This window comes from Zootoca vivipara, chromosome 2 (assembly GCF_963506605.1).
Source record: "Zootoca vivipara chromosome 2, rZooViv1.1, whole genome shotgun sequence".
Taxonomy (NCBI): domain Eukaryota; kingdom Metazoa; phylum Chordata; class Lepidosauria; order Squamata; family Lacertidae; genus Zootoca; species Zootoca vivipara.
Window position 1 is genome coordinate 18,879,384 of NC_083277.1, and position 60,948 is coordinate 18,940,331.

At 46.8% G+C, this 60,948-nt stretch overlaps 3 protein-coding genes and 1 pseudogene across 3 annotated transcripts in view; 1 reads left to right on the plus strand and 3 right to left on the minus strand.

Annotated features, from left to right (window-relative positions):
* LOC118080903 (kyphoscoliosis peptidase-like) overlaps positions 1–3,928 on the minus strand; it is a 17,881-nt gene extending 13,953 nt beyond the window's left edge. The window contains exons 1-3 of the mRNA XM_060271017.1: positions 3,898–3,928; positions 2,656–2,835; positions 1,184–1,225 (exon numbers count right to left, since the gene is read on the minus strand). Coding sequence (XP_060127000.1) covers positions 1,184–1,225; positions 2,656–2,835; positions 3,898–3,928 — 253 coding nt within the window. The remainder of the gene's footprint in view (positions 1–1,183; positions 1,226–2,655; positions 2,836–3,897) is intronic.
* A 15,561-nt stretch (positions 3,929–19,489) lies between these two features.
* Positions 19,490–34,061, minus strand: LOC118080906 (kyphoscoliosis peptidase-like). The gene is made up of 8 exons (XM_035106925.2): positions 33,971–34,061; positions 29,471–29,528; positions 27,581–27,675; positions 25,461–25,574; positions 24,263–24,371; positions 22,708–22,825; positions 21,486–21,656; positions 19,490–19,887 (listed from the first exon to the last, which is right to left on the minus strand). Exons 2-8 carry the CDS (start codon positions 29,517–29,519, stop codon positions 19,776–19,778), a joined length of 768 nt encoding a protein of 255 aa, XP_034962816.2. The 5' UTR covers positions 29,520–29,528; positions 33,971–34,061; the 3' UTR covers positions 19,490–19,775.
* Positions 34,062–44,923: 10,862 nt separating this feature from the next.
* LOC118080077 (kyphoscoliosis peptidase-like) lies at positions 44,924–59,078 on the minus strand. Its single transcript, XM_060271018.1, has 7 exons — positions 59,030–59,078; positions 57,848–57,930; positions 56,792–56,900; positions 55,449–55,566; positions 53,464–53,625; positions 47,156–47,341; positions 44,924–45,220 (listed from the first exon to the last, which is right to left on the minus strand). The coding sequence occupies exons 1-7, from the start codon at positions 59,076–59,078 to the stop codon at positions 45,142–45,144; spliced, it is 786 nt and encodes a 261-aa protein (XP_060127001.1). The 3' UTR covers positions 44,924–45,141.
* On the plus strand, positions 47,579–53,177 carry LOC132591776 (uncharacterized protein K02A2.6-like; annotated as a pseudogene).
* Positions 59,079–60,948: the final 1,870 nt, after the last annotated feature.

The window sequence follows — 60,948 nt, forward strand, 5'->3', positions numbered from 1 at the left end:
CCTTGATTCAGTACAATCACTGCTCTGAATTCTGCCTTTAGGGAGTGGGCCATAGCTCACTGCTGGAGCATCTACTTTGCAAGCAGAAAGTCCCTGGTTCAAACTCAAACATCTCCTGGAAGTGCTATGAATGTCTTCCACCTGAAATGCCGGGAGGCAGTTAGCTGGTCAGTATCAACAATACTGGTCTAGATGAACCAATGATCTGACTCAGGACTCATTCACATTTCCACTTGTCCCATGGTTATTAAAAAATGGGTCTGAGTGGTTCCCCACTGTTCCATTGCTTTCTAAGCACAGCTCCGAGCACTTTTCCTTTTGCCCCACCACTTTCCCCAGGAAAACCTGCTCTTTACTGCTGAATCAGAGCAAACATCAATCTGCAGAAAAGCCTGTTGATGTTTGCTCCAATTCAACGGTAAAAAATGGGGTTCCCAGGGAGAGTGGCAGGGGGGCAAACAGAAGTGTGAACAAATCCTCAATATAAAGAAAGCGTTGTTGTTGTTGTTGTTGTTGTTGTTGTTTTGGCAAAGTAATAATCATAAGCAAATAAAAATTAAAATGTGCACCCCACCCCCAAGACCATTCCATTGCAACTAACCGAACTTCCCAAAATTTCAACCCCTCTTGAAATGGTTTGACCCCTTTCTGTTTTAACAGTACAAATTCTACAAACACCCTCCATATCTCCTCGAAATCATTTTTCCTGCATATTCCCCGTCTTACCTTAATGGCACATGTTAATTTATCATTAATAGCTTCATCCCACACCTCTTTATACCATTCTTCCAATTTTATATTCTGCTTGTCCCTTCCATCTCCTAGCTACCATAATACGTGCAGCTGTCAATAAATATGTGAGCAAGACCTTCATAGCCTGCAAACCTTCTATCGTAAATTGATAATAATGCTAACACTGGACTTTCGGTCAGCTTTAACCCAGTGATTTCTATTATCTCCTTAAACCAGGCACCCCCAAACTGTGGCCCTCCAGATGTTTTGGCCTACAACTCCCATGATCCCTGGCTAAGAGGACCAGTGGTCAGGGATGATGGGAATTGTAGTCCAAAACATCTGGAGGGCCAAAGTTTGGGGTGCCTGCCTTAAACACTCTTTGCCAGAAACATTGTCCATATTTACATCCCCACCACATGTGAACCTAAGTCCCATTTGGAGCCCTTACCTTCATTGTCCTTCCCTGTCCACTCAGGAAACACCTGGATTCCTGCAACACCAGGAGCACACATGCACACAAAGAATGAGTGACAAAAAATAATAAATAAATCCATAGGAACACAAGGTGGAATAATACGTTAAGGACTGGGGGTTATTTTGCAATTTAATCTTGATTGATTTATTATTATTATTATTATTAAGTCCCTTCACCACATAAAGAACAACAAAAACAGATCCCATCAAATACAAAGAAAATGTTACATATAAAATATTTTTTCCATATGTTGAGACTTCCCTCGTCCTCGGTATGGGTCCGTCGTTTCCTTGTTGACTGCATATTTCTATACTCTTTCACTTAACATAAATTATCCATGATCTTTGTAGCATATTACATTGCAGAAGTTAATCAAAGCACGTCGAAGACTTCATATGAGAACAATGTTCTTTTAAATATAATCTGAATAAATCCCATTCTTTGTTAAACTGTTGGTTTGTCTGGTTCCTAATTTTTCCTCTCATCTTCGCCAATTCTACATATTCAAGTACTTTCACCTGCCGCTCCATTTTAGTTGGTGTTTTATCTCCCTTCCACCATTTAGCTACCGTGTTTCTCATATTATAAGACACGTCTTATATTTATTTTTCCTCAAAAAAACACACTATGGCTTATTTTCCTCCTCCTCCTGCCACGGCCGGCATGGATGCTGCGCCTATCACTATGTCTTATTTTCGGGGTATGGCTCATATTCCTTGAATGCTTAAAAATCCTGCTATGGCTTATTTTATGGGTATGTCTTAAAATATGAGAAACAGGGTATTAAGATTCTTGCGGTGACGGTTGCATACATGAATACGTTTCTCAGCTCTTTCAGAATATGGGGGGGGTGGTTTATTTTGGATGTCCATCTTTGGGTCCTCTGCCTGCCTGTGGTTTTATATCTTTAAAATGAGTTTCTAAGGGCAGGGAGGCTGCGAACAAGTTAAGCTCATAACTCTAGCCAAACCTGTTTAGCATTCCTCTGCATGACTAAAAAGTACAGGTCACTTCTTGCTTCCAGAAGGTTACAGAATATGCAACACTTACGAATATCGAAACAAAATTTTAAAAATTCCTTCCAGTAGTACCTTAGAGATCAACTAAGTTTGTCATTGGTATGAGCTTTCGTATGCATGCACACTTCTTCAGATACCTTCTTCTTCAGATTTCGTGCATGCACACGAAAGCTCATACCAATGACAAACTTAGTTGGTCTCTAAGGTGCTAGTGGAAGGAATTTTTTAAAATTTTGTTTCGACTACGCCAGACCAACACGCCTACCTACCTGTAACTTACGAATATGTCATCCATCTGCCACATTCACTACAGCATCCTTTAATTCACATTAAAGCAGCGCAGGCAGGAGGAAGCTAAAATATTTCCCATAAAAAAAATAATATTCTGTTTTCTTATGCATCATTGTAACATAGAAACGGACCTACCTTTTCTGAAGGGGAACTTCTTTTTGCTCCGCGATGTGCTGTGTCTAGGGTGTATTTCTACAGTGATTTGATCTGGCGAAAAACCAAACAACGAGAACTTGCAAACAGAGATATCAAGTCGACCACACAGTAAAAATAAATAAATACAAAAGTGGCAGGAAAAATGAAATGTCCCTCTTGCTGCTTTTAATAATAATAATAGTAATAGTAATTTATTGTTTTTTATTTTTTTGTTTTTTATTATCTTTTTATTTTTATTTTTATTATTTTATTATTTTATTTTATTATTTTATTATTTTAAGGCAGGTGGGTGGGAAACCTGCTTTGTACGGGATGAAATGGCTTGCTCTTTCTTATGGGTTTTGAAATAATCGAATATTCATTTTTAAGAGGTAGCATGTTAACCCTCTGGGTTTGGAATGAGGAATATACAGTAGTGGAAGTAATAGTACCACTGTATTCCGCTCTTGTCAGACCTCACCTGGAATATTGTGTCCAGTTCTGGGCACCTCAGTTCAAGAAGGATACTGACAAGCTGGAACGTGTCCAGAGGAGGGCAACCAAAATGGTCAAAGGCCTGGAAATGATGCCTTATGAGGAACGGCTTAGGGAGCTGGGTATGTTTAGCCTGGAGAAGAGAAGGTTAAGGGGTGATATGATAGCCATGTTCAAATATATCAAAGGATGTCATATAGAGGAGGGAGAAAGATTGATTTCTGCTACTCCAGAGGAGTGGACACGGAGCAATGGATTCAAGCTACAAGAAAGAAGATTCCACCTAAACATTAGGAAGAACTTCCTGACAGTAAGAGCTGTTCGACAGTGGAATTTGCTGCCAAGGAGTGTGGTGGATTCTCCTTCTTTGGAGGTCTTTCAGCGGAGGCTTGACAGCCATCTGTCAGAAATGCTTTGATGGTGTTTCCTGCTTGGCAGGGGGTTGGGCTGGATGGCCCTTGTGGTCTCTTCCAACTCTATGATTCTATGATTCTAAGCCCTTGCGCAGGCTCCATATCACATATAAAAGGTAACATAAGCAAAATAAATCCAGATTGCAGAAAAGTAGCCCTGAAGAAGCAACTACTGTATCAGGAAATGACGGTGCCAGAGAATACTGAAAAACCAGAAGCTGAAAATATTCAATGCACACCCTTTAAAAAAGTTTTGTTGCTGTTGTTACTACAAATGGGCTTTTCTTTCAAACCAAGCTCCTTATCGAGATTTCCTTAGCAAGATCATTCTTACAGCAATTGTAGTTAATGTTATCAACATTCATCGGCTCACATACTTTCTTTAGGCTCATAGGTAAGCACCGGCAGACGATCCTCATTGTGCGTTTCAGCTGCCTCTGTTTAAAGAACAGAGAGCATTTCAGAGACCGAAAAAAGTGATTTTTTAAAAAGCATATGTTGTTGCATAACTTATTTCGTAAACTTTACACACTGCTTCACTGCCGCATTTACACGAATCTAATGAGCCGTCGAATCTAATGCGCACCTCAGTTTTCAAAACCTTGAAACCAAAAAAAAAGAATTTGCTGGCACATGTAAATGCGCCATCAAATCTAATGGGCACCCTAATTTTTTGCAACGTAGTTTGGCCAAAAAAAGGTGCGCATTACATTCAAGTAAATACAGTATAAATAAACAAACAAAACCATTCAAAGTGTCGTATACCTGAAAAGGAACCCACAAGGGATCTCATCAAATGTTCTGAGCCTACGGTAAAGGTAAAAGTAAAGGGACCCCTGACCGTTAGGTCCAATCGTGGACGACTCTGGGGTTGCAGCGCTCATCTCACTTTGTTGGCCAAGGGAGCCGGCGTACAGTTTCCGAGTCATGTGGCCAGCACGACTAAGCCGCTTCTGGCGAACCAGAGCAGCACACGGAAACGCCGTTTACCTTCCCGACGGAGCGGTATCTATTTATCTACTTGCACTTTGACGTGCTTTCAAACTCCTAGGTTGGCAGGATCTGGGACCGAGCAACGGGAGCTCACCCGTTGTGGGGATTCAAACCACCGACCTTCTGATCAGCAAGCCCTAGGCTCTGTGGTTTAGACCACAGCACCACCTGTGTCCCTGTTCTGAGCCTAAAGCAGATCCAAATATCCAGGAAATCTGAATGTTAAGTGCAGCCCCGGGGGTTAATAGGGCTGGATTTGCAGACTGAAATCTTACCTCCACCAAGGCCCTTATGACTGGCCTGGCTGGGTGAATGCTGGTGGCCTTCCAACCCCTTTTGTACAATGAGAACCATAGGAACCTACTTCACAGGGCTGTTGTGAGAGGGACACAGTGAGAGGAGTACTTCGATGGTGGCAAGCAAAGAACATTAAGTTTTGTGTTGTTCTCTGAAGGTCTCAACTCAGGGCAAGTAATAATAATAATTGTTATGTACTGCTGATTGGTCCGCAGAAGCCACCCAATCGAGCTCCAGGTGGAAGTGAATCAGCAACTTTATTGGCCTGCAGGAGCAGCCAATCAGGCTGCTGGCAGAAGTCAATCCGCAACCTGATTGGCCTGCAGGAGCAGCCAATCAGGCTGCTGACAGAAGTCAATCCGCAACCTGATTGGCCCACAGGTGCAGCCCTGAAGTAGCCAATCACGCAAGGCCCATTGTGTAAATAATGTACAGTGGTACCTCGACTTACGAATAACTCTACTTACGAATGTTTCTACTTACGAACGGAGCTCCGTCCGCCATCTTGGATGCTGTTTAGATAGGATTTTTTCTACTTACGAATTTTTAGATAGGGTTGCTTCAACTTACGAATTTTTTCTCCCAATGCATTCCTATGGGATTCGACTTACAATTTTTTTCGATTTACGAATGTGCGTTCGGCACGCATTAAATTCGTAAGTAGAGATACCACTGTATATAAGCAGACGTTTTGGGGAAAGAGCCATCCTTCTTCTCTTCTCCTTTGCTACTACAAGCTGAATAAAGAGCATGAAATTCACTCTCGACTCCGACTATATTTTAATAATAATAATAATAATAATAATAATACAGTGGAACCTCGGTTTATGAACACCTCGGTTTATGAATTTTCAGTTTATGAACGCCACAAACCTTTATGGAACGGATTAATTCACTTTCCATTACTTTCAATGGGAAAGTTCGCTTCAGTTTATGAACGCTTCAGTTTATGAACAGACTTCCGGAACCAATTACACCCATGCTTCGGGTTAAGTACACTTCAGGTTGAGTACTCCGCGGACCCGTCTGGAACGGATTAATCCACTTTCCATTACTTTCAATGGGAAAGTTCGCTTCAGTTTATGAACGCTTCAGTTTAAGTACTCCACGGACCGTCTGGAACAGATTAATCCACTTTCTATTACTTTCAATGGGAAAGTTCGCTTCAGTTTATGAACGCTTCAGTTTATGAACAGACTTCCGGAACCAATTGTGTTCATAAACCGAGGTACCACTGTAATAATAATAATAATAATAATTTATTATTTATACCCCGCCCATCTGGCTCGGTTTCCCCAGCCACTCTGGGTGGTTCCCAACAGAATATTAAAAACACGACAAAACATCAAAGATTAAAAAGTTCCCTAAACAGGGCTGCCTTTAGATGTCTTCTAAAAGCCAGACAGTTGTTTATTTCCTTGACATCTGATGGGAGGGCATTCCACAGGGCGGGCGCCACTACTGAGAAGGCCCTCTGCCTGGTTCCCTGTAACCTCACTTCTCTCAGGGAGGGAACCGGCAGAAGGCCCTTAGAGCTGGACCTCAGTGTCCGGGCAGAACGATGGGAGTGGAGATGCTCCTTCAGGTTTACTGAACACACGCAGAGTTGCTTCTACTTGAATCCTTAAAGGTGCTCCAAGCGAGGCCTCCCGATAAGATCTCAACAAGCGAGAGGGGGCCTGTTATTTATTTATTTAGTCCATGCATGTGCCAAATGTACATCTTTCATTCCTCCCGGAACCCGAGGCAGTGTACATAGGGAATTCCCAGGCATAGCTGCCAAGTTTTCCCTTTTCTCGCGAGGAAGCCTATTCAGCATAATGGAAAATCCCTTTAAAAAGGGGATAACTTGGCAGCTATGTTCCCAGGAAGCCTCCCGTCCAGGCCCGACTGTACCCAAACTTCCTTGGCTTCAGCAATGGTGGCTGCATCATTGGTCCTCCCACCCTGCCCTGGCATCTGAGGGAAAGGTTCTCTGTAGAGACACCCAGATCATCAGACAGACATGCACAGCTACAACATGGAGGCACACTAGACAACTTGCCCCAAAAAGAAGGCCTTACAGTTGATTGTTAAACAGAAAACCACTCTCACCTGTGATTCTGGGATTCTCGTTTATTTCTTGACATGTTCCTTCTTCGGCTCGAGCTGTTGGAAATATGATCCGCCATGATCAACAATACCATACCTGAAGCATGCAACTAAGCCCATGTCCATGTTAGCTGAGAGTACCTCACAAGCCGCAGCACTAAAGTCTACAGAGGTTATTTTGGGGGGAGATTATTTCATATGTTTGTCCCACTAAGTCCAGGACGGGGAACTTGCAGCCCTCCGGATGTTTTACTGCAACTCCCATAATCTCTGACCATTGGCCATGCTAGCCAGAACTGATGAGTATTGGACACCCAACAACACCTGGAGGGTCACAGGTTCTCCACCCCTGCTCTTTGCTTACCGAAAATTGTCTGCAAACACTCCCACTGGACATGGAAGGAGAAGAAGAGGAAGAAGAGTTTGGATTTGATATCCCGCTTTATCACTACCCTAAGGAGTCTCAAAGCGGCTAACATTCTCCTTTCCCTTCCTCCCCCACAACAAACACTCTGTGAGGTGAGTGAGGCTGAGAGACTCTGTGAGCCAGTGAGCAGTAAGCAGGCTGACTTGCATGTTGTTTTCTCCTTTCCCTTCCTCCCCCACAACAAACACTCTATGAGGTGAGTGAGGCTGAGAGACTTCAGAGAAGTGTGACTAGCCCTAGGTCACTCAGCAGCTGCATGTGGAGGAGCGGAGACGTGAACCCAGTTCACCAGTCTACCGCTCTTACACTACACCACACTGGCTCTGGGAGTGGCATAGGGAGGCTGCACGACCTTCTATTATCCTTAACTCCCAACAGTGCATACTGGACCCTTCCTGATAAGGGTGCGAGCCCAATCATAGTCCATATACTTCTTTCACCACCTCCCATTTCCTCCGAGGGAAATTGAGAAAACAACATGCAAGTCAGCCTGCTCACTGCTCACTGGCTCACAGAGCCAGTGTGGTGTAGTGGTTAAGAGCAGTAGACTTGTAATCTGGGGAACCGGGTTCTCGTCTCCGCTCCTCCACCTGCAGCTGCTGGGTGACCTTGGGCTAGTCACACTTCTCTGAAGTCTCTCAGCCTCACTCACCTCATAGAGTGTTTGTTGTGGAGGAGGACGGGAAAGGAGAATGTTAGCCGCTTTGAGATTCCTTAGGGTAGTGATAAAGCGGGAACTGGGTTCGCGTCTCCGTTCCTCCACATGCAGCTGCTGGGTGACCTTGGGCTAGTCACACTTCTCTGAAGTCTCTCAGCCTCACTCACCTCATAGAGTGTTTGTGGGGGAGGACGGGGGAGGACGGGAAAGGAGAATGTTAGCCGCTTTGAGATTCCTTAGGGTAGTGATAAAGCGGGATATCAAATCCAAACTCTTCTTCTTCTTATAGTTTAGTTGGTTAATTAAACTACCGTGTTTGCATGTGTTTGCATGCAAGGTCTTCCCACATAGCAGGGTTGGTGTTGCCAGCCTTTATGTCAGGTTTGCAGACATCTTTGTAAGGCATAGATGGTCTGCCTGGAGCCTTAAACCAGCTTCCCATACAGTATATTCCTGGGGATCCTGCCATCTTCCATTGTGTGGACATGGTAAAGGACCCCTGGACAGTTAAGTCCAGTCAAAGGCAACTATGGGGTTGTGGTGCTCATCTGGCTTTCAGGCCAAGGAAGCCAGCGTTTGCCCGCAGACAGTTTTCCGGGTCATGTGGCCAGCATGACTAAACAGCTTCTGGCGCAACGGAACACTGTGACGGAAACCAGAGCGCATGGAAATGCCGTTTACCTTCCCGCTGCAATGGTACCTATTTATCTACTTGCACTGGCATGCTTTCAAACTGCTAGGTTGGCAGGAGCTGGGACAGAGCAACAGGAGCTCACCCCGCCACGGGGATTCGAACCGCCGACCTTCCAATTGGCAAGCCCAAGAGGCTCGGTGGTTTAGACCACAGCGCCACCCACGTCCCTGGTTGTGGACATGACCAAGGCAGTGTAGACGTTGCTGAGACAGGAGTGCGAGCATGCTGGGAATGTGTGTTTGGGAGAGCACATCTTTCTTGGAGACTCTGTCCTGCCATGTGATGCCCAAAATCTTCCTGACGCAGCGCACGAGGAGGAAAACTCTCCAGCAAGATCCAGGCCATTAGACATGCACAGACATAACAAGGAACTAACTGTGGCATCACGGGGCAAAACTGGCCAAATAAATTGACAGCAGTGCCCCTGTGGAAAGCTTTACCATCCTGGGAACACATTTCTCTCACCGGCTAATCTGCGCTGTCTATTTGATTGCTGCACTGTCCCTTCTTCTACTTGATCTGTTGGAAAAATACAATTCACCATCACTGCTCTGGCTTGTATTGTGCCTGTCTTTCTCACATGTGTGCATGGGGGGCGGGGGGGGGCTTTGGGAAAAGGGAAGCTTTGATTGGGGAAATGACACCTGAATTTGGGAATAACTCAGGGCTGAACCCCAAAAGGTGGCATGCCCCTAGGGGCCCACCCTCCCTGCCACCTCCACCATTGGTGGAGAAGCTGCAGCGGCAGCAGCTTCCGGCGAGATCTAGTGAGATCTCGCTGGAACCTGCTGGTGCTTTGCAGCTGCTGCCATGCAACCCACATAAGGGAGGTTTGGGTGGGGATCTTCAGCTGCGACCAGATAGGCTGAGATCACTCCCTCGCTCTTCAGAGATAATTGAGTGAAAACTGGCTCACACAGAGTCTGAGACCTCAGAGGTGTTTGTTCAACTTTTACCTCCAGCTGCAATATTCCACCCTTTCAGCTCCAACCATTGGATTGCATAGCTGCCAAGTCTCCCGTTTTCTCCGGGAAACCCCCATTTTTCCAGCTGTCCCCAGCCGGAAAAACTGATTTTTTTGTTTTTTCCCGGTTTATTCTGGCGCGGCGGCCATTTTGGAACTGGGCGGAGCATGCTCAGAAGCGACTTTTGATGCTGCTCTGCCCAGTTCCAAAATGGCTGCAGCGCGACTTCTGGTGTGGCAGCCATTTTGGAACTGGGCACAGCAGCATCAAAAGTCACTTCTGAGCATGCTCCGCCCAGTTCCAAAATGGCCGCCGCACTACGTCCAGTATGCTACTTTCGGTCCGGTCCCTTATTTTTCAGAGAGGAAATTGGCAGGTATGTTGGATTGTACAGTGGTACCTCAGTTTCTGAACGTCTCCGTTGATAAACATTTCGGTTTACAAATGCCGTAAACCCAGACGTAAATGCTTCAGTTTTCGAACATGCCTCGGAAGTCGAAGATGCTGGGTGCAAGATCCTGAGGTCTAGCTGTCGACTGCTGAGTTTTCAGTTTTCGAACGTTTCAGAACTCAAACGGTCTTCCGGAACGGATTACGTTCAAAAACCAAGGTACCACTGTACAAGTTAGACCGCAGGCTGTTACGCCAAGTGTTAACTCCTAAATAATAATAATAATAATAATAATAATAATAATTTATTATTTGTACCCCGCCCATCTGGCTGGGTTTCCTCAGCCACTCTGGGCGGCTTCCTACAAAAATTAGGTAAAGGTAAAGGGACCCCTGACCATTAGGTCCAGTCGTGACCGACTCTGGGGTTGGGGCGCTCATCTCGCATTATTGGCCGAGGGAGCCGGCGTACAGCTTCCAGGTCATGTGGCCAGCATGACAAAGCCGCTTCTGGCGAACCAGAGCAGCACATGGAAACGCCGTTTACCTTCCCGCTGTAGCGGTTCCTATTTATCTACTTGCATTTTGACGTGCTTTCGAACTGCTAGGTTGGCAGGAGCTGGGACCAAGCAACGGGAGCTCACCCCGTCACAGGGATTCGAACCACCGACCTTCTGGTCAGCAAGCCCTAGGCTCAGTGGTTTAACCACAGCGCCACCTGGGTCCCCTCCTACAAAAATACATTAAAATGTTAACTCCTAGAGTCTACGAACATCTTACATCCAATCTGGTTAAAAATCAGTGAAGAGAAATGAAGGCCTAAGGATGCAATCCAAAGTATAAAAAGAAATAAATGGAATAGGATTTGGATATCCACTCACCAAGGGAGCCAGGCTGCCCTTTATCCTCTTCACTCATTGCAAAGCCTACAGAGACATCATTATTACAAAAAGAAACATAGGAAACATGCCTGATGGCCAATAGCTCTCTTCTTCAGGTCTACCTTCCTAATTTCTTCCCAGCCGAGGGTTGGCAATGATGGAGTGAAAGAAGGGCAGCAATTCCAGAACAAAGGACTGGCACAGAAGCAGCACAAGTCCCTTGCTTTGGATCTTGGGTATTCGTGCGTAATTTGGCAGCAGTTTTATGAGGAGTGATTCTGATGCAAAAGGTGTGTGACAAGTCTGGAAACCAGCACACGACCTAAGCACAAATTAGAGATACAGTGGTATCTCGCAAGACAAATGTCCTGCAAGACGAATTTTTCGCAAGACAAATGCTTTTTGCGATCTGATGGTGATCTGATGGTTATTCGCAAGACGAATTCGTTTTGCGAAAAATTCGTCTTGCGAATTGTGGTTTCCCATAGGGATGCATTGAAATTTAATTAATGTGTTCCTATGGGCAAAAAAAGAAATTTCAATGCATTCCTATGAGAAACCGCGATTCGCAAGACGAATTTTTCACAAAACGAATTGACTCGCGGAACGAATTAAATTTGTCTTGCGAGGCACCACTGTAGAGATAGATAGATAGATAGATAGATAGATAGATAGATAGATAGATAGAGCAGCGCTAGCCCACCCACCACAGAGCTGCACCTCCGGCAGCCGCGCTGTGCGTTGGGCCCACCCGCTGACCCGGTCACGCAGCTCCGGCCGGGAAACGGGGCGGGGCGGAGGCACCGGAGGATCCGTTGCACCAGGGCCCCAAATATACATAAGACGGCCCTGAATGGATAGATAGATAGATAGATAGATAGATAGATAGATAGATAGATAGATAGATAGATATAGAGATAGATGATAGACAGATGATAGATAGATGATAGATAGATAGATGATAGATATATACAGATAGACATTAAAACCTATAATGAATATATATTATCTTGCTAAATGATAAGGTTGTAATAACATCATCACTCTGTTTTCATTGGCTGTTTTCCAAGGCAGAGACAGGGTGAGGTTGCTCTGAGAAAACAATGTGGGAATTTTAGTTCTCTGCTGATGGGCAGAAGGGAAGGAAAAGGAATTGGGGAAAGGCAGGTGGAGCAGGCTGGGAATAAAGGGGGCATTTGGAGGGAATTTTATTTATAGAATACACACACACCACACACACACACACACACACACACACACACACACACACACACACCACTATTCATAAAAATTATCAGAGTGGTTTACAACAGTTACACATAAAACCATACAATGAAGTGTATCAAATGTTAAAACCAGTCGCCAGCTATTTTGCATTTTACACACAGGTGAGTGGGTTCATAGAACTAAAGGCGGAATTCTTGAATTAAATCTCCTTCATCTAAAGGCTGCCCTTTAGATGGCAACTTCCTCAGACCTGTTTTGTTGTACAACTCTACACGTTCAGAAGCAATTCTTGCTGAGTTCACTGAGGTATGGAATAAGATGTGTAAGACTTACTCCCATGTATGTGGGCTATTAACGCTTAAGTTACACTTCCTACTTACACAAGTAGCAGAGATAGAAGGGCAGCAGTGGGAAGCAGAAGATTGCCAGGAGTATCTGCTGAGTGCGAGATAAACCATCATGAAAGGCCATCCTTTCCTTGGATGTTCAGCTGAAAGAAACAGCAGTGAAATCTATTTCTTTATCAAAATATTTACAAGTTGACAGTTGACACCCTGGCACTGCATACCTCATATTAGACTGGCGGAATACAGATATTCGACGGGTCAGATAAACATGGTTGTTCTCTTCGAATGACATCTGAAGGGCTGCCATGCAGATTTCATGCCCAAATTATGTAATGAGTGGAAATGGCCGGGAAACAGATTTCGGCTAAGCATCAGGAGAAGAGTCCTAATGGTAACAGCTGTTTTATAGTGGAACAGATGGACTTGGGAAGCGCTGAGCCCTTCTTCGCTGGAGGCATCTAAGCAGAAACTGGACCACAATTTGCCAGGGATGCTGTAGTTGCATCTTGCCTTCCAGATCTTGCATTGAGCTGGTTTATAGGTATGCAGCCTAGGGGGCCCTATGCCTGGTTTTCCCCATTTTGCTTTAGCCTGCTTGTGATGTATTCAGTAAAATGTGCTTGCCTGAGCTTGAGTCTGGACTAAGGATTCTGAGCTCCTGTGTTCTGATTCAATACATGTTGTCCAATCACAGAACATTTCAGGATTTGGGCCTCTGCCATTGGCCCTTGAACTCTAGAGCAGGCATCCCCAAACTTCGGCCCTCCAGATGTTTTGGACTACATTTCCCATCTTCCCCGACCACTGGTCCTGTCTTCCACTGCCTCCCGCAGTTTGGTCAGACTCATGTTGGTGGCTTCGAGAACACTGTCCAAAGGACTACCCGAAGGAGTCTCAAAGCGGCTAACATTCTCCTTTCCCTTCCTCTCCCACAACAAACACTCTGTGCGGTAAGTGAGGCTGAGAGACTTCAGAGAAGTGTGACTAGCCCAAGGTCACCCAGCAGCTACATGTGGAGGAGCGGAGACGCGAACCCAGTTCACCTGAATACGAGGCTACCGCTCTTAACCATTACACCACACTGGCTCTCACTCCCCTGATTCTGCTGCGCTTCCTAGGAAAGGCAGATCTGGGCAGCTATAGGACTGCACTGAGTGAGCCCTGTCAGGCAGCAAGATTGGCACCCGGAACACATGGGGGGGATGAGCTTGATAACAGAGTTTCCCCATCATATCAGGAGACACACAGAACCAAAACCTATTGTTTCTTTTTCTTATAAAGGTACTGCATGATTATGATTAAATTTGTGTAGTGCCCTTCATCCATAGATCTCAGGGCAGTACACAATATAAAAATACAGTACAAAAAAACACAAAATACACGATAAAAACAGGAACAAAAAACCACACAAACCAATAACACCCCCACCCCCTCCCACAAACACATTTAAAAGGGGTAAAGGGTAAAGGTAAAGGGACCCCTGAGCATTAGGTCCAGTCATGACCGACTCTGGGGTTGCAGCGCTCATATCGCATTATTAGCCGAGGGAGCCGGCGTACAGCTTCCAGGTCATATGGCCAGCATGACTAAGCCACTTCTGGCGAACCAGAGCAGCGCCCGGAAACGCCGTTTATCTTCCCGACGGAGCGGTACCTATTTATCTACTTGCACTTTGACGTGCTTTCGAACTGCTAGGTTGGCAGGAGCTGGGACCGAGCAACGGGAGCTCACGCCGTCACGGGATTCGAACCGCCGACCTTCTGATCGGCAAGCCCTAGGCTCTGTGGTTTAACCCACAGATCAGCCAAAGGCCTGGTGGAAGAGGAATGTTTTTGCCTGGTGCCTAAAAGTGCATGATGAAGGTGCCAGCCAAGAATTCCACAAACAGGGAGCCACTGCAGAAAAGGCCTGTTCTTGTGTTGCCACCTTTTGGCCCTCTCGGGGGGGAGGCACACAAAGAAGGGCCTCCAATGTTTATTTCAGGGTCTGGGTAGGTCCATTTGGAGAGAGATCTTTCCCGTCTCTGCTGTAGGAAAGAGGTACCGGTATAAGGAGACCCCCTCAGCTCAGTTCTAGCAAGTGGAACAATAATACTTGAGCATTGTGGTTATAGGTAAAAAGGAATTAGCCACTGTCCTCAAAATCCAGTGGGGCCTATTGTCAGCCCACAAGTTAGGTGGGGGGAACTTTGATCTTTCAAATTTCAGTGGCGCTCTGTGCAAGGTCAAAATCCAGCAGCTCCCTGCCTCACCTTCTGCTCTGCTCAACTCACTACATCATAGTTGCAACACCCTGCAGTGCCCCCCTTGGCTTGATGCCCTGTGTGGCAGAACTGGCTGCGCTGCCCTAAGTCTGCCTCTGCCACAAGTTACTAGTCCTCAACATTTCACTTGTTCACGCTGACCTCCTTTATTTACCCATGTCCTTGTTTTATATCACCCATCCTTGTTTTATATCATCCATCCTTGTTTTATATCATCCATCCATCTATCTATCCATCTATCTATCTATTCAGTGCTTTTTTTCTGCCCCACAAAGAGGCCAAACTTAGATTCACAAATTGTTTAGGGGTATGCATCCCCTCGCATCCCCCCAGAAAAAAAGTGTGTGCTCTCTCTCTCTCTTATCTATTTATATCTATCTATCATCTATATCTATCTATCTATATCAATATCTATCTATCATCTATATCATCTATCTATCTATCTATCATCTGTATTTCTTTCAGTAGAAGCAGAAAGTACTGTAATAGGATAAAAGATAACCTATGTGATATATTAATTCAGCTTTTAAATCCATTGTATTTTCAGACATAGTCAGGTTTATTAAGGTGAATGAATAGGGCCGGCCAAAAGGGCCTGAGAGCATAAGCTCTTACCTTACCTGCTTTTCTTGCCATTCCCATCCATCCCTCACCGTTCATTTGTATAAAACTGGAGAGAACCACTCTGGAGAATTCACTGAACTGTTATTCTGTGACCTGAAAAGTTCCCTCCAGGGGCTGTGCCTGGAATGAGCTTCTGCTTGCTAACTCTCCTAGGATTCCGGTCTGCCAAGCTTACCAGTTCCTGGTAAATAGACACTCCATGGACCAGTCAGTTGCTTCATTTCACAAACCTTGCTTTTGTAAGAGGCCCAAACAATTCAAGATGCTCTTGGTTACCTTTTCGGCATAGATGCTCAGCAGGGACGTCCAGAGAATGATTCTTTTCCCTTGGAGAAGAAGTATTCTTGTTTGTTTCTCGGTGCACCTTGGAGAAACAGGTTAAGTTGTTTCATTTCCTTGTTGGAGAAAGGCTGAACTTTGTCTCTCTCTAACAACGCAAATGAAAGCAATCATATTATTTATAGAGGTTGCTTAGGGAAAAGATATTTATACAGCCAAGGTGTGTCACCATCATGATTTGCATAGTAGTGTGAATTTGGAGAGTAACGGGAAACTGTATTTGTGTAATAAAGTCCCAAAGGGGAGGAGCGAGGGAGGAACATGGCTTGAACTCAGTCAGGAGGACACATCACTCAGATGTAGCCGTTGTATTGCCCTACCCAATGCATTTTTTTCTGGGGGGGATGCAGGGGTATGCATACCCCTAAACATTTTGTGAAACTAAATTTGGCCTCATTGAGGGGCAGTATTTCAATATGAGTAGGAAAATGAGATTACCCCTAAACATTTTTTAGGGGGGAAAAGCACTGGCTCTACCCATGCGCTTTCTTTCTGTATTGTCGCCCCATAATTTTTCACGGCTTAGAACAGGGGTCAGCAACCTATTTCAGCCGTGGGCCTTTCCTCCGTCCCTCAGAGCATGTGGGGGGCCGGACTTTGGGGGGGGGGAATGAACGAATTCCTAGGCCCCACAAATAACCCAGAGATACATTTTAAATTAAGATTGCCGGAAGAAATTAAGAAATATCAACAACCTCAGATATGCAGATGACACAACCTTGATGGCAGAAAGCGAGGAGGAATTAAAGAACCTTTTAATGAGGGTGAAAGAGGAGAGCACAAAATATGGTCTGAAGCTCAACATCAAAAAAACCAATATCATGGCCACTGGTCCCATCACCTCCTGGCAAATAGAAGGGGAAGAAATGGAGGCAGTGAGAGATTTTACTTTCCTGGGCTCCTTGATCACTGCAGATGGTGACAGCAGTCACGAAATTAAAAGACGCCTGCTTCTTGGGAGAAAAGCGATGACAAACCTAGACAGCATCTTAAAAAGCAGAGACATCACCTTGCCGACAAAGGTCTGTATAGTTAAAGCTATAGTTTTCCCAGTAGTGATGTATGGAAGTGAGAGCTGGGCCATAAAGAAGGCTGATCGCCGAAGAATTGATGCTTTTGAATTATGGTGCTGGAGGAGACTCTTGAGAGTCCCATGGACTGCAAGAAGATCAAACCTACCCATTCTTAAGGAAATCAGCCCTGAGTGCTTACTGGAAGGACAGGTCGTGAAGCTGAGGCTCCAATACTTTGGCCACCTCATGAGAAGAGAATATTCCTTGGAAAAGACCCTGATGTTGGGAAAGATTGAGGGCACTAGGAGAAGGGGAGAACAGAGGACGAGATGGTTGGACAGTGTTCTCGAAGCTACGAACATGAGTTTGACCAAACTGCGGGAGGCAGTGGAAGACAGGAGTGCCTGGCGTGCTCTGGTCCATGGGGTCACGAAGAGTCGGACACGACTAAACGACTAAACAACAACAACATTTTAAATAAAAGCACACATTCTACTCATGTAAAAACACCAGGCAGACCCCACAAATAACCCAGAGATGCATTTTAAATAAAAGGACATATTCTACTCATGTAAAAACATGCTGATTCCTGGACCGTCTGCGGACCAGATTGAGAAGGCGATTAGGCCGCATCCAGCCCCCAGGCCTTAGGTTGCCCACCCCTGGCTTAGAACAGTGGTTCCCAGAGTGAGCACAGGCTGTGGGATTAACCAGAGGGTGCTATGAGGCAAGAGAACAGCAGGGGGCACTGGGGGGCATACCTATCAGAATTTGAAAAACTGGTATCACTCGATCAAGCTCATCGATTTTACTGAATTAATTGAACTAAATAGTTTTAACTGGATTTGGAATAAATGTCCAATTGATTGTTGCTGTTTTAAATTTTATTGTGTCATTATCTTTCTTAGTCAGTTGTGCAAACCACTATTCTGAATACCGTCGTACCTCGGTTCCCAAACGCCTGGGGAGTAGAACATTCTTTTGGAAGCCGAACGTCCAGCGGTGCTTCCACGGCTTCCGATTGGCTGCAGGAGCTTCCTGAGGCCAATCGGAAGCCGCGCCTTGGTTTCCAAACGTTTTGGAAGTAGAATGGACTCCCACAACAGATTCTATTCGGCTGTACGACTGTACGACTGTACAGTGGAACCTCGGTTCTCGAACAGAATCTGTTCTGGAAGACCGTTCGACTTCCAAAACGTTTGATAACCAGGGATCAATTGCTGGTTGGCAAATTCTTTTTTAAAAATGGACCTCCGTTTGACTTCTGAGGCGCGTTCAAAAACAGAAGCATTCTCTTCCAGGTTGTCGGTGTTTGGGTTCTGAAGTGTTCGGCTTCCAAAGTATTTAACAACCGAGGTTCCTCTGTAATGCTTTTTATAGAGCAGGACTATAGGAGGCCCTGGGGGTAAGTCTATGGAACCAAGCGGGCAGCAGCACCAGGAAGTTTGGGAACCACTGCCTTCGAAGTCCAGAGTATGGTACAGGCAATCCTCGTTTGGCGTAAGGGTTTAGTTCCGGACCTCTGTGCAGGTCGGCGGACCACATGTAAGCCTTTTTCACTCCTTTTTGTGACGTTTTTAATGACGATTTAGGGTTATTTTCTGGGTTTGATGCCCTGCATGTGAGTAATGTGAGGAACAAAATCAGATGAGCTTACGACAATAAAACTTATGAGAGTTTAGCATATTATGCTTGTCACAAACACACACACACACACAAAATGAAAAGAAAAAGCTATATGTTTTAACTTTATTCCTTTCTTTGAGGTTCTTAGCGTTAAGAAATGTGATGAGATGCTACTTGAAATGTGTTTTGTATGCAGTATTTCTTTTGATCAATGTAACACTGCAATGTGCAACTTACCTAGCATAAATGTGTTGTCGTGTGTGTCATTTATACCTATTTTTAGGACTGCCATAATTACTTCCCTGACTTTACCTTACTAGATTGCCAAAAACACAAGCTTTGCTTCTGCTTTATTAGGGTTGCCAACTTACTAAAACTATGTTTAAAAATACAATATACATTTAAATGTGACATTTTCACTTTTGGCTTGAGAAACTTTATTTGAAAGGCCATCACTCACGATTACAATTATTATTATTATTATTATTTTAATAATATTTTTATTGAGATTTTGTAATTGCAAATATCAAATATCATATACCATTATCCAATCCTACCTTACCATTACATTTACAATCCCCCCCCCCCCCGGACTTCCCTCATCTTTCCCTTCTGATTTGTTACATTGTTGATTGTATTCTGCATGTATATATACTACTAGTTGTACCCGGCCACGCATTGCTATGGCTCAGTCAGGGTCCCCGTTTCCCAGGACAGGCGCATGACATAACAACACCCCTCTCTCTGTTGCCCCAGGCGCGTGATGTCATATTCCCCCCCACGTGACATCACCCTCCACGCCGACCCCTCTCTCTCTCCCCCTCGCATACCATATGTACATTTTGGGGAGGGTCTGGCCGCTTCCCCCGGCAGATCCCAGCGGGCGAGGGGGCAGGTGGCCCACCTGCAGTTCCTTATTGAAGGCGGACATGCCAAGGGCGGGGGGGGGAGGTGAGGTGTCGGCGGCGAAGGGACAGGATCCAGACCACAGTCTCCCAGAAGGACCTGCTGGCCACCCGCTCCCAGTACCCTTTGCGCGCTCACGCTGGAAGGACAACACCACGCACCCCAAGGCGTCATGGGAGTAAAAAAATTACTATACAGTGGTGCCTCAACTTACGAATTTAATCCATTCCGAAGGCACCTTCGTAGGTCGAAAAATTCATAAGTCGAAAAACGCCATTGGAAACGCGATTTCCCATAGGAATGCATTGAAAACGGAAAAATTTGCAAGTCGAAAAATCCCTATCTAAAACCGCCGTGGGTTTTTTCCAGATGTCGAGACATTCGTAAGCGTGTGGCCATTTGCCCCATTCGTAAGTCGAAAAATTCAGTTGTCGAGTCCTTCGTAAGGCAAGGTACCACTGTATATTATATTTAAGCTGCTTCAGGTGTCAATTTCTGCTTCAACAGCTGCCACTCATCCTCATCAGGGACGTGATTCTTCCCAAACAGAGCAGGACTGGTGAGGAAGTAAAACTCGTTATATCTGCAAAAGGAGAAGGTGGAATAGTGCCGTATTTCAAAACATTTCCTAAATCAGCATCAGGGTCAAAAAGGCAAAGCTATCTAAGGATGAAGGTGGAATAATTCTAGGGCCAGTTCAGAAGTCAAGCGAAATCATAGTTTAGCTTGTTGAGCATGAGCTTCACACACGCCTTACCCTTGTTCATCAATCAATCATTTATTGTGTTTATAAGAATAAGAATAAGAATAATGTATTTATAACCCCCCACCAAGAGCTGTAAAAACTTGGAAGCTAGATTCTAACCACAGCTTCTTGTCTCATCTAAATCTGACAAACGGTGTTTTAATGTTAACTATGGTTTGTTTGACAAGCCATCTTCAAACCATGGCTTATCAATTCCCCACCCATTCCACCAATTCCAAATCCATGTGGGGAAAATCCCATCTAGCACGTAGTCCAAAAGAGCTGGAGGGCACTGGGTTAAGGAGGGCTGCTGCGTTGCAGTGACCCAGCCTACAGGATTTCCTAGTCCTACACGCGTGGCACTGTGGTCTAAACCACTGAGCCTATTGGGCTTGCCGATCAGAAGGTCGGCAGTTCGAATCCCTGCGACGGGGTGAGCTCCCGTTGCTCTGTCCCAGCTCCTGCCAACCTAGCAGTTCAAAAAGCACACCAGTGCAAGTAGATAAATAGGAACTGCTGTGGTGGGAAGGTAAACGGTGTTTCCATGCGCTCTGGTTTCCATCACGGTGTCCTGTTGTGCCAGAAGTGGTTTAGTCCTGCTGGCCACATGACCTGGAAAGCTGTCTGTGGACAAACGCCAGCTCCCTCGGCCTGAAAGCGAGATGAGCCCCGCAACCCCATAGTCGCCTTTGACTGGACTTAACCGTCCAAGGGTCCTTTACCTTCTTTTTTCTTTTTTTTTACACATATGTAGCTCAGGATAAGCATTACACTCCAGAACCATTCAAAAAGATAAATAGATTATTGGTGTTTACATAATTTTGCTGCCCCCAAGACACTCCAATGCCAATGGCTTAATTCTTATTATCATCAGCCCCCTGGCCATCGAATAAAACATTCTAAAACATGATTGATGAAAAAACCAACCTCTGAAAGCAAAGGAAGCAAACTAAACTAAACGTGTCCAGAAGAGGGCAACCAAAATGGTCAAAGGCTTGGAAACTTAGGAAGCTGGGTATGTTTAGCCTGGAGAAGAGAAGGTTAAGGGGTGATATGATAGCCATGTTCAAATATATAAAAGGATGTCATATAGAGGAGGGTGAAAGGTTGTTTTCTGCTGCTCCAGAGAAGCGGACACGGAGCAATGGATTCAAACTACAAGAAAGAAGATTCCACCTCAACATTAGGAAGAACTTCCTGACAGTAAGAGCTGTTCAGCAGTGGAATTTGCTGCCAAGGGGTGTGGTGGAGTCTCCTTCTTTGGAGTTCTTTAAGCAGAGGCTTGACAGCCATCTGTCAAGAATGCTTTGATGGTGTTTCCTGCTTGGCAGGGGGTTGGACTGGATGGCCCTTGTGGTCTCATCCAACTCTATGATTCTATGATTCTAAACTTGTGTCCCACTTGTAACTGGGCCTTCTGTTGTCTAATAACATACCTGAAAGTGAACTTGCTACAAGAGTCATCCACATAGCCGCTTGCCCATGTGCAGTCCAAAAGATGCCACTTTCCATCAAGATAAACAGCATTCCAGGCATGGCGGCTCTTCCCTTTAAAGTCGTCACTTTTGCAGCCTCCTGCCAAATATTTGCATTGTATCCCTGCAACTCTGAGGGATAAAGAAACACATTCAGGAACCCCACAATTGTCATAGTTTGAAAGCGTAATGCTGGTGGTCAACAAAAGAGGTTTAAAGACTGTCTCAAGGCAAATCTTTAAAAATGTAGTATAAACACCAGCAACTGGGAAACATTGGCCTGCGAGCGCTCCAGTTGGAAAAAAGCCTTTCCAGTTGGAGAAACGTGCTAGGAGGAAGGCATGCTTGGCAAATCCACACTGTGATCAACTCCCACCTGGAAACCAATGTCCCCACTGTGGAAGGATGTGTAGATCCAGAATTGGCCTCTACAGTCACTTATGGACTCATTAAAAAAATTCCTTCAGTAGCACCTTAAAGACCAACTAAGTTTTTATTTTGGTATGAGCTTTCGTGTGCATGCATGCACACGAAAGCTCATACCAAAATAAAAACTTAGTTGGTCTTTAAGGTGCTACTGAAGGAATTTTTTTATTTTGCTTCGACTCAGACCAACACGGCTACCTACCTGTAACTAGAATTATGGACTCATTGTTAAAACTATGTTTATGGAAGACAATCATACTTGGCTACGAGTGATCACAGAAGAAGTTGTCAAGGGATTGTGGTTGCTTTCACTTCCTTTTTTGACTGGGATTATTAGTATTAGTATTTATTAGTATCATTAGTATAACTAGTATTAGTATTATTATCCCACTAAGTCATGTATGGAAGAGACCCATTATAATCAAGTTTGTCATTCTCCATTGAATTCAATGAATCTACTCCAACTTAATACAACTGTACATATGCATTTTTACTTCAACAGCATTCACAGTATAAAATAGCAGGGGTGGGGACCTGTGGTTCTCTAGATCAGGCTTCCTCAATCTCAACCCTCCAGATGTTTTTGGCCTACAACTCCCATGATCCTTAGCTAGCAGGACCAGTGGCCAGGGATGATGGGAATTGTAGTCCCAGAACATCTGGAGGGCCGGGTTTGAGGAAGCCTGCTCTAGATCTCCCATCATCCCTGCCAAGTGACAACTGCTTCCCATATATGGCTGGGGGCAATAGGATTTACCTGCACATTTCTTCAAAGAGTCGAGCATATCCACTACAAATAGCCTTTCCTGACCGAAGGACATCGGCTGGCTTATAAAATGCCTTATCTCTGTTTCGGTAGCCTTCCACATCATATTCTGGAGAAATAAAGACACTTGTGAAATGAAAGATACTTGTGAAATGTTGCCCCCAAGTCTGCAATGCACAGTGAATGAGAGGCTGCAACAGCCTCACACAAAAGCCTATTCCATTCCACACTTCTGCTTGTCCTATCCCATACCTAGGAAGCATGAATCCGAATGGTTTTCTGTTTCCCCCGCCACTTTCCCTGGGAAAGCCCACTCTTTAACACTGAACCAGAGCAAACATCAACCTGCAGAAAACCTGGTGGGCGTTTGCTCTGGCTCAGCAGTAAAAATTGGGTTTTCCTGGGGGAAAGCGGCAGGACAAGTGAAAGTCTGGATGCATCTTCCTTGGTCTTCCATCAAAGCCCAATGTGCTACTGGGTATCTGCTAGAGAACTCTGTTAGAGTTCTGGATTCATGGGGGCAGGACTGTGATCAGTGCCGGATTTACGTATAAGCTAAACAAGCTACAGTGGTACCTCAGGATAAGAACTTAATTCCTTCTGGAGGTCTGTTCTTAACCTGAGGTACCATTTTAGCTAATGGGGCCTCCCGCTGCCGCCGCACGATTTCTGTTCTCATCCTGAAGCAAAGTTCTTAACCCGAGGTACTATTTCTGGGATAGCGGAATCTGTAACCTGAAGCGTCTGTAACCCGGGGTACCACTATATAGCTTAGCACTCCACTCTCTTGGGGGTGGGGGGAAATAAAGGAAAAACACAATTGGATGTATATTTCCAAAATATAAGGTAAAAAACAAATAAAATAAAACCTACATACAAATAAAACCTACATACAGCCACAGTGTTTTGTGTTGCGGAGGCTTCTATGAAGTAAATAATGGGCCCTGCCTGCTAGCCTGCTCCCTAAAATATCACCGGTTTGTTCATTTCTATATATAGGATGCCTACATTCTGCTATTTATAATTATTAGTACTTGGCATCATATATTCACACCTATTATTATTTCCTGTTATATAGCAAGTTTCTAGAGACTAGATTATGAGTCTTTGTAAATTGTGTTCCTACATGAACCTTTGTAATTGCCAAATACCAATGTGTTTGTATTATTAAGTTTGTTAAGAATAAAAATCATTTTAAGTTAGAGCTGAATAATTATTTCACTCTTAATATACTTCTTAATTGTATTTCACTATTAATATACTTCTTCTTAATTGTATTTCAGTTCAACAATTGCTTTGATAAAATACATATGTGCAATTGGCTTTAGATACCTACCGGTAGTAGGTCCATAAATTACCATATAGCATATATTCAACACAAAAAAACAGCGACAAGTTATTGTTGACAAAGGATGGCAGGGCATATAAAGGGCCCCATTACCTTCAGTAGCTTAGGGCCTCATCAAACCTAAATCCGGCCCTGACTGTGATACAGGCTGATCTTTAAATTCTGGGAGCTGTTTAGATACAAGGCACCCCCACCTACCAATATGGTGGCAAATCCACATCCAAATGGCTCGCACTTTCTCCAGGTCACTGTGGGCTTTTTGAAGCAAGGCACTCACGAGGTTTTCCACGCTATCCTTGACATTCACCTGTTTCACAAAAGGGAAATAGATTCAGGAACAGTTAACATGAATAAGGAGTATTGAGTTCCTTTTTTTCTATCTAAGCCTGACACTTGTTTAAAGAAAATGTGGGGTGCATTTTTACAGGCACTTACAAGCAATTGCTGAACTCAGTGGGGCTTCTCAGTAAAACTGCTCAAGGTTGCACAATGTTGGTCCAAATAAATGTATGTGTTTTAGCCGATTGATCAATTAATTTCGTAAATTGGACAAAAAGTTGCCCCTGGGTAAAAAGTATTCTGAAAGATGCTTAAGTTTTCCTTTTTCTTGGGTAAACAGGCGCCCTATTGTGTTAAACAGGAGCATGGCCTTGTGTGACTCACAATGTTCCCCACTGCGAACAGTGTGAACCTCCTGTTCACATTGTACAGGAGAAGTTGCCACCTATCAGGAGAGGACACTTGAAGGTACCATGGAACCTTGGTTCTCGAATGGCTTAGTTGACGAACAAATTGGAACCCGAACGCCAGAAACCCAGAAGTAAATGCTTTGGTTTGCAAACTTTTTCCAGAAGCCAAATGTCCAATGCGGCTGTCAGCTATTGTTTCCGGGGCACCTGCACTGATTGGAAGCTGCGCCTTGGTTTTCGAACGTTTCGGAAGTCAAATGGACTTCCGGAATGGATTATGTTCCAGAGCCAACGTACCACTGTACTATCAAATTCCAAATCCACATGGAAAAAAACCCTCAGCATTATAGCAGATTCCTTAAAGGTAAAGGGAGCCCTGACCATTAGGTCCAGACGTCGCGGATGACTCTGGGGTAGCAACGTTCATCTCGCTTTACTGGCCGAGGGAGCCGGCGTATAGCTTCCAAGTCATGTGCCAGTGCACGGAACGGCGTTTACCTTCGTGCCGGAGCGGTACCTATTTATCTACTTGCACTTCGTGCTTTCGAACTGCTAGGTTGGCAGGAGCTGGGACCGAGCAACGGGAGCTCGCCCCATCGCGGGGATTCGAACCGCCGACCTTCTGCTCGGCAAGCCTTAGGCTCTGTGGTTTAACCCACAGCGACTATAACTCCACACTGTATATATCACAATAAGAGACAGCATACCTTCAATGCATGGGCATCCAGTTCCTTAAACTGCATCAAGTCCATCAGTACCGATTTCCCATCAGATTGTTTCTGGGACAGCGTTGATCCTTGTTCCTCTTTCATCTTGAAATCCTACAAAAGTGTTGTTGTGGGGATGAGACAATACTTACATTGAAACATATACTGTATTCCAACGCCCACCATCCCTGACCATTAGTCATGCTGGCTGAGACTGATGGGAGGACAACACCATCTGTATGGCCACAGATTGCCCGTCCCTGATATTTTATTTTTATGCCGGTTTTACTGCCATGGGTGCCCTTAAACCTGTGGCCCTCCAGAGGTTGCTAGACCCAGAAAACGTGGCAAAGGCAATGGTCAGGGATGCAGTCCAATAACCTCTGGAGGGTGACAGGTTCCCCATCCTCATCTTAGTGGATGGTGGGAATTGTAATTTGTCAGGGGTGCTCAGATGCCTCTGTTGGAGATTCCGCGCCACCTTCAAAGAACTAGCCTACAGTCGTACCTTGGAAGCCGAACGCCTTGGCACTCGTACATTTCGGTTCCGAATGCCGCAAACGTAGAAGTGAGTGTTCCGGCTTGCGAACATTGTTCAGAAGCCGAACATCCGGCTCAGCTTCCTATTGGCTGCCGGAGCTTCCTGCAGCCAATCGGAAGCCACACCTTGGTTTCCGAGCATTTTGGAAGTCGAACGGACTTATGGAATGGATTCCAAGGTACGACTGTACTAAGCAATTCCTTTCTGACACAAATGACTAACCACTTGAGTATGTAAACGAGGCAGGAGAGAAGGACTGCCAGGTTGGAATATTCAAGCAGGGGGCTAAGAGATTGTCCTCCTAGTTGCGTGTCGAGGTCACAGGACATCCCCCCAATAATTCACACATCACACAGCAATTTAAGTTTAAGGTTTTTGGCATTATTTTGGCCACAACTTTATTTAAAATCCAACCAAATGTGAGTGGTTGCTTAGGCATTGGTTCATCCATCTGTCCCCCGCCCTGGGACAGATCTGACACCCCTAGCCATCTAGGGAAGTCAGTAGGTAAACACCCCCTGAGAGAGGATGGAGCTGTGTGTCAGGCCCTTCCCCTCTCCCCGAATGTTCCCCGAGGCTCTTACACTTGCATGGCCCTAGCCCTTGCGGGGGTACAGACGAGAGCCCGTTGAGCCCCAGGATTCCTTTAACGGAATACTCCTATAAGCAGCAGCAATTTTGAGGGGTAGGCCCAGCCTTTTCATACCCCTCCACCAACCAATTTTTTAACCAATGCCTAACCGCCAACCTTACAAGTTGTGACGATTTGCTACGCAGTAGGCAAAAACCAAATGGCAACAGCCAATCAGCCAAATGGACAAAATTCCTATCGGGCCCCTGCCCCAAAGCAGGCGACCCCATGACAGGCATAGGAATGTCAAAGCAAAAGGCCCTTAAAGAGGGCGGGTGGGTGGAAGAGCCATTGCACTGGCAAAAGTGAAACCAAAAGCTGTGCATGAGGAATTTATACCCGCTATCGCTATCAATCATTAACCTGCAACATGACATTTTCCCCAGCAACAAACTGTCCAATCGCCCTGTGGCCATTTAGACTAATCTGCCCAGCAACCCCAGGGGATGTCCTGTTAACCCTACCGCGTTCTCAATGAATAGAGAACCCGATTTGTAGCTCTGTGAGGGGAAAGCTACAGCTCCCATAGTTCTTTTGAGGAGTTGGTGTTCTTTAAATGCATGGTGTGTGCAGCCTATGTGAATAAGTGCTCTACTATGTTAGTTTTCTGAAAAACAGGAGCAGGATCTTCTGACTCATTATGTTCCCAGTATGGACCTCCCATCTGAACAGAAGTCATTGCCTCCTATCAGGAGAGGACACTTGAAAGTACTCTCAAATTCTGTGTTATTGCGTTGGTGGTATAGTGGTTAGCATAGCTGCCTTCCAAATTCTGTGTTATTACTGTCATTATGGTTTTCGTTGCATGTGTCTTTTGTGCTTGATGTTTGTATCGAAAAATTGATTAAATAAATTAAAAGAAAGTACTCTCAAATTCCAAATACACATAAAAACTTCAGCATCCTAGCAAATTCTTTGCTGAATATATTGCAATAAGAGACAGCATACCTTCTGTTCATAGGCATCCAATTTCAATTTTGCCAACTCTATTTGTAGCATCAGGCAGGAGAGGTGCAGGCGCTTCAGCTGTAACAATTGCTCTGCTTAAAAGGACACAGAGAGAAGGAAGGAAGGAGAGGGAGAATGCTGAACCAGGTAGGGTTTTGATCTGATCTTGCAAGACCGTTTTTGAGTACAGTAAACAAGGTATATGGCATGGTTTGCACTTCCCAGTGGAACAGCTGGTACCTCCTTAGATTAAGACAGGCGAACTAATACCAGTGTACTGGAAGAATAAAGACCACCAGTGTTGAAGCAATGATTCTTCAACATCAACTTTGTTGGACTGGTCATGTTGTGCGGATGCCTGATGATCGTCTTCCAAAGCAACTACTCTATTCCCTACTTAAAAATGGAAAGTGTAATGCTGGTGGTCAAGAAAAGAGGTTTAAAGACTGTCTCAAGGCAAATCTTAAAAAATGTAATATAAACACTGACAACTGGGAAACACTGGCCTGCGAGCGCTTCAAGTGGAGAACAGCCTTTACCAAAGGTGTCATGGGCTTTGAAGAAACTCAATCTCAGGACGCAAGGGAGAAACGTGCTAAGAGGAAGGTGAGCTTGGCAAATCCGTGATCAACTCCTGCCTGGAAACCAATGTCCCCACTGTGGAAGGATGTGTGGATCCAGAATTGGCCTCCACAGTCACTTACGGACCCATTGTTAAAACTGTGTTTATGGACGACAATCTTACTCGGATACGAATGATCGAAGAAGAAGAAGAAGAAGAAGAAGAAGAAGAAGAAGAAGACCTTCTTAGAGAAGACCTCTTCGCACCCAACATCTGGCTTTGATAGGAATGCCTGGCATCCCTTACCCCAGCTGCAAATTTCCCTACATGCATCTGCAATATGCATTCAACAGAACGTCAACTGCAAGCTCATTTCAGGAACTATAATGGTAGCATAACAATTAGAGTTTGCAACACAAACAAGGCTGCTTGAGGTGAGGGAGAAAATGTACCCTCCCACCCACATGCCACATATTGAAGCCCCGTTCCACTTACAGCCCCGTTCCACTAAACACAGGTGATGGGACAGATTTCTCCAGCACATCTGAGTAGAACAGGCTTACTTTGAGGGTGAAGGGCAGACTGCGTAGCATGCAGCGACCTGTTCTCTGACACCTCCCTGCTCCCTGCCCCCCTGGAGCATCTGAGCCACCTCACTTGGCCTAACACTAGCTCCAGCATTGGAGGAAAAAAATATAGTGCAGCCTGGGCTTTTATTTTTCCAGCCAGAACTCACTGGAACTGAGTTCTGCCACCTCTCAGGTAGGTGCCATTGCCATTGTAAAAGAACAAGGGAAGCGTTCGGCGTGAGTTCTGGCACCCCTTTTTCTAGAAAAATAACACTGAGCGCAGTTAATTTTTTACCATTCAAGCCTTGTTCCCAGGATATCTCAAGAGGTGGGTGGAGAGGTGTAGCTGGGAGGGGGGAGGCGGGCCACTGGGCACCACACAGCAGGGGGTGGCACTTCCCATGGGGCCTGCAGCGCACCCGAGCCATGCATCTCTCCTGGGAGTGGTGTGGTGGCTTGGGCCCCCGAACGGCTAGCTACGCCACTGGGTGGTTGAGTGACGGGCTCATAAAATGATTTCCTAAGATACGCAGCACTACTAAGTGAAGTACTATTAATATACTGTATACAGCAGGTGTAGGAGATCTTTGGCCGTCCAGATGCTGGGGAAGGACAACTCCCATCATCCCTGGCCATGCTTGCTGGGACTAACAGGTGTTGTCATCCAACAACATCTGGAGGGCCAAAGATTCCCAACAGCTGATATAGAGGATCCAGATCAATAGCCATATATAAGCATAAGAAAGAACTTCTATTTACCATACAGATCTTCTTCCGGAGGCGGCATAGATGCTTGTACTCCTCCCATCTTGAAAGCCTACAAAATGTTTGTGTTGGGATGAGACGAGATGTGCATTAAAGCATACATTGCAACTCCCACCGTCCCTGGTCATCGGCCATGCTGGCTGGGACTGGTGGGAAACAGCTCTGCACAGCCCCAGATAACCCATCCCCAATCTGTTGCCCTTATGCCAGTCTGACTTTCATAACTGCCCTTAATGCAACAACAGAACCTGTGGCTTCGCAGAGGCTGCTGGATTCCCCACCGCCATTCAGCCAATGGTGTTGGATGATGGGAGATGCAGGCTAGCAACTCCTGGAGGGCCTCAGTTTCCCCATCCTTTCTTAGTGCATTGTGGGAATTGTAGTTTGGCATCTTGCCTCCGTCAAAAAATTACTAAGTGTTTCCAAAGCAGGCGACGCCATGACAGGCATAGCAATGTCAAAGCAAAAGGCCCTTAAAGAGGGTGGGCAGGCGGGAGATCCGTTGCACTGGCAAAAGTGAAAACAAAAATCTGCCCACAAGGAATTTATACCCACTATCACTATCAATCATTATAACTTACAACATGACTTTTCCCCCAGCAACAAACTGTCCAATCGCCCGGTGGCCATTTAGACTAATCTGCCCAGAAACCCCAGGGGATGTCCTGTTAACCCTTCCGCAACACGTGCTCTCAATGAATAGAGAACCCGATTTAGCACTTATTTTCTGTTTTAAAAGAGTGATCTTAACATGCATCAATCGGATGCCAACTCTGGCTTTGATTTTAAAGCTATCAGCAAATGTTAGAGCTTCCCCACCCCCTTGGGGATTTCTTTCCAATGGTAGGGATTTAAGGAGGAGTTTCACATGATCGGAGTGGTGAGAGAGTTGGACGTAGATACTGACATCTTTGTTGTTGTTTAGTCGTTTAGTCGTGTCCGACTCTTCGTGACCCCATGGACCAGAGCACGCCAGGCACTCCTGTCTTGCACTGCCTCCCGCAGTTTGGTCAAACTCATGTTCGTAGCTTCGAGAACACTGTCCAACCATCTTGTCCTCTGACGTCCCCTTCTCCTAGTGCCCTCAATCTTTCCCAACATCAGGGTCTTTTCCAAGGATTCTTCTCTTCTCATGAGGTGGCCAAAGTATTGGAGCCTCAGCTTCACGATCTGTCCTTCCAGGGAGCACTCAGGGCTGATTTCCTTAAGAATGGAAAGGTTTGATCTTCTTGCAGTCCATGGGACTCTCAAGAGTCTCCTCCAGCACCACAATTCAAAAGCATCAATTCTTCGGCGATCAGCCTTCTTTATGGTCCAGCTCTCACTTCCATACATCACTACTGGGAAAACCATAGCTTTAACTATACGGACCTTTGTCGGCAAGGTGATGTCTCTGCTTTTTAAGATGCTGTCTAGGTTTGTCATTGCTTTTCTCCCAAGAAGCAGGTGTCTTTTAATTTCGTGACTGCTGTCACCATCTACAGTGATCAAGGAGCCCAAGAAGGTGAAATCTCTCACTGCCTCCATTTCTTCCCCTTCTATTTGCCAGGAGGTGATGGGACCAGTGGCCATGATCTTGGTTTTTTTGATGTTGAGCTTCAGACCATATTTTGCACTCTCCTCTTTCACCCTCATTAAAAGGTTCTTTAATTCCTCCTCGCTTTCTGCCATCAAGGTTGTGTCATCTGCATATCTGAGGTTGTTGATATTTCTTCCAGCAATCTTAATTCCGGCTTGGGATTCATCTAGTCCAGCCTTTCGCATGATGAATTCTGCATATAAGTTAAATAAGCAGGGAGACAATATACAACCTTGTCGTACTCCTTTCCCAATTTTGAACCACTCAGTTGTTCCATATCCAGTTCTAACTGTTCATATCCAGTTCATATCCAGTTCATATCCAGTTCTATACTGACATCTATCCAACCTTTTGCATTTGGTTCCTGGTTGGGCCCTTGGGCTCAGATCCTGCTTACTGGTTTTCCGCTCAGCTACTGTGAGAACAGGACGCTTGAATAGATGGGCCATTGGCCTGATCCAGCCGGCTCTTCTTATGATCTTCTGTTAGAGGTATGCTGCCTTTGTGCATGGCTGTTCCACTTAGCTCTCATGTTCAAGCCATAATAAACGAGTGGGTGCCTGAGCATGTGCAGAGTGCCAACCTCCCTCAGTGGTGAAATAAATAATCACTACTTTTACTTGGAGCCCTGATAGCCATTGCACCCAGCAGTTCTGGTGTGTTTCCTCCACACAATAGAGCACCCTTGATGGATCAAGACAGATGACGCACTGCCACGTCGTGTTTCTCTTCTGTAGAACATTTTCGTACATGCATTTCCTGCTTTTGATGGAGACCTTGGCATTATGATAAGAGTAACAGGAACAGCACTTACAGCGCCAAAACAAAAGTGAAAGCAGAACAAGTTTGGGCAAAACAGCACGGCTGTTGTGTATTGAATTTGCAGGCACAGCACCGTAGCAGAGCAGCCAGGAACTAGTTATGGGAGGTAAAGGTAAAGGGACCCCTGACCATTAGGTCCAGTCTTGACCGACTCTGGAGTTACGGCATTCATCTCGCGTTATTGGCCGAGGGAGCCGGTGTACAGCTTCCAGGTCATGTGGCCAGCATGACTAAGCTGCTTTCTGGCGAACCAGAGCAGCACACGGAAACGCCGTTTACCTTCCCGCTGTAGTGGTACCTATTTATCTACTACTTGCACTTTGACGTGCTTTTGAACTCCTAGGTTGGCAGGAGCAGGGACTGAGCAACGGGAGCTCACCCCATCGCGGGGATTCGAACCGCCGACCTTCTGATCGGCAAGCCCTAGGCTCTGTGGTTTAACCCACAGTGCTACCAGCGTCCCAGTTAAAGCAGATAGTGACTGCTTCACCTGGGTTGGGTAGGCTAGCCCAAGTGCCTATATATAGCAGCAGGGCTGGGGGTTTTGTGTGCCTTTTTACTTGCTTGCCGCCATGAATAAAGATGTTACTATACTACCACTGGCTGGACTCGCTATATAACAACGGCAGTGTGTCAAAGTTCCCTGGTGTCCCACTTGCACGTTTTCTCCCTTGCCAGGTAGATTTCGGCAATTCATGGTCTATGTTTTATGTGGATCTGCCCACATGAACAGTATAATTAATGAAAAGGTCCATCTCCTGTTCCCATTGCCTATTGATATAAGAGGTGTACTCAGGTGTTTTTTAGGGAATGCTTCTTTTTGCAGGGAATGGGTGTTGTATTTTTTTGGTATTAATTCCTATACTATTTTCTATATAGCTTCTTAATAATAATAATTATTTTTATTTACTGGTATTTATTTATACCCCACCCATCTGGCTGGGTTTCCCCAGCCACTCTGGGAGGCTTCCAACAAAATATTAAAAATACAATAAAACACCAAACATTAAAAACTTCCCTAAAGAGGGCTGCCTTCAGATGTCTTCTAAAAGTATAAGTTATAGATCATTCATAATTCCACTTCATATCATTTTCATATACAGTAATTTAATAGTCCTATTATGTTTTCAATACAGTGGTACCTTGGTTCTTGAAGTTAATCCGTTCTGGGAGTCCTTTCGACTCACAAAACTGTTCTAAAACCAAGGCGTGGCTTCCGATTGGCTGCAGGAGCTTACTGCACTCAAGTGGAAGCTGTGTCAGACGTTCGCCTCCCAAAAAACGTTCGCAAACTGGAACACTCACTTCCGGGCTTGCGGTGTTCAGGAGCCAAGCCGTTTGACTACCAAGGTACCACTGTAAGTCTGATTGAATTTGGTGGGGCTCAGGAAAGTGGGTTTAGAATTGCAGCCTAAAGTAGCTTTGGAGGCAGGATGTGTCCACGCTATGAACTCAGGACTTCCCTACTCCAGAGCAGAATTTGCAGTCTATAGTAGATTTGCATCACCCTGCCTCCCCATGAAAATATGGGCCTTCACATGAGATACTTCCCACCCCACTGTTCTCCTTGACCTTTTGCCCTTTAAATTCAGGGTTTTTCAGTCCTCAAAAAGTCCTAAATGGGCATGATCGAGAAACCCCTTTGCACATAGTACAAGAAATATGTATTAGGGCTGAGCCCCAGAATAAATCCCCCCCATCCTATTTGGGAGACAGACAAAACCATAACAAAAAAATTTTTTTTTATTTTTCTTGCAAAGGGACAGCACAATTCTATGTGTCTTTGCTTTAGGAAAGACCTCTAGGAATTTCTGGCTACAAATTGAAATGTAGCCACCATCCTGAAAATACTGTAGCTTTGCAAATAAGCCCTCAGGTTGCTAGCCCTCAACATTTCACTTGTTCGCCTTGACCTCATCAAGTAGAGAAGTACACTGAGAAGCTTCCTCCAAGGGAACTGTCCTAGAATGCCAGTCTGCAAAATTTTCCAGGTACCATTAAGTAGGTGTCTCATTCGCAAAGTCCGTTGTTTCATCTCACAAATGCTGTTTTTTGTAAGAGACCCAAACAAATCAGGATGCTGCTCTGCTTACCTTTTGGCGTAGATGCTCAGTGAGGATGTCTAGGTGATGATAGTTCAACTTTGAAGATTGGGTATTGTTGCAGGAGTCTCTGTCTCTCTCGAAGTAAATGATTTTTTAAGTTATTACATTATTTCTAGAGGGTGCAGGAAACGCTTGCACTTTCAGTTTAGAGAGTGAGGGGGAATTCCAGGTTTCTGGGAATTCACGCCAAGAACTAAGCGTCAAAACAGAGGTATGCGGGTTGAGTTGAATATGACTTGATCTCAGTCCAGACAGATCAACCATATGTGGCCAGTTTACAAGCCCCCCTACCCCTGGTGCCCTTTCTCCCTGTATTGGTGCTCCAGAATTTTTCACTGCTTAGAAATATAGGACACAATATTGGATTGGCGGAGGGGTTGGATTGCTATTGGATCGGCTAGTCTAGGCGTAGCAGAGCGAGCAGGGCAGGCAACCCCTAGTATACAAGCAGTGCCGTATTTACATATAAGCTAAACAAGCTGTAGCTTAGGGGCCCACTCTCTTGGGGGCCCCAACAAAATTTAAAGGGGAAAAAACTGGATGTACATTTCTGGCGACGAAGGTGGGATTGAAGGACAGCAGAGCACAGCCAGAATCGGATATGCAATGAGCTGATCACTGAGCAGAACCAATTCAGAGCTGACCGTTCCGGCTAGAGCACTGTGTTCCATCCATCGCCCTCCACGTCGGCATCAGAATCATGGCTTCATTCGTGCCTCTACCGCCGTTCGCACCAGCCTCTGAATCATGGGACACGCTCCAAGAGAAGCTCCGTACCCACTACGCACCCAAGCCGTCTAAAATTGCTGCCCGCCACACCTTCTACCACAGGAACCAGGCTGAGAGGGAGTCCATCAGCAAGTACATCGCTGCTCTCAGGAAGGCCGCCCTACATTGTGCGTTCCGGGACCTTGACGACGCCCTGATGGATCGAGTTGTCTGCGGAATCCGGAACATCCGTCTGCAGCAGCGCCTCCTCGCCAAGCCAGACCTCACGCTACAGAAGACCATGGAGGAGGCCGCAGCCGCAGAAGCTGCTGAACTTTCCACCCAGGAGATCCGCAAGCCCAGCAGCCCACACTCCACTAAGAAGCCAGCTCTAACAGAAGGCGAGGCTCAATCTACACCTCCCTCACAAGCGGCGGACGTGGATCCTAACCAAGCCACGTCAGAGGTTCAGCAGCCCCCCCCCCCAGAGTCTAGAGCTACTGCTGTGCCTGACCATCCGCCGAGTCCGCATATGGCGGTTCCTTCGGGAGTCACGTAGACAGGAAACTTGGACTCACCACCAACATCGGTGGTGCCACAGTCTCAGCAGGAATTGGCCAACCCCCTGGACACTGGTACTGGCCCTCGGTGTTCCACCAGGGTCACCAAGCGGCCATCCTACTTATGGGACTATGTCAGTAGCTGCATTTGAAACGTTGCATTGTAAATAGAAGCTATGTACCTTGAAACTGTTATGCTCTTGTACCTAATTGAAACCATTACGAATGTAACTAATGCCTTTTCTCGATGGGGAGGGGTGTTATGTATTAGTGTACAGTATATAGTTTTCCCTCAGGTCCTTAACAGTTGTTTTAGGAGGGAACTTTAGGAGGGAACTTTGAATTGTGTTTGATACATTGTTTGAGCCAGCCTCTATAAAAGCAGGCCAGCTCGGCAATGCAGTTCAGTTCTGTTCCAGCTTCCAAATAAAGAGCTGCTTTGGAGAGATTGCTGTGTCGTCTGCTATGCTTACCCACAACATAACAGTTATTATGGTACATTATTTCTAGGGGGTGGAGGAAACGCTTGTACTTTCAGTTTAGAGAGTGAGGGGGAATTCCAGGTTTCTGGGAATTCAAGCCAAGAACTAAGCGTCAAAACAGAGGTATGCGGGTTGAGTTGAATATGACTTGATCTCAGTCCAGACAGATCAACCATATGTGGCCAGTTTACAAGCCCCCCCTACCCCTGGTGCCCTTTCTCCCTGTATTGGTGCTCCAGAATTTTTCACTGCTTAGAAATATAGGACACAATATTGGATTGGCGGAGGGGTTGGATTGCTATTGGATCAGCTAGTCTAGGCTTAGCAGAGTGAGCAGGGCAGGCAACCCCTAGTATACAAGCAGTGCCATATTTACATATAAGCTAAACAAGCTGTAGCTTAGGGGCCCACTCTCTTGGGGGCCCCAACAAAATTTAAAGGGGGGGAACTGGATGTACATTTCCAAAATATAAGATAAAAAACAAACAAAATAAAACCTACATACAGTGACAGTGTTTTGTGTTGTGTATGGACCTATTAGGTCCATAAATTACCATATAGCAAGCATATATTCAACACAAAAAAGCGACAATTTGTTGTTGACAAAGGACAGCTGGACATATAAAGGGCCCCATTACCTTCAATAGCTTAGGGCCTCATCAAAGCTAAATCCAGCCCTGTACACAAGCTAGGACTGCCCTGAGTTACAAGGACAGAGAGAATAGTGCCTTCATGTCTGTGCTTTTTGATTTCCCAGAGGCATCTGTTTGGGCCACCACAGAAAACACAATGATAGCTTTTTGCTCTCTGATCCAGTCCGATTCTGGATGGAGGCGAAGAGACAGATGTGGGGCAATGGAAGACCGGAAAGGAGAAAATTGTAACTGTAATTGGTGAACACGTCTCCCTTACACTTTTCGTTATGTGCACCAAAAATGGCGGGTTTGCATACATCGTCCTCCTTGGGGTTTATTTCCAAACTGTTTTGACTGCAAGCTTCAGCCCTGGAATGTGTAAGCATAGGAACTGCCTTGCTGCGTCAGACTAGCTCAGCATTTTCTATCCAACGGTCCCTAGTGGTCTGCCTCTCAGCTTTTGTGAGCGAGGGCTCAGAGGTCTGGCATCTATCCCACACTTTGCCTTTTGTGCCTGGTGTTTAGAGGTACCATGCATGGAGCTTCCACTTAGCTCTCATGCTCAATTCATAGCAGGCCCGTCTTAACCACATCGAGCGCCGTGGCGCAAAGGTCCCTCTGCCGCCGCCCCCCAACTCACCGCGGACGCAGAGGAGGGACATGGCATGGGCGGGCTGGCCGCTGAGGGTGGGCCGGGCTCAGGGGCGCCGCAGCGGGTGGGCCGGGCTGCCTTGTTGTCCTCTGGGGTGCCGCCGCTGCCTCCCCCTGCGCGGAGGCCTCTTGTCTTCCTCATGCCCCTGACCTGACCCGCCAGACTGAGGCCGGGACTCGAACCCGCGGCGGGAGGGAGGGAGGGAGGCAAGGAGGAGGGCGAGCGGGAAGGTGGCCGGGCTGTCTGGCAGGCACAGTGCGGCTGCCGCGGGCGCAGCGTGGTGCCCCCTGACGGCGCCCTGGTGCATTGCGCCACCCAGCCTTGCCTTAGGGCCGGCCTTGATTCATAGTAAACAGGCGAGTGCCTGAGCATGTGCAGAGTACCACCCTCCCTCAGCAGTGAAATATATATAAAACCTTTAATCTGGGCCCTGCGAGGTCCACATAGCTATCCTGTCCAAGCAGACACAGTATGTATCATAATCACAGTAGAACAGCCTTGATGGATCCAGACAGATGACGCAAAGCGACATCTGCACTTCTTTCGCAGAAGCTGCTTTGCCCTTCGTGTACAGATTTAGATAAGGGAGACTTTGGCATTATGATAAGAGTGATGGGAAAAGCACCCAGGAGGCCAAAAGAAAAATGAAAGCATAACATGTTTTGGCAAAACAGCGCCGGAATGTGCAGAAGTTCTCGGGGAACCACAGTCACGGCATATGTCCCAGTTGTTCTCCTTCTCCCCCCCCCCTTTCCCAGATAGATTTTAGGGCAATTGCATGAAAAAGTCAACCGACAGACTCATTTTCCATACATAGTTAACATGTTCTATATATTTTTTAAATCTAATATCCCCAAGTTTCATTATCTGGCTGCAGTTTTTCCAAAATGGCATTTTACAAATCGAGTAAAACAATCAGAACTGTGATGTGTGAAATGACTTGGAATAGCTCTATCCTTCCCCAGCCCACCCCCTAAAATTCAGCTAAAGCCCCCCCCCCCCAAGCAAACAGAGAATAGTTTAATGACCTTTAACTGTATTCATAGTTCAGCTTTCTCATTTGGTGAGCTGGCAAATGAAATATTCTGTTGGGAGCAAAATCAGATGAGCTTAGAAGAATAAAACTTATGTTAACTATGTGTAATTTATTAGTAGTTACATACCGTATATTCAGGCGTATAAGATGACTGGGCGTATAAGACGACCCCCAACTTTTCCAGTTAAAATATAGAGTTTGGGATATACTCGCCTTATTAATAAGATGACCCCCAACTTTTGAGAACATTTTCCTGGGTTAAGAAGTAGTCATATGCGGGAATATACAGTACTTTTTTTAGTTACAGGTAGGTATCCATGTTGGTCTGCTGTCGTCGAAACAAAATAAAAAAATTCCTTCCAGTAGCACCTTAGAGACCAACTAAGTGTGTCATTGGTATGAGCTTTCGTGTGCATGCACACTTCTTCAGCTACACTGAAACAGAAGAAGTGTGCATACACACGAAAGCTCATACCAATGACAAACTTAGTTGGTCTCTGAGGTGCTACAGGAAGGAATTTTTATACTTTTTTTTAGATTACTCATCCTTGGTATGCAGAATTTATATTTCTCTACTGGGCCTCCACCGTCTTTCTTGAAGCATGTAAATTATAGAAGCTTCCACCAGCTTCCTCAGATGGGTTCTCTCGATCTAGGCCAGGGTAGGCAACCTAAGGCTGGGGGCCCAATCACCTTCTTAATCCGGCCCGCAGACGGTCCGGGAATCAGAGTTTTTTTACATGAGCAGAATGTGTGCTTTTATTTAAAATGCATCTCTGGGTTATTTGTGGGGCCTGCCTGGTGTTTTTACATGAGTAGAATGTGTCCTTTTATTTAAAATGCACCTCTGGGTTATTTGTGGGGCATAGGAATTCGTTCATTCCCCCCCCAAAAAAAAGTCCGGCCCACCACATGGTCTGAGGGACAGTGGGCCCATGGCTGAAAAAGTTTGCTGACTTCCGATCTAGGCTGAAACAGGTGGATTTTTGCAGGGCAGGCACGGGGAACCTTTTATCACTATCAGACTGGCGGGCCAAATTTGACAGGTGGGCAGAGCTGTTCACCTGTCAAAATCCCATCCGCTCCCATCAGAGAGAGATTGGGCTTAAAAGGGACTGCGGAGGAGAAACCTCCCCCCCAATACCTTTTATGCCTGATCTCACTGCAGTCCTTAAGAGGGTGGGGGAGACAACTACTACTAATAATAATAAGAACAATCATCATCATCATCATCATCATCATCATCATCATCATAATTTAATTATTTCTTATATGCCGCCCATCTGTCTGGGTTGCCCCAGCCACTCTTGGCAGCTTCCAGCAAATTATAAAACCACAATAAAACATCCAACATTAAAAGCTTCCCTAAACATGGCTGCCTTCAGATGTCTTCTGAAAAGTCAGATACTGTAGTTGTTTATTTCCTTGACATCTGATGGGAGGGCATTCCACACACTGGGCGCCACTACTGACAAGGCATTCGATAATCTCTCTCCCCACCCACATGCTTTAGGATCGCAGCAGGATTAAACCATACAAGGATGGGGAGAAGCTTGTGACAGTCTCCCCCTCCTATTTAAGATCACAGGAAACATAGGTCTTCAAAGGCAATGGAAGTCTCCCTCCTTCTTTTTCAGTTCTCAGCTCAGGTGTGCCTGCGAGTTCTCTGCAGGGAGCCTGTTGGCATTCCCAATCGCTCTCCTGGAGCCCAGTGCTAGGAAAATCACCCCCTCTCCTGATGCGGGATGCAAAATTCACTTTCCTGAGAAAACCCGCTCTTTAGCACTGAACTGGAGCAAATGTCAGTCCACAGAAAAACTGATTGACGTTTGCTCTGATTCAGTGGTCGAGATCGGGTTTCCCCGCAGGAAAGTGGTGGGATAAAAGAAGGCTGGGTGAGACCTCAGTCAAGCCCTACCCTTAGCTAAAGGTAAAGGGACCCCTGACCGTTAAGTCCAGTTGCGGATGACTATGGGATTGCGGTGCTCATCTCGCTTTACTGGCTGAGGGAGCTGGCGTTTGTCCGCAGACAGTTTCCAGGTCATGTGGCCAGCATGACTAAGCTGCTGCTGGCAAACCAGAGCAGCACATGGAAATGTTGTTTACCTCCCCGCTTGGAGCAGTACCTATTTATCTACCTGCACTTTGACATGCTTCCGAACTGTTAGGTTGGCAGGAGCAGGGACCGAGCAACTGGAGCTCACCCCGTCGCGGGGATTCGAACCGCCGACCTTCTGAACAGCAAGCCCTAGGCTCTGTGGTTTAGACCACAGCACCATCCGCGTCCCAGCCCCACCCTTACCTACACCCAAATGTAGGGTGGATGACTATGGCTTGTCCAAAACAGCCTCATAGGCTGAATGGGAAACACTGGTGGGTCCTTGATCTAGATTCTAGAGATACCAAGGTTGCCAGGATTTTTGTAAAATCCTGTGATATGTTACTTATCCATTTGAATAGTTCTGTTTGCATTTGGACCGTTTCCTTGTGGGCTCTTTGGTGGTGGGGTGGGGGGTGGAGTCCAACTTAGGTTCGTAGGCAGATGAGGCTTTTGGGATGCATCAGAGCTTCTGGGAATCTAGTGTCTCATATATTAACTGCCAGCTGTCTGGGGATTTACAGCTCCTTATCTTGAGGCTGGTACCAGAGACTCAAGGACACCTGCCCGTTGTGAACTAGGAACATCTTGCAGCTGGGCCTGTCATGGTTTCCTGTCTGCTGATTAATTTTGGAAGATCTCAGTTTTCTTGCCTTCAAAATGGTGAGAGAATGGACTTGGGCTATCCTTGTGCCGAAGGGTGTATATCACAAGTTTTATCTAGTATAGATTGTTTTACCCCCTTCTCTCCTGCTTCTGGAGTTTCCTGCTTTTCAGAACTGAATTGTTAAACCAAACACTTGGGGCTTGCGAGAAATAGTGTACTGACCTCAGCTAGTTTTTGAAACTTTATTATTTTCTGTGTGTATTTGTGCTGTGAGTCAAACGTTCCTGAAATACTGATTTGACTTATCTTTTAAAAATACACCTTTGCATTGGAGTTCCAGGAGCTTTAGTGCTGCACTTTAACCATCTTAAACAAAATGTGCTACCATAAACAATGGTATGATAGTTCAGTCAGTAGAGCATGAGACTCTTAACATGAGGGTTGCGGGTTCGAGCCCCACGTTGGGCAAAAGATTCCTGCATTGCAGGGGGGTTGGACTAAATTATCCTTGTGGTCCCTTCCAACTCTAGAGTTGTATTATTCTTGGAAAAAACCTTTTTTTCATATGTGGTGGACCTGTAAAAGGGTAAAAGAGTATTGGGAGATGCTTTATAATGAATTGAAAAAAAATGTTTAAAAGTACTTTTCAAAAAAAACAAAAACCAGAGTCCTTTTTGTTGGGGGTAATTCAGATGGAAATTCCCAGGTGTCAAAAAAGGTTCTTTATGTATGCCAGTACTGTGGCCCGTGTTTTGTTAGCCCCAAAATGGAAAACGAGCAAGGTCCCAACTAAAGAAGAATGGCAACTTAAACTGATGGAAAATGCACAGCTTGAGGACCTAACACAGAAAATAAGAGAACAAGAAGAACATATGTTTAAAGAAGATTGGAAAATGTTTATGGAATATATGGGGGGGATTGCATACATTTGAAAACATTGGGATAAATTCTGTAGTTTTGATGGATGTAATAATGGAATACTGAATGGTTTGGTCAGGGCCATCTTAAGCGTACCTGGTGCCCTGGTGCCATGGTTCAAAGATCCCTCTGGCACACACCCACCCACCCTGTTTCCTGGCGCGGCGGGCAGGCGGGCACCGCACGCAGCGCCCCCCTGGCGCCCCTGCGCCACCCAGCCTAGCCTTAGAGCCGGCCCTGGGTTTGGTTTATATAAAATATGCAGGGATTTATGTTATGCAAAATGAACCATGGAAAGAGAAGAAGGGAAGTTTTTGATATTTTAAGGTTGTTTAAATGAACATTCCAAATTGTAAAACAGAAAATTCAATTTAAAAAATAGAGAGAGAGAGAGAGTTGTATGATTCTTATTCTAAATCCAGTGCTACCGTATAAACTACTTGGGCTACTGCGGTTACCAGATAGTTCTCCCCCTCCCTTTTATACCGAGGTGGGGAATGTTCGGGGTGGGAAACAGAGTGCTGAGATATGTCTTGATTACGGAGAGACCCTGGAAGCTACATTCCTGTTGTTCCATAAATCAGCAGGTGATAGCAGTCTACATTTCAATGGAATATGGGACCTGGGGACTCCGCTATCATGACATGGGTATTTTGCCTTACTGAAGGTAACAGCCCACAATACTTCTGAAATGCGCTTATGAAAATTAATCGGATTGGATTAAAACATTTCTTAACCATCACAAATAATACTGCTTTCTCTCAAAGTTGACACCTTTCACCAAAACTGATAAGTTACCTGGTGTAGGGAAACATTCCTCCTCTTTTCTTCATCCACACTCACACTTTTAAGCCACTGACTTAAGAAAACTTAAATTCTTTTCGAAGAATAACAAGGGTTGAGAGGAGGGCTGGGTGTTACTGGTATTCAAAATAGTGATTGATCACCAGGTAAATTAAGGGACCCAGGTGGCGCTGTGGGCTAAACCACTGAGCCTAGGGCTTGCTGATCAGAAGGTTGGCGGTTCGAATCCCTGTGACGGGGTGAGCTCCCGTTGCTTGGTCCCAGCTCCTGCCAACCTAGCAGTTTGAAAGCACATCCAAATGCGAGTAGATAAATAGGAACCGCTATAGCGGGAAGGTAAACGACGTTTCCATGTGCTGCTCTGGTTTGCCAGAAATGGTTTTGTCATGCTGGCCACATGACCTGGAAGCTATACGCCGGCTCCCTTGGCCAATAATGCAAGATGAGCGCGCAACCCCAGAGTCGGTCACGACTGGACCTAATGGTCAGGGGTCCCTTTACCTTTACCTTTACCAGCTAAATTTTGCAAAGTATCAATATATCATGACGTCCGAAATCAGGATGGAGCAATGTAGAGGCACTAGCTGGCTTCGTGGTGTTTCCCACATGGTGATTTTTGCATAGAGCACACACACATACTTTAAGGCTGGGCAATGTGGGGGGGGATCAGTTTGAAGTCCACATTGTGGTAACAGTTTCAAAATATTATTCATGGCGATACATCACAATGTATGCGGGTGCTGTGTAAAAAACCGTGCTCTGCACTATAAAATAACAGTTGTAACAATGTGTTAAAGCTAAGTAAAAATGTATGTATCGGTTTTAGACCCCTAAGTAGCAGCAGTTTCCAGGACGTTACAGTACTGTACTCATAGAATCATAGAATCGTAGAGTTGGAAGAGACCACAAGGGCCATCCAGTCCAACCCCCTGCCAAGCAGGAAACACCATCAAAGCATTCTTGACATATGCCTGTCAATCCTCTGCTTAAAGACCTCCAAAGGAGACTCCACCACACTTCTTGGCAGCAAATTCCACTTTCGAACAGCTCTTACTGTCAGGAAGTTCTTCCTAATGTTTAGGTGGAATCTTCTTTCTTGTAGTTTGAATCCATTGCTCCGTGTCCGCTTCTCTGGAGCAGCAGAAAACAACCTTTCACCCTCCTCTATATGGCATCCTTTAATATATTTGAACATGGCTATCATATCACCCCTTAACCTTCTCTTCTCCAGGCTAAACATACCCAGCTCCCTAAGCCGTTCCTCATAAGGCATCGTTTCCACGCCTTTGACCATTTTGGTTGCCCTCTTCTGGACACGTTCCAGCTTGTCAGTATCCTTCTTGAACTGAGGTGCCCAGAACTGGACACAGTATTCCAGGTGAGGTCTGACCAGAGCAGAATACAGTAGTACTCTTACTTCCCTTGATCTACTCCCTTCACCTCTACATAGATAACCCCTAGATATGCCTCTGCGCGTAAGATGTGATCCGAGGAGCCAAGTTACAGGGAACCAGGCAGAGGGCCTTCTCGGTAGTGGCACCAGCCCTGTGGAACACCTTCCCACCAGATGTCAGAGGACATCTGAAGGCAGCCCTGTTTAGGGAAGCTTTTAATGTTTAATAAATTATTGTATTTTAATACTTCTGTTGGAAGCCGCCCAGAGTGGCTGGGGAAACCCAGCCGGATGGGTAGGGTATAAATAATAAATTATTATTATTATTATTCCAAAACATTCAAAAACCAAGGCACAGCTTCCGATTGGCTGTAGGAAGCTCCTGCAGCCAATCGGAATCCATGTTGGACGTTCGGGTTCCAAAGAATGTTCGCAAGCGGCGGCAAACCAGAACACTCACTTCCGGGTTTGCGGCATTTGGGAGCAAAAACGTTCAACTTGCAAGGCGTTCGGGATCCAAGGCATGACTGTAATTTTGTTAGATTGCCACATATTAAACAACTGAATCAAGCAAGAGGAACAAAACACAAGGACACATTTGCCGGAGAACAGTGAAACTTTATTGCATTTACAAACACACTGGGAAATCAAAGGCTAGCCCCAAATGTTTGCACCAATTTATGGATTTTACTCTTTTTATTTACTGTTTGCTATATAAAAAAATCTCCTACTACTTTAAGTGAATGGATAAGACCACATTAGAGTGCCTCAAGAATATGGTGGATAAAATCCTAATGATTTGTGTTGCTGTACTGTGAAGGATAAAAGTTCTGAAAGTCTGAAAACTGAATGAGGTTTTTTTTGGGGGGGGGGGGTTCAACACAAGTTTATGCCTAAACATTAATTGGACCCTTTCATTATCTGCTTTTCAAAATCAATCTAGGGTTTCTCACTTTACTCATTTTTTTATATGGCCTTTAAAAAGAAATCCTGGAACATCTCCACGATTTCTTTGTTATACTGTAAATTTGTAAATAGCTACTGCAATCGATTTTTAGCATATACTTCAGAGGTCATTGAAACAAGTATCATGTTACATATATTTTTCCATTTTTTAAAAAAACTTTTGTTTGTGTATATGAATCAATGCATCAAAACCATGGTCAGTTTAGCAGTGATGCCAGAGACAAGTGACTGTCCTTGAAGGATATCAAAATACACGGTAGGCGGATTACATTCAAGCTGCTGCAGGTGCAGATGTCTGCTTCAGAAGCTGCCGTTTGGGATCATCTGGGAAGTGCTAATAATCAGAACAGGATGGGTAAGGAAGTAAACCACAAGGTACCTGAAAAAGAAAGGTCAACAGTGCAGTATTTAGCAACACTTTCTAAATCAGCAATAAAGGTAAAGGTGATGTGGGTGGCGCTGTGGGTTAAACCACAGAGCCTAGGGCTTGCCGATCAGAAGGTCAGCGGTTCGAATCCCCGCGATGGGGTGAGCTCCCATTGTTTGGTCCCTGCTCCTGCCAACCTAGCAGTTCGAAAGCACCTCAAAGTGCAAGTAGATAAATAGGTACCGCTACAGCGGGAAGGTAAACGGTGTTTCCGTGTGCTGCTCTGGTTTGCCAGAAGCGGCTTTGTCATGACCTGGAAGCTGTACGCCAGCTCCCTCAGCCAATAACGCGAGATGAGCACCACAACCCCAGAGTCGATCACGACCGGACCTAATGGTCAGGGATCCCTTTACCCTTTACCTAAAGGACCCCGGGATGGTTAAGTCCAGTCAAAGGCGACTATGGAGTTGTGGAGCTCATCTCGCTTTCAGGCCGAGGGAGCTGGCGTTTGTTTGCAGACAGCTTTCTGGGTCATGTGTTCAGCATTACTGAACCGCATCTGGTGCAACGGAACACCGTGACGGAAACCAGAGCGCACATAAATGTCGTTTACCTTCCCGCTACAGTGGTACCTATTTATCTACTTGCACTGGTGTGCATTTGAACTGCTAGGTTGGCAGAAGCTGGGACAGAGCAATGGGAGCTCACCCCGTCACGGGGATTCGAACCGCCGACCTTCTGATCGGCAAGCCCAAGAGGCTCCGTGTTTTAGACCACAGTGCTACCTGCATCCCTACAAAAGCAATAGGGGCAAACAAACAAAGGTATCTGAGGTTGAGCATGGCATACTTACAGACCCAGTTCAGAGGTCAAGTGAAACCATGGTTTCTACTTAAGCGGTGAAGAATTTGGAAACTACATCCTAGTTAGGCTTAACCACAGCTTGTTGCCTCACCCAAATCTGATGAACTGTGCTTACTGCTAACCATGGTTAATTGGCTTGATAAGCCATCTTTAAACCATAGCTTACCCAGCTAGCTTGTTCAAACTCTTAATCTCAGGGTCGTGGGTTTGAGCCTCACACGGGGCAAAAAATAATAATCCTGGGTTAGGATAAATGACACTTGCAGTCCCTTCCAACTCTAGAAGAACTCTATAACTTTATAACATTAACCACGGTTGAGAGTCTGGGGTGGTGTGCTAAACCAGCCTTTGCCAATCTGATTTGCTCCAGATGTTGCTGAATTCTTATGTCCCATCAACCACATGATAGTCAGGGATAATGGGAGATGATGATGATGATGATGATGATTTCTTACTTATACCCTGCCCATCCAGCCAGGTCTCCCCAGCCACTCTGGGTGCTTCCAACAGGAGATTAAAAATACATTAAAACATCAGTCATTAAAAAACTTCCCTAAACAGGGCTGCCTTCAGATGTCTTCCAAACATCAGATAGTTGTTTATTTCCTTGACATCTGATGGGAGGGCGTTCCACAGGGTGGGTGCCACTACCGAGAAGGCCCTGTAAACTCACTTCTCGCAGTGAGGGAACTACCAGAAGGCCCTGGAGCTGGAACTCAGTATCCGGGCTGAAGAATGGGGGTGGAGACGCTCCTTCAGGTATACTGGACCGAGGCTGTTTAGTACTTTAAAGGTCAGCACCAGCACTTTGAATTGTGCTCGGAAACGTACTGGGAGCCAATGTAGGTCTTTTAAGACCGGTGTTATGTGGTCTCGGCGGCGGCTCCCAGTCACCAGTCTAGCTGCCGCATTCTGGATAAGTTGTAGTCCAGGACCTCTGAAAGGGCCTCCAGTTCTCCACCCCTCTTATATACACTGCAGTAACAGCGTGTGCTAGGCAGCATTTCCCCTTTGAAATACATGAGGGTGATTGTGCATGTAACTGTGACAGGGAACAAGACAGATGCTTCTAACTGACTTTACCCATTTTCAGTGGTTGATATTCTTATGACTGCGCCGGTCAGTCCTGCTGTATGTAAGTCAGGATCGTACTGATGCTCAAACTCCTCCAGTGTCACCATCTGTTTCAGAAGCTGCCACTTGGGGTCCTCAGGGAAGTGCTTCTTAATAAACAGAGCAGGGTGGGTAAGGAAGTAAAACTCATCGTACCTGTAAAAGGAGAAGGTGCAAGAGTGCAGTATTTCATAATAATGCCTAAATCAGCACCAGGGCCAGACAGGCAAGCAGAGTGGTGATCCAGGGCTGGAGGGCACATGGTTGAGGAAGCTGCTGTGTTGCAAAAATCCAGCCTCCAGAATCCCCAGGTTTTACACATGTAGCCCAGAATAAGCATAGCACTCCAGAACTGTTCAAAGAGGATAAATAGATGGTAGGCGGACTGTTATGTACTGAGCTGAATCCTAGAACAATAGGATTCAGAATCAGCGGGAGCTACCCAATCCAACTCCAGGTGGAAGTGAATCCGCAACCTGATTGGCCTGCTGGAGCAGCCAATCAGGCGGCTGGCAGAAGTGAATCTGCTACCTGATTGGCCTGTAGGAGCAGCCAATCAGGCTGCAGGCAGAAGTCAATCCACAATATAATTGGCCCACAGGTGTAGCCCTGAAGTAGCCAATCACGCAAGGCCCATTGTGTAAATAATGTATATAAGCAGATGGTTTTGGGAAAAGAGCCATTCGTCTTCTCTTCTTCTCCTTGATGAATATGAGCTGAATAAAGAGCATGAAATTCACTCTCGACTCCGAGTATATTTCACTGGCGACGAAGGTGGGATCCTGCTGAGCTGACCGCCACCACGCACTGCACCGCAGCACCGCCACCTGCTGCACCGCTGCATCGCACCGTGCATCCAGGCTTCAGCTCCAGGACCCAAGGAACCCAGAATGGCAACCGACAGCAGCTTCTTGCCATTCAAACCAGCGTCAGGAGACTGGGAAGGGTACGCCGCCCGTTTCAACTTCCTCCTGCAAGCGAAAGAAGTCACCAACGATGCCATGAAGAGGGCGACATTCTTCAGCGTCTGTGGAGAGGAGACGTTTGAAATCGCCCGGGCTCTCCTTGCACCTAGAGATGTCGCTACCGTCTCTTACAAAACAATAATGGAACGGCTGAAGGAGCACTTTTCACCACAGCCCTCGGTGGTAGCTTGCCGAAATGCCTTCTACGCAAAGCGGCAAGCCCCAGGGGAAACCATAACTGGGTTTGTGACCTCCCTCCGCCAAGCCGCCCGGTTATGCAACTTCTCAGAGTTGGAGAACATGCTTCGTGACCGCCTCGTCGGTGGCCTGAGGGACGAGATGTTGCAACGACGCCTCTACGCCAAAAAAGACCTCACGTTCCAGATTGCTCTGGAGGAAGCCCTGGCAACCGAAGCCGCCGAGAGGTCAACGCAAGAGGCACGACCGGCCCCGCCATCCCAACCGAGGGTCTACCACGAAGACCTCACCGACGAATCCGAATCTGACAGGGAGGAAGTACACCGAGTACAGCGGCGCACTCAAGCAGCACACACACCACAGCAGCCTCGACGAGAAGGAGGGAACTGTGCAAGCTGCGGGGAGAACCACGAGAGGAGGACCTGTCGTTTCCGCAACGCAGAGTGCAGGCAGTGCAGAAAATTGGGACACATCGCCCGGGTGTGTCGGGCTCGACTCACCCGTCAACAAGCATCAGATGACCGACCCAGGAGCCCCAGGTCACACGGCACCATGCACCAAGGCAACTCGACGGAGATCACGGACTACCAGGTATTCCAGTTGCCCCATCCCAGCACAGAGAAAATTTATATAGAGGTACAGATAGAGGGAGCCCCATGCCGCATGGAGCTGGACACGGGTTCAACTCTATCCATAATCTCGGCCCGAACATTAAGGGAACTGTGCCCTAATGGGGGTCCCAAACTAAGGCCGGCCCCATTCACCCTCCGGGACTTCCAGAAACGTAAGGTCCCTACAATGGGGGTGGGGACCTTCAGGGTGCAATATCGAGGGCGAAAGCAACAATTGGACTTGCTGGTAGTTAAGGGCCCCTACGTTAGCTTACTGGGACTGGCATGGTTTGGACCTCTGGGGCTAGCCGTTACCGGGGTGAACCGCACTAGCTTACAAGTGGACGTGGACGCCATATGCAAAGAGTTTCCAGGGGTTTTCGATGGGGCATTGGGACGATATACAGGACCCCCCATTGCCCTACAGCTAGACCCCGCTGTACGACCCATCAGGCACAAGGCCCGCCGGGTCCCGTTCGCCCTGAAACCCCGCATAGACGAGGAATTGGACCGGCTCGTGGAGCAAGGAGTGCTGGAGCCGGTGCCCAACGCCCCCTGGGAAACTCCAATTGTCACACCCGTCAAGCCTAACGGTTCGGTCCGTATCTGTGCAGACTACAAATGCACCATAAACAAGGCTCTCACGGCCCATGCATACCCAGTGCCAGTGGTCAGCCATGTCCTCGCCACCCTGGCTGGGTCAAAAAATCTTTGGCAAACTGGACTTGGCCCAAGCGTATCAACAGTTGCCTGTGGACGAAGCCACAGCAGAGGCTCAGACGATTGTGACGCACAGAGGGGCATTCAGAGTAAAGCGGCTGCAATTTGGCGTTAGCGTGGCACCAGGCATATTCCAGAATCTAATGGACTCTCTCCTTAAAGGGATTCCTGGCGTCACCCCCTTCTTCGATGATGTACTGATCGCTGGGCCCACACCAGAGGAATTTGAGGACCGCCTCCGCTCCGTCCTGCACCGTTTCCAGACGGCGGGCCTCAAGGTGAAGCGGGAAAAGTGTTTACTGGGAGTGCCGCAGGTGGACTTTCTGGGATTTAAGGTGGACGCAGAAGGGGTCCATCCAACCGGTGACAAGGTACGGGCCATTTGTGAGGCCCCAGCGCCCAAGAGCAAGCCCGAACTTCAGTCATTCTTGGGACTATTGAACTTTTACCATGCCTTCCTTCCCCATAAGGCAGCGGTAGCGGAGCCCCTACACAGACTCCTAGATAAAAGGGCCCCTTGGGTGTGGGGCCAGCGACAAAGGGCCGCATTCCAGGCAGTCAAGGACTTGCTCGTCTCGAACTCGGTCTTGGCACACTTCGACGAGAGGCTGCCAGTGGTGCTGGCATGCGACGCCTCTCCCTATGGCATCGGCGCTGTCCTGGGACACCAACTCCCGGATGGAAGAGAGGTGCCGGTGGCATACTTCTCCCAGACGCTTGCTGCAGCCGAACGAAACTACTCACAGATTGACAAGGAGGGTCTGGCAATCGTGAAGGGCGTAAAAAAATTCCATGATTTCTTGTACGGGCGGCCCTTTACCATAGTGACTGACCACAAGCCGTTGCTTGGCCTGTTTGCCCCCGAGAAGCAGACCCCCCAAGTGTTGTCTCCACGTGTCCTCAGGTGGTCAATTTTCCTTGCCGGCTACCAGTATGCACTAATCCACCGCCCTGGGAAGGCGATGGGCCACGCAGACGCACTCAGCAGGCTACCACTACCAGAAACAGGCCCCGACCCAGCGCCTGCGCAAGAGGTTATGACCCTGGAGCTGCTTCCCGACCGACCCATTCAGGCACAAGAAGTTGCGCACCATTCCACAAAAGATAGGGTCATCTCCCGGGTCCTGGACTGGGTGTGGCGAGGATGGCCCAGCAGCAGCCCCGGGCCAGAATTCGCTGGCTACACAAACCGCAAACATGAACTGTCGGCCCACAAGGGGTGCCTGTTATGGGGAAGCAGGGTCGTTGTTCCCCAGCCCCTCCGCAAAAGGGTCCTCACAGCCCTACACGAGACACACCCAGGGGTAGTGAGGATGAAGGCCCTTGCCAGGAGTTATGTGTGGTGGCCGGGGATTGACAGAGAGATAGAGGCCTGGGTTCAACACTGCCAGACCTGCCAAGAATCCCGCCCGGACCCCCCAAGGGCCCCAGTCCAGCCCTGGGAGTCCGCCCGACATCCATGGTCACGCTTGCACGTGGACTTCGCTGGCCCCTTCCAGGGAAAAACATTCTTCATAGTGGTGGATTCCTACACCAAATGGCTGGAGGTCGCACTGGTACCGTCCACTTCTACGGCGGCAGCCATCCGGGTACTACGTAAGCTGTTTGCAACCCACGGGCTCCCTGACACCCTCGTCTCGGACAATGGAACCGCATTCACGTCAGAGGAGTTCCAGACCTTCACAGCGCAGAACGCCATCCGCCACATCCGCTCAGCACCATTCCACCCTGCCACCAATGGCCAAGCGGAGCGCATGGTGCGGACCACCAAGGACAGCCTCCGCCGCATAACACAAGGGGACTGGGAATACCGCCTTGCCGCATTTCTTCTAGCACAGCACAGCACCCCAAGCACAACGACGGGCCGGAGCCCAGCTGAACTACTCATGGGCCGGCGCCTTGCAACTAGACTGGACCGACTTCACCCCGACAGAGCTCAGGATGAGGTAGTGGTGGGGAAAGGCAGGAACCCCCGGACATTTGTGGCCCAGGACCCAGTGTATGCAAAGAATTTTGGGGCAGGCCCAGCATGGGTACCCGCCACAGTCACCAAGGTGACCGGTCCCGTGTCGTACGAGGTACTAACGGAAGGGGGGCAATGTTGGCGCCGCCACTGCGACCAGCTACGGCGACGATTCCCAGGAGGAACCCGGGAGGAGAGCGGGACAGAGGGGTCCCAAGGGGACAGCAGGGCAGTGAGGCCTGTAGAGCGAGAGGGGTGGGCAGGGGAAGCAGAAGCAGTAGGCACAGAGGGGCGCCCCGAGGCTGGAAGGACACCGGAACCAGAGTCACAACCTAGTGGTTCAGTGGCGCCAGACCAGACAGCCCCGGCACAGCCAGCAGCCTCGGAACACGAGCCAGAACCAGAACCCCTGACCAAGGAACACCCCAGGCCACAACGCACACGGAGGCGGCCAGCAGACCTTGGGGACTACGAATGCAACTTCCCGGGCAGGACTGGAACTTAGAGGGGAGGGGTGTTATGTACTGAGCTGAATCCTAGAACAATAGGATTCAGAATCAGCGGGAGCTACCCAATCCAACTCCAGGTGGAAGTGAATCCGCAACCTGATTGGCCTGCTGGAGCAGCCAATCAGGCGGCTGGCAGAAGTGAATCTGCTACCTGATTGGCCTGTAGGAGCAGCCAATCAGGCTGCAGGCAGAAGTCAATCCACAATATAATTGGCCCACAGGTGTAGCCCTGAAGTAGCCAATCACGCAAGGCCCATTGTGTAAATAATGTATATAAGCAGATGGTTTTGGGAAAAGAGCCATTCGTCTTCTCTTCTTCTCCTTGATGAATATGAGCTGAATAAAGAGCATGAAATTCACTCTCGACTCCGAGTATATTTCACGGACATTACTTAATTTTCCTGCCATCACGACATTCCATGCCCATGGCTTAACAACAACAACAACAACAATTTATTACTTATAAATTGACCAGGCCTCCCCGGCCACTCTGGGCGGCTTCCAACAGAAATATTAAAATACACTAATTTCTTAAAGATTAAAAGCTTCCCTAAACAGGGCTGCCTTCAGATGTCTTCTAAAAGTCAGATAGTTATTGTATTTCTTTGCCATCTGATGGGAGTGTGTTCCACAGGGCAGGCGCCACTACCGAGAAGGCCCTCTGCCTGGTTCCCTGTAACCTCACTTCTCGCAGTGAGGGAACCGCCAGAAGGCCCTCAGAGCTGGACCTCAGTGTCCAGGCTGAAGGGTGGTTGTGGAGATGCTCCTTCAGGTATACTGGGCTGAGGCTGTTTAGGGCTTTAGAGGTCAGCACCAACACTTTGAATTGTGTTTGGAAATGTACTGGGGCCCATATAGGTCTTTCAGGACCGGTGTTATATGGCCTTGGCAGCCGCTCCCTTTCACCTGTCTAGCGGCCACATTCTTATTGCACTTGCTTACATTAATCAGCCCCGCGGCCATCAAATCGCAAACTCTGACAAGTGGTCCAAGCAAAAGAAAACTGTGAGAGCCAATGTGGTGTAGTGGTTAAGAGTGGTAGACTCGTATTCTGGTGAACCGGGTTCGCTTCCCCGCTCCTCCACCTGCAGCTGCTGGGTGACCTTGGGCTAGTCACACTTCCCTGAAGTCTCTCAGCCCCACTCACCTCACAGAGTGTTTGTTGTGGGGGAGGACAGGAAAGGAGAATGTTAGCCACTTTGAGACTCCTTAGGGTAGTGATAAAGCGGGATAGCAAATCCAAACTCTTCTTCTACTATACCCTCAGTGTGTACCACGCTCTGCCTGGTCTTTCTACTGCCTAACAACGTACCTGAAAGTGAACTTGCTAAAAGCAGTATCCACAGTGCCACTTCCCCAGGTGCAGTCTAAGAGGTGCCACCTTCCATCAACGCGAACAGCATTCCAGGCATGGTTGCTCTTCCCCTTTACGTTGGAGCTGCCTCTCAAATACTCGCACTGTATCCCTGCAATACTGAGAGGGGAAGGAAGGTATTCAGGAACACCGTTGCTACCAAGAGCACAAGTGGTTGCTTTCACTGCTTTGATAGGCTGGAGTGGCCGTCCTTCATTTTGCTGGGTCAGAGAAAATGGCAATCAGGTTCTCCACAGATTGTCATTTGCTCCAATTTGGCAGGAAAACACAAGTTTTCCAGGGATGAAACAACAACGACGTTTGGACACAGACCTGGAAAGCCAGGACCTGTGCCTATAAAGCACAGAGCAAAGGTAAGTGTGGATGAGGAACTAAGTCACATCAGGGAAGAGACCCATTAAATTCAAATAATTTTTAAGTCAATTGATTCCAATGGATCTACTCGATTCATTGCAACCCTATATATGCAAGTTTGCTTCAGGAGCATTCACAGTGTGAGCATTCCCCCACTTATGTGGTGGTTTACATTCCAGAACCTCATGCGCATAAGCAAAAATCGTGTAAGTAGGGTAAAGGTAAAGGTAAAGGACCCCTGACAGTTAAGTCCAGTCGCAGACGACTCTGGGGTTGCAGCGCTCATCTTACCTTCCAAGTCCTGGACTGCAGAATCCGGGACCGGCAGCCGTGTGACACCGGAAGTTGCATCGACATAACTTCCGGTGTCGCTTTGCCCTTCTATGGGCACCAAAAATGGCCGCCGGCGGCTTCGAAAGTCGCTTGTACGCATGTCAGGAAGTGCATCGACGCAACTTCCGGTGTCGCTCCGCCCATCTATGGGCACCCAAAATGGCCACCGCCGACACCGGAAGTCGAGTCTATGCACTTCCGGACATGCGTAGATGCAAATTTTGAAGCCGGCGGCAGCCATTTTGGTGCCCATAGAAGGACAAATCGTAAAGAAAAAAATGGCCGCCGGCAGGAGAAAATAACGGAGAAAAACGGGAGACGAAGTGATACGGGGGACCACCGGGAAAAGGTAAGTAAAATCGGTGTTTTCCCGGAGAAAACGGGGTACTTGGCAGCTATGGCGCTCATCTTGCTTTATAGGCCGAGGGAGCCGGCGTTTGTCCGCAGACAGTTTTTCCGGGTCATGTGGCCAGCATGACTAATCCGCTTCTGGCACAATGGAACACCGACACCAGAGCAGCGCACGGAAACGCCGTTTACCTTCCCGCCAGAGCGGTACCTATTTGTCTACTTGCACTTTTTGGCGTGCTTTCTAACTGCTTGGTTGGCAGGAGCAGGGACCAAGCAACGGGTGCTCACCCGGTCGCGAGGATTCAAACTGCCGACCTTCTGATTGGCAAGCCCAAGAGGCTCAGTGGTTTTGACCACAGCGCCACCCGCATCCCTGTGTAAGTAGGGAGCACACAATAAAAAAACGCTGTTTTTTTTCCTGCTCTCCAGCTCTCTCTCCTTCTCTCTCTCCACACAACTCTCTTTTCAACTAGAGTTGAAGCCCTGGAGTTGGCTGGAGGACCTGTGGAGCAGCAGCAGCAGCAGCTGCTGCCACGCTGTGACATGCGTCAGCTGCTAGGTGGGGAGGCTGAGCAGCCTAAACAAAGCCCTATTGTGCTTCCGTTCTCTTTGGGGCTTCCTCCGCCCCCACTAAAGTCCTCTTTGGGTTCTGGGGAGGGACTCCTCGTGAGCCATGAGGACTCTCCAGCTCTCTCCCGCCATTTCCTGCTTAGAATCTATTGATTTCGTGATTTCCGAGCACCGTCATGTGCGAGTTGATCACACCTATGTGTGGAGATAGCTGCCTAGGGCAAGGGGTGGGGAACCTGTGGCTCTGCAGATCTCCTATCGCTACTGCCAAGTAACAACCACTTGCCATGATGGCTGGAGCCAACAGAAGTTACCTGCACATTTCTTGAAAGAGTCGAGCATATCCACCACAAATAGCCTTTCCTGACTGAAGGATATCAGCTGGCTTAAAAGATACCTTGTCCAGGTTATAGCAGCCTTCCACATCATATTCTGTAGAAATAAAGACAATGAGCACCCATTCTGATTTGCTTGTGGAGTGGCAACACTTTCCCACACTTTCCAGCGTGTTTCTCAATTTCTTTCCTTGTTGCAAAAATCTGATTGGGGGTGGGGTGGCTTGTCTTGCAAGAGCTCCAAATGAACTTTTAATTGTACAACATGAACTTGCCCGTATGTGATTCAATCCCACCTCAAAAGAGAAAGTCTAGAAGCACTCGTAAATCTGCCAGAGAGGTGCTTTGTGTATATCCAGGGTCTTGTTGCAAAATAAAAATACACACTGGTGCAAGGGTTAGGAGTCTGGAGGCAGGGGCCTGAATGAGCACCTCCTCCCCCACCCCCCGTGCTGTGACCTTTATTTTATTTTGACAAACTAATAAGAATAAATAAATGAGAATAAAAATGTCCACCCCACCACCAAGACCAAAATTTCAACACTTCTAGCAATGGTTTGACCCCTTTCCGTTTTAACAGTACAAATTCTACAAACAGCTTCCATATCTCCTCAAAATAATTTCTCCTGCATATTCCCCATCTTACCTTAATGGCACGTGTTAATTTATCATTAATAGCTATACCCCCACACCTCTTCATACCATTCTTCCATTTTATATTCTGCTTGCCCCTTCCACTTCCTAGCTGTAATAATTCGTGCAGCTGTCAGTAAATTTGTGAGCGAGTCCTTCATAGCCTGCGAACCTTCCACCCCATCGTAAATTGGTAATAATGCTACACCTCTGGACTTTAACCCAGTGATTTCTGTTACCAATTAGCACCTCCTGATCCCTTCTGAGTTTCATGGCTGAACAGAGAACCCAATCAATCTCTGTGAGAGCCAAACACCAAATCACTGATCGACACGGGTTACAATCCAGAATCCTTTGTGCAAATGGAACTGACATGACCGGCTATGAAATGGTGAAAATGTCCAAGTCAGCTGCAAGTATGCCGTGCTCAGAGTAGGCCCACTGAATTTAAGGGCCATTCGTTACTTGTATCCATTGATTTCAGCCGGTCTAATCTGAATTAGTTTGATAGGACCTTAGGTATCCATCTTCCTCGGCTGGCAATCACTGGACTGGATGTCTGCTAAAGAACTCTGCTACGGGGCTGGATTCATGGGTGCAGGGCAGTGACAAAGGCTGATCTTTTAATACCGGAAGTTGTCAGAGGCAAAGGGAACTCAAGTATGCAAAAAGGTGGCACCCCGACCTACCTATATGATGGCAAATCCACATCCAAATGGCTCGGACCTTCTCCAGGTCCCCGTGTGCTTTTTTGAGCAAGACACTCACCAGGTTTTTCACGCTATTCCTGATATCCACCTGTTTCACAGAAGGTAAATAGATTTGGAAGCAGTTAATATGGAGGAGGGGGGGCACCAGCTCCTTTCTTCTACCTAAGTCTACTTGTTTAAAGAAATTTTAGGGTGCAATCCTACATGTCTCTTGCTGAATTCACTGGGGCTTTGTAAAACCACTCAGGGTTGCACAGTTAGTCAATTAAGTGTATGAGTTTTACTTGATTGATTGATTGATTGATTGATCGATCAATTTATTATACTTGCCAAAAATGTACCCTGGAGGGGGGGGCAGTTGTTCTGAAGGGAGAAGCATGATTAACCGTTCCTTTTTCCAGGGTTCACAGGTAGGTTATTTCCACAATCTTCCGCTGAAACCCAAATCCTCTTTGCCACTGTACCCCCCACAAGTGCAGAGCTCCCCCATTGCTCCTTTGGATGGGTGGAAGTACAGCTGGAGGGCCATTCTGGGGGCAGGGAGGGACTAAGGCAGGCATCCCCAAACCTCAGCCCTCCAGATGTTTTGGACTACAATTCCCATCATCCCTGACCACTGGTCCTGTTAGCTAGGGATCATGGGAGTTGTAGGCCAAAACATCTGGAGGGCCGCACTTTGGGGATGCCTGGACTAAGGCAACCCTGGATCCTGAGCCAGCCCTACTGTTGTCCCTTGATAGCACTGGGAGGGGGGGGATCCAGGGCTGATTACTGCACCAGTATATTAATTTTATGCAAGTTTAATTGTTGCGAGGCCCCCCAGAAATTCCTGGGAGTTGTGGTTTGGCAAGGGCACCGAGGATTTTCTGTTAAAATTGATTAAAAAATTAGAAAGAAAGAAAGAAAGAAAGAAAGAAAGAAAGAAAGAAAGAAAGAAAGAAAGAAAGAAAGTACTCTCAAATTCCAAATGCACATAAAAACTTCAGCATCCTAGCAAATTCTTTGCTGAATATATTGCAATAAGAGACAGCATACCTTCTGTGCATAGGCATCCAATTCCTTAAACTTTGCCAAGTCTATTTGTATTGATTTCTTATTGGATTTATCCCATGGATAATCTAGGAACAAACATGGAAAAGTCATTCTAGAAACAGTGGGGAAAGGCAGGGGGAGGAAAGGATGACCTATAATGTGATTTAAAGGGTGGGAATACAGGGAACTAATAGGGAATAGAGATAGGGAGTCTTTTCTGCTTCTCCCCAAGTGAAATACAGCAGCAGGGAGTAGAGGCGCTTCAGCTGTGACCAACATTGCTCTGCTTAAAAGGACGCAGAGAGAAGGAAGGAGAGGGAGAATGCTGAACCAGGCAGGGTTTTGATCTGATCTTGCAAGACTGTTTTTGAGTACAGTACACAAGGTATATGGCAGGCATCCCCAAACTGCGGCCCTCCAGATGTTTTGGCCTACAACTCCCATGATCCCTAGCTAACAGGATCAGTGGTCAGGGATGATGGGTGTTGTAGTCCAAAACATCTGGAGGGCCGAAGTTTGGGGATGCCTGGTATATGGCATGGTTTGCACTTCCCATTGGAACAGCTGGTACCTCCTTAGATTAAGACAGGCGAACTAATATCAGTGTACTGGAAGAAGCAAAGATCACCAGTGTTGAAGCAATGATTCAAGAACAAGGGAAGCGTTCGGGGTGAGTTCTGGAACCCCTTTTTCTAGGGGAAAAAACACTGAGTGCAGTTAATTTTTACCATTCAAGCCCTGTTCCCAGGGTATCTCAAGAGGTGGGTGCAGAGGTGTAGCTAGGGGGGAGGGGGCAATGGGCACCACACCGCAGGGGGCGACACTCCCCGCGGGGCCTGCAGCGTGCCCAAGCCACACATCTCTCCTGGGAGTGATGTGGTGGCTTGGGCCCCCGAATGGCTAGCTACGCCACTGGGTGGTTGAGTGACGGGCTCATAAAATGATTTCCTAAGATACGCAACACTACTAAGTGAAGTACTATTAATATACTGTAATACAGCAGGGGATCTTTGGCCCTCCAGATGCTGGGGAATGACAACTCCCATCATCCCTGGCCATGCTTGCTGGGACTAACAGGTGTTGTCATCCAACAACATCTGGAGGGCCAAAGGTTGCCGGCAGCTGATATAGATGAGGGTCCAGATCAATAGCCATATATAAGCATAAGAAAGGACTTCTATTTACCATACAGATCTTCTTCCTGAGGCAGCATAGATGCTTGTACTCCTCCCATCTTGAAAGCCTACAAAATGTTTGTGTTAGGATGAGACGAGATGTGCATTAAAGCATATTGAGAGCCAGTGTGGTGTGGTGATTAAGAGCAGTGGACTCGTAATCTGGGGAACCGGGTTCGCGCCTCCACTCCTCCACATGCAGCTGCTGGGTGGCCTTGGGCTAGTCACACTTCTCTGAAGTCTCTCAGCCTCACTCACCTCACAGAGTGTTTGTTGTTGGGGAGGAAGGGAAAGGAGATTGTGAGCCGCTTTGAGACTCCTTAGGGTAGTGATAAAGCGGGATATCAAATCCAAACTCTTCTCTTCAAACTCTTCTTCATATATTGCAACTCCCATCGTCCCTGATCATCGGCCATGCTGGCTGGGACTGGTGGGAAGCAGCTCTGCACAGCCCCAGATAACCCATCCCCAATCTGTTGCCCTTATGCCAGTCTGACTTTCATAACTGCCCTTAATGCAACAACAGAACCTGTGGCTTCTCAGAGGCTGCTGGATTCCCCACCGCCATTCAACCAAAGGTGGCGGATGATGGGAGATGCAGGCTAGCAACTCCTGGAGGGCCTCAGGCTCCCCATCCTTTCTTAATGCATTGTGGGAATTGTAGTTTGGCATCTTGCCGCCTTCAAAGAATTACTAAGTGTTTCCTTTTGAACACATCAGCATCAGCATAATATATATATATGAAGGGGAACTAACTTGCACCACCCTAAATCCGACTCCGCTGGATGGAATCCCAACAGTTTTACTATGGAGACCAGTACCCCCTATGTAGGTTGAGACTGCCTTCTAAAGATGCAATCCTAACCATGTCTATTTAGAAATATCTGAAGAAGTGTGCATGCACATGAAAGCTCATACCAAAATAAAAACTTAGTTGGTCTTTAAGGTGCTACTGAAGGAATTTTTTTATTTTATTTAGAAATAAGTCCCATTGAATTCGGTTTGGCTTGCTCCCAGGCAAGTGGGGTTAGTCTTGCAGCCTAAAGTAGCTTTATCTGCTTTCCCTGATTGCAGCCTAAAGTGGCATCCACACAAGATCCTCCCTATTCCAGTGTTGTCCTGGGCGCCCCCCCCCCCTTTTAAATACCAGGTTTTTCAATCCTTGGGAAGTCCAAAATGGACATACAGTAATGGAAAAGCTCCTTTGTGCTTGGCCAGTGCAAGGAGCAAGGAGACCACAAGGAGACCCCCAGAGCAAAATTCCCACATCATACTTGGGACAATAATCAACAAAAGATTGTTTCTTTTCTTAAAAAATAATAATAATTTTGTTTCTTTTTCTTATAAAAGAGCAATGCAATCACACACATCTTTTCTTTTGGAATACAAAAGGACCTCGCAGCTCAGTTGCGCAACCGGGAGAATTCTTGCATATTGTGTTTAAAGCCACTGCCTGGTGCCTACTGTAACTTATCAAATGAGCCCGCAAGTTACTAGCCCACAACATTTACACTTGCTCACACTGACCTCATGAAACGGAGGGGTGTGCTAAATTGTTCCTCTGACCTGCAAAGTTCATGGAATGAGATCTTGCCTGAAAACTCTCCTAGAATTCCAGCCTGCAAAACTTAACCAGTTACTAATTAGACAAGTTCCTATACCCAGTCGGTTGTTTCAACCCTCTTTCTAAGAAATGCAAGCAAATTAAGATGCTTTGGTTACCTTGGGGGGGGGGGGCGCAGATGCTCAGCGGAGACGTCCAGGAGATTACTTTTTTCCTGCTTTGGAGAAAAAGTTCTGCTGCCGTAGAGACTATTTCTCTCGAGGTGCTCCTTGGATGAACAGCTAAGTGCTTCAAGCCAGGAATGAAATGCCCAAGTGGAGGGGTATGGCTTGATCTGGGTTTATCAAACGCTTGCTTGGAGACCT

Coding starts and splice junctions, on each gene's coding strand:
- LOC118080906 (XM_035106925.2), bottom strand. CDS start 29,519: ATGGGAGGAGTACAAGCATCTATGCCGCCTCCGGAAGAAGATCTGTAT. Junction 27,676..29,470: donor TCCGGAAGAAGATCTGTATG/GTAAATAGAAGT, acceptor TGTCCTTTTAAG/CAGAGCAATTGTTACAGCTG. Junction 22,826..24,262: donor GTGGATTTGCCACCATATTG/GTAGGTGGGGGT, acceptor TTATTTCTCCAG/AATATGATGTGGAAGGCTAC.
- LOC118080077 (XM_060271018.1), bottom strand. CDS start 59,078: ATGGGAGGAGTACAAGCATCTATGCTGCCTCAGGAAGAAGATCTGTAT. Junction 57,931..59,029: donor TCAGGAAGAAGATCTGTATG/GTAAATAGAAGT, acceptor GTTTGTTCCTAG/ATTATCCATGGGATAAATCC. Junction 45,221..47,155: donor ATATCAACCACTGAAAATGG/GTAAAGTCAGTT, acceptor TTTCTTTTTCAG/GTACCTTGTGGTTTACTTCC.